Raw genomic sequence first — 55779 nt, forward strand, 5'->3', positions numbered from 1 at the left:
ATGGGGAAAGCAGAGCCCAGATAAGAGACTTAAGCCCTCTTAGCAGTCCTGTCCTGCCCAGACAAAGGCAGATGCCCGGTATCTCCTCTACTGCTCAGCTTGGGGACTGACAGAGTGCCTTCGGGATGTCTCTGGAACAGCAATTGAGCGAGGGAATGTCAGGGAGGGCTTTTTCCCCCGCACCCACTGAAGTCAAGCAATGTAAGATCTTGAAGTCATTTTCCATAAAATCTACCCCATTCCCCTCCTTTCACATACAAGGAAATTAAGGGCCAAAAAAATGGAGTGACTGGCAGCCAGGGCTTCTTCGCTGGGGTTAAACACGCAGCCCAGCACTCCTAAGGATGCTCAGACACCTCTGGCGACCTGTCAGTCCTCCCCTCACTGCCCACGCAGGCACTTATTGCCCCCTCGGTCTCCCAGATCAGGGCAACCGGGCAGGATCAGCGCTGCCATCCTCTGCTGAGTCCCTCCCTTTTGCAAAGCCAGCCGTCCGGACCAAGCTGGTACGCCCGTCCTTGTAGACGCTTGCTCGGGCAAAAGCAGTTTCCTGCCTCCCGCACTCTCCTAGCCTCCACAAATCGTTTTTTGAGCTACACACGCGCGGGCACGCATACAGGCATATGTGTAACAGATCACGGATTATAATCAGTACTGGAAGCTAATTATTGCGCTTTCTTTGCCAAGCACTGGGCGCGGATGGGGCGGGGGCGGGGCCGAGGCGGGGGCGGGGCGGGGGCGGGGCCGGGGCCGGGGCCGGGGCCGGGGCGGGCGTGGGCATGGCGAGATCGCTCCGCTGCGGCTGCTCCATTTCCTCACGCGCGCCGGAAGTGGAGGTTGGCGGCGAGGCGGCGCGCCCGGAGGGTGGGAGGTGAGGAGGTGGCGGCCTCTGAGAGCCGGGCGCCGCCCAGGAGTGCGTGCGGCTGGGGAGCTGGCGGGGGGGTAGCGGCCGCCGTGAGCAGATGGGTGAACGCGGTGAGTACCCAGGCCTCCTGGCTCACCCGCCTGCAGCTTCCAGAGCGCGGGTCCGGCCCTTTCGGGCTCTGGGGCGCGAGTCCCGGACTGTGGGTCTCCGTCCTGGTCGGGTCACCTCACGGACGAGCTTTCAAGGGCGGGGGGGATCCTGTCCGCGGGGGTCGCCGCACCGACAAACCCTCTGGAGTCGGCTCCCGTGTCAGGAAAAGCCGCGGTTTTTCGCAGTGGTTTGAGTTGTCTTTTTATGAACAGCGCTGCCAGAGACCGTTGGTTTGCGTGTTTTATTTTTATCAGTTTTTTTTTATAAACCAGTACACCACTGTCTCTGGTTCCCTCAGTGGATAAACTTTGTAGTCAGCTGTTACCTGTTTATTGCGTTAAATTAGTATTCTCTGGCGGCAGCCTCGCTTTCTGCCAAACCTAGGCACCTTTGAAAGACGCACATTTGTGGAGCAGTTAGTGGGGCCGAGGAGACCAAGGGACGGGAAACCTTGCATTTTCAGACTTCATCTTGAAAATTATACTATTCCAGAGCAACTTGCAGAGGAATAATTTGTAAACGCCATAGTGAGGCTTTTGTTGATGATGATGTTATTGGCAGAATGAAAATTTGATTGTAAATCTCAAGCTTATATCCTTCAGCGTGCTTTTCAGATTTATATGCGGTTTGGATGTTTAACTATCATTGATGGTTCTCAAGACCTGGGCCTTCATTTTTGCTGGAATTAATGTTGTATTAAAATAGTACTTCAAATGTGGAAGTAGGACTCCCAAGTATCTTATGACTGAGAATGTTAACGTTGGTTTCGTATTATTCTGATACCGTTTGTTTTAAATTGTCTTATGATTTAAAGAATGTAAAAAGGATTTTGGATATCCAGTATTTGTGGCTTAGAGAATTTTGACATAAACACAATTTTAGTCCATCAATTTGGAAATTACATTTTTTCTTAACTTTTTGATTGAAGTATAAAATTATATGAAGTCATAAAGTGCATGAATCTTAGTTGTACAGCTCAGTGAACTTTTATGTATTTATTAAGTTTTGCAACCACCAGCCACATCATATTTTATACCTATGGAACGTTTCCATCATTCCAGGAGTTTCCCCGTGCTATTTCTAAGTCAGTTATACCCCTGTACCCGCCCCACCCATCAGTATTCAGATTTCTGTCATCTATTAGTTTTGTTTAGTTGGGGATTTATATTAATGGAATCTTACAGTATACTCCGCATACTGCTTATAAGTTTCACCCATAATGTTTCATGTATCAGTAGTTTGTTCTTTTTTATTGTTGTGTAGAATCCATTGCATGATTATATGACTGCTCTGTTGGTTGATCTTTTTGTTTCCAGCTTTTCTATATTGTGTATTTTGAAGACTGCTATGAACATTCTTACAGATGTCTTGGTAAACATCTGTGTATTTCTGTCAGCTGTGGAATGGCTAAATCATAAAGTAGATGGAAAATTACTTTTTAACCGTCATGGAGTCTTCCTTTTTAAAAAATACAATTTGTTATCTTAACTTTTGTAACATTAAAGAATGTTACAAATATTAAATGTTAAAAATATTAATGGTTTCAAGACTTAAGTGATTTATTATCATATTATTTACGCTTTGGATTGCACATCTGTGACTGTCATTATTTAACTGTCCGTTAGGTAAGTCTGTTAGATAGAGCTGGTTCCGTTTTGTCCCTGAAACTTGTAAAACACTTAGGTAAGAACTGTTACTCAAGTTAGTGGTTGTTAGGGGAAATGAAACACAGAAAGAAGGTCACTAAAAATAGGATTGCAAGTCAAAACACTTAACATTGTTGTTGTCATACTGCACAAAGTTCTGGGTATAAATGTAAAATTGAATTATAAGGTTAGTTACAAATGTGAATTTACTACAGGAGTACAGTGATTTCTACCTGTACTGAGATAGTGATACATTTATAATGGAAACAGACCACAAAGATCACTAAACATTTGTGGGAAATGGGTAGCACATAAAAGATACCCCTGACTGAACAAAACACAAAGGACTAGACCTGAAGCAATGGAGTTCATGTAAGAAAAAGAAGAAAACTTTAATATAAATATTGATATGCCCAGATTTGGGAAGGTATGGCTTCCCCAGTGGTTCAGTGGTAAAGAATCTGCCTGCAGTGCAGGATACGTTGTAGATGTGGGTACGATCCCTGGGTGGGGAAATCCCCGGAGGAGGAAATGGCAACCCACTCCAGTAGTCTTGTTGGGACAATCCCATGGATAGAGGAACCTGGCGGGCTACAGCCCATGGAGTTGCAGAGTCGGACATGACTGAGCAGCTGAGCACAGTCAGCACAGTCACATACCTACTGAATATATACCAGCTGGCCTGAAAATACACAGTCAGTTCTTGAACATTAAAACATAGAGTGTTGGAAAAAGAACTTCCCTGGTGGTCCATTGGTTAAGAGTCCAGGCTTCCGCTACAGACGGCAAGGGTTCCATCCCTGGATGGGGAGCTAAGATTGCACATGCCATGCTTTGTGGCTCCCCCCGCCCCAGAAAAGCCCTCATTGAGCATTTTCCGCCCATTGGACATGTTTTGAATTCAGAATCTTATCTCTCACCAAACTCTCATTCAAAGTAGTGGCCAAATAAAATCATTTTTACCCAGACCCACTTGGAATGTCTCAGGATGTACTATATCAAATGAAAAATTAATCCAAGAAAAATACATGTGGAATTCAAGAAACAGTAATCAAAGAAAACAGTAAAATGTATTTCTTTACTCCAAGGCATTGCTAACTAGCTAAGAAGTTTAATGTAAAAGAAGAATTCTTAAACCAGAGTATATAGTTTTTAAGTCTGTAATCTGGAACAGATATTTGACATGATTTTAAAGTTAATTGGGAAGGTGGATAATAAATAAAGCATGTTGGAAGGTTTATCCTGAGTAAGGGAGAAGCTATAGATAACTGACCATTTACTGTTGAAATGAATGCTTTATGGAAATTTGTCCCAGCTGAAAAGTTCCATTTCCAGGGATTTATCCTGAAGATGAATTCACATGTGGAAAGTTACGTATACACATATAACTATTTCTGCTGAGATGTTAATAATGTCAGTGGATTTAGAAGAATACACAAAAACTAGAGAGGGGAACTCGGCCTCTGGGTTAGAAGGATAGGTGTCACTGTAAGCCTCTATATTGTGTTTACCCTTTTTATTACATGTATTTGTTTTGTAGAATTTCAAAAATATAAAACATTTTTAAGACTGTAAAAATCTGTAAGGGTTTAGAGCATAAGTTGCCAAGTCTGTTTGACCACCTACTTTAGTACGATCTGTGACCTAAGAGTGGCTTTTATATTTTTAAGTGCTTGGGGAAAAAAAGAATAGCTGTAACATGAAAATTATATGAAGTTAAAATTTTAGCATCCTTTAGAACACACCTCTACTATTCATTTACTCATTTTCTATGGCTGCCTTTGTGCTGCAAGGCAGAGTTGACTTGTGATATTTACTGCTTGACCCTTTACCTAAAATGTTTGCTAACTTCTAATTTAGAGGCCAGAAATAGACTTCCATATATGTAGGAATTTTGCTTTGATTAAAGGGGCATTTCAAATTAGTGTCAAGAGCATGGATTATTTAATAAATTGTAAGAATTGACTATTTGAGGAAATAAATTTTATACTAGAATTATTTCTGATAGGGACGCCAAAATTGAGACGTTGTGCAGGAAAAGATTGATAGGTTTAACCATTAACAGCAACAACAAAGCAAAACTTTGTGTAATGGGAAATAATACCTAACACTTATTGAACACCTAATGATTGGCACGTTTTGCTTAGTTAATTTGTGCAATAATACTCTAAGGTAGATTCTATAACTGTCTCCACCTAACAGATGAGAAAACTGAAGTTTATAGAGATTCAGGAATTTGTTTGTATTGATGAGTTAGAAAGTGATAGAGCAGATTTGTGAACTCACGCCATCTGGCTCCCAAGACTGTTATACAGACAAAACCTGAAAGAAGTATTTGTAGATTGTTAACACCATTGTATGGATATTATCTATGAGAGCCACATTTGGATCTACTTCATCCCTTTTATTTAATTTATTTTATTTCATCCCTTTTAGGTAGACATTCTGTTTTCTGGTAGACATTCTGCAGTTTACTAAACCTTTCCTCTATTGAACGATTTTAAATTGCTTTTAGTTAGCTGTTATATCCCTGGATTTCAGGTGGTGAAGAATCTGCCTGCGGTGCAGGAGACTTGGGTTTGATCCCTGAGTTGGAAAGATTCCCTGGAGAAGAGAATGACTACCCACTCCAGTATTCTTGCCTGAAGAATTCTATGGACAGAGAAGCCTGGTGGGCTACAGTCCGTCGGATCACAAAGAGTCAGACTGAGCGAATAACACTCACTCACACTCATAACACTAGCAAACATGTTATGCATTGACTTATATATATTAGTATAAATATTTCTATAGTTTAGAATCTTAAACACGGAATTGCAAATTGTTGGATTAAAGGCCATGTGCATTTAAATCAAGTTTGTCCTCCAAAAAATAAGAATGTGTGTGCATGTGTGTCTGTATAATGTGTGTGTTTTAAGTTTATCTTTGTCTGTATGTGTATATTTTTAGTTTATCTTTTGTCATCCAGACAAACCATTTCTTTTTACAGACCAAGCCCAGAAAGGTTAAGTGTTACGCTCAAGTTTACATAGCTATTAAGTAGCTATGATTTGACTCTTTTTTATTGTGCTACAGGCTGCCTTTGGCACAATTTTCTGCTTTATCTATAATGATAGTGATGTTACTGGCATTTATCTTGCTGAAATCCATGTACCATAAGTTTAGCTTTCCCCAGAAACATTTGTCAGAATTAATCCATCTGACCTTACTTACCCCCAGCACTATGCCTCTCTTAGTCAGTTTGGGCAATTATAATAAAGTACTTGTAGACTGAGGGCTTCCCTTGTGGCTCAGAGGCAGAGAATCTGCCTGCAACAGAAGAGATGCAGATTAGATCATCGTTGGGTCTGGATGATCCCCTGGAGGAGGAAATGGCAGCCCATTCCAGTATGCTTGCCGGGAAAATCCCATGGACAGAGGAGCCTGGTGGGCTACAGTTTGTGGGGTCACACAGAGTCAGATGCAACTGAGCAAGTGACCATAGACTGAGTGACTTATAACAAGTATGTTTCTCAAGTCTGAGATCAGGATGCTAGCCTGGTTGGGTTATGGTGAGGACCCTCTTCCAGGCTGTATCTTATTTTATCTTCACAAAGCAGAAAGAGGGCTACTTTGTTCTCTGATAGGGCTTCCCTGGCTGGCTCAGACGGTAAGGAGTCTGCTTGCAGTGCAGGAGACCTGGGTTCAATCCCTGGGTCAGGAAGATCCTCTGGAGAAGGAAATGGCAACCCACTCCAGTATTCTTGCTTGGAAAATCCCATGGACAGAGGAGGCTGGCAGGCTGCATTCCATGGTGTCACAAAGAGTCAGATATGACTGAATGACTTCACTTTTGTTTTCTCATTCAAGTCCCATTCAAGAGGGCTCCACCTTCATGAACTGATTAGCTGCCAAAGGCCCTGACTCCTAATACTGCCATATTGGGGTTTAGGATTTTAACATATGAATTTGCTGGGGGGTGGGGAGTGCGGCTTATTCATTGCAGTGCCTGAACACACAGTAGGTACTCAAAATATTTGTTGAATGCACACTGCCTTTTGGTAATCAGTGTTGCTAAATATCTACAAAACATTTATTCAGTAACATGTTAAAGAATCCATGTATCATTGGAATATTCATCAGTTGCTCAGGAAATAAAAAGTTGTAATTCCCTCCCTCACATATGTTTGTACTTCATGTTTGGTCTACTGACAGGCTTTGTTTTCCTAATAATTTTTGTGATTTTGTTTAAATGAACTCAAAATTATATATTAAGTTTTTGAAAACTTAATAAGAAATTATTCTGCACAGAAAATTTAGGAAGATTATACAGACTAGAACTTTGAAAATAAACAGATTAAATGAATTGCTTGTATTTTGCAGAAGACAGTAGGCTACTCTTATTGCAGAAGTTAGTTTGGCTTCCTGCAGTGTAAGCATTCTGGAAGTGATGTTTGAAAAGTTTATTAGTAGTTCCATAAAATTATAGAATCAAATGTTTGAGTAGGAACTGGAAAGGTCATATTATGTAGGGATCAGTACTGTAGAATGAACTATCTTTAATACTCTTCTTGTCTCAAAGTCACAAGGCAAATAGAAAAGATGAATGAGACTTTAAGAGTAATCCAAGTTCTACTTTAGTAGGGATGGAGCCTGGGGTATTCTTAATTTTGTTTTTTTTAAATACAGATTTGTTGTTAATAAATCTTTGTACTTGTCCGAATGACCAAAATGGAGTTTACTTGCAAATGCCTCTTTGGCACTACTACTCAAACTAAATCGGATTTGGGTTTATTTTTTAAGCAGCTTCATTGAGGTATAATTGACTTATAATACCCTACACATATTTAAAGTATAAAATTTGATAATTTGAACATGTCTACCTGAAATCATCACCACACTCAAAATGATAAGACATATCCATCACTACCAAAAGTTTCTTTGTGCCCTTTAATAATTTCTTCCTGGTATCACCTTCCCCTACTCTCACCCCATTCCAGGCAACCACTGACTTCTCTGCTTTTTGTCACTACAAATTACCTTACGTTGTCTTGAATTTATGTAAATGGAATCATAGTCTTTCATTGTACTCTTTTATTGTTGGACTAGTTCTGTTATTGAGATTCATCCCTATTGAAGCTCAGTCACTCCCATCTCTTTGTGACCCTTTGAACTGTAGCCTGTCAGGCTCCTCTGTCCATGAGATTTTTCAGGCAAGAATACTGGAGTGGGTTGCCACTTCCTCCTCCAGGGGACCTTCCTGAACCAGGGATTGAACTGTCTCTCCTGTTACAGGTGGATGCTTTACTCGCTGAGCCATTGGGGAAACCCACTGAAGTCTGTTATCAGTAGTTTATTCCTTTTTATTGCTAGCAGTGTTCCACTGTATGGATGTACTAGTTTGTTTATCCATTCACTTGTTAATGGACATTTGAGTTGTTTCTAGTTTTTGGCTGTTTCAAGTACAGCTGTTTTGAACATTTGTGTACAAGTCTTTGTATGGACATACTCTTTCATTTCTCTTGGTTAAATATGGAATGGAATGGCTCTATCAAATGATAGGCTTATGTTTAACTTGTTAAGAAACTGAAACCATCTTACATTTTCACCAGCAGCGTATGGAAGTGAAGTTCTAATTCCTCCACTTGTCACTAACATCAAGGCTTTTAACTTTTAGCGCATCTGAGATTAACCATTGTGGTGTCTCATTATGTTTTGAATTTGTATTTCCCTAATGGCTAACAGTGTTGAGTATTTTTTTCATGTTCTTATTTGAAGTGTTTCTTCACATCTGTTGCCAATTTTTTTATTGTTTGTTTTGTTATTATTGCATTTTGATACTTTTAAAAATATATTCTGAATATAAGTCTTTTATCATATATTTGCTTGACCCATATTTTTTCCTGGTCTGTGACTTGTTTCACCATTCCCTTAATAGTGTTCTTCAAAGAGCACAAATTTGGATAAAGTTCAATTTATTAATTATACTGTTAGTTGCATATCAAAGAAATCTTTGCCTAATTCAAGGGCACAAAGATTTTCCCCTATGCTTCTAGTTTTATAGTTTGCATATAGAACTATGATTCATTTTGTGATTTTTTTTAAGTTGAGGTGTAGTTAACTTGAAATATTTAAGTTTTTAGGTGTATGACATAGTGATTCACTATTTTTATAGGTTATTCTGCATTTAAAGTTATTACAAAATATCAGCTGTGTCCCCTGTGCTATACATACATCCTTGTATCTTATTTATACCTAGTAGTTCATATCTCTTAAACGCCTTCCCCTATCATGCCCCTTCCCCCTATGATTCAGTTTGAACTATACACTAGTGCGTATGAAGCAGTGTCTCATTGTGGTTTTCATTTTCCTATTGGATTATGATGTTGAGCATCTTTTTATATACTTGTAGACTTAATATTTAAAGAAATGTCTACTCATACCTTTTGGGTTATGTATCTTTGGGGGGGGGGGGGGAGCTGCATTAGGCAGCATGCAGGATCTTAATTAATTTCCTGACCAGAAATGGAGCCCATGCCCTCTGCATTAGAATGACAGAGTCTTAACCCCTGGACGGCCAGGGAATTCCCTGTTATTTGTCTTTTTAATATTGAGTAGTAAGAATTATTTATATATTCTAGCTGCAGACCTCTATTAGATATATGATTTACAAATATTTTCTTGATGATACCCTTTGCAGCACAAAGGCTTTTAATTTTAATGAAGTCTACTTTATTTGATCTTTGGTATTTTGATGTCATGTCTAAGAAACCATTGCCCAATCTAAGGTCCCAAAGATTTACACTTATGTTTGTAAACTTTTTTTGTTTGTTTGTGTTTTTTTTGTTTATAAAGTAAGCTTTATAGTTTTAACTCTAAAACACTTAGATCTTTGATCTATTTTGGGTTAACTTTTGACTACAGAGTGAGGTAGAGATTCAGTTTTGTTCTTTTGCTTGTGAGTAGGTATCCTAGCACCATTTATTAAAAAGACTGTTCTTTTTCCATTGAGTTACCTTGCCACCTTTGTTGAAAATCAGTTGACTTACTGTGAAGGTTTATTTCTGGACCCTCAGTTCTGCCCCACTGATCCATATGTCTAGTCTTATGCTAGTTCCATGCTCTCTTGATTACTATAGCTTTGAAGTAAGTTATGAAATGGAAAAGTTGAGTTCTGCAATTTTGTTCTTCTTTCTTAGTACTGTTTTGGCTATTCTGGGTTCTTTGAATGTCCATATGGGTTTTAGGATAAACTTGTCAATTTCTGTAAAGCTGGGAATCTGAAGGAGATTGTGTTGAATCTATAAATCAATTTGGAGAGAGTATTGCCATCTTAATAATATTAAGTCTTCCAGTCAGTAAGCATTGCTATCTTTCCATTTATTTAAATTTTTAGTTTCTTTTAACAGTCTTTTGTAGTTTTCAGAGTACAGGACTTATAACTTTTTTTAAAAATTAAGGTATAGTTGATGTACAGTGCTATGCTAATTTCTGTTGTATAGCAAAATGATTCAGTTATACATACGTAGACATTCTTTTAAAATATTCTTTCCATTATAGTTTATCCCAGGAGATTGGGTATAGTTTCTTTGCCATACAGTAAGACCTTGTTGTTTATCCATTCTAAATGTAATAGTTTGCATCTACTAACCCAAAACTCAGTCTTTCCCTTTCCCTCCTAACCCCATGGCAACCACAAATCTGTTTTCTATGTCTGTGAGTCTGTGTGTTTTTTGCTGATAGGTTCATTTGTGCCATGTTTTAGATTCCACATATAAGTGATAATGGTGTTTGTCTGTTTCTGACTTACTTCACTTAGCATGATAATCTTTAATTGCATCCATGTTGCTGCAGATGACTATTTCATTCTTTTTTATGGCTAAGTAGTATTCCACTGTATATATGTACCATATATTCTTTATACATTCATCTGTTGATGATTTAGGTTATTTCTATGTATTGACTATTGTGAACAGTGTTGCTATGAACATAGGGTGCCTGTATCTTTTGGTATTATAGTTTTATCAAGTATATGCTCAGGAGTGGGATTTCTGGATCATATGGTGATTCTGTTATTAGTTTTTTAAGAAACTTCACACTCTTTTCCATAGTGGCTGTGCCAACTTACATACCCATAAACAGTGTAGAAGGGTTCCCTTCTCTCCACGCCCTCTCCAGCATTTGCTATTTGTAGACTTCTTAATTTTGGTTATTCTGACTGGTGTGAGGCGGTACCTTGTAGTTTTGATTTGCATTTTTCTAATAATTAGTGATATTGAGCATATTTTCATGTGCCTGCTGGCCATCTGTATATTTTCTGTGGAGAAATGTCTATTAAGGTCTTCTGCCCTTTTTTTAATTGGCTTTTTTTGTTGTTGAATTGTTTGGCCTCTTTGTATATTTTGGAGGAGGTCAAGCCCTTGTCAGTAACATCATTTGCACATATTTTCTCTCACTCTGTAATTTGTCTTTTCATTTTTTTTTTTTTTAATGGTTTCCTTTACTGTGCAAAAGCTTGTAAGTTTAATTAGGTCCCATTTGTTTCTTTTTGTTTTTATTTCTGTTGCCTTGGGAAACTGACCTAAGAAAACATCGGTGTGGTTTATGTCAGAGAATGTTTTGCTCATGCTGTGTTCTAGGAGTTTTATGGTGTCATGTCTTATTTCTAACTCTTGGAGCCATTTTGAGCTTATTTTTGTGTATGGTGTGAGGGTGTGTTCTAACTTCTTTGATTTGCATGCAGCTGTCCAGCTTTCCCTGCATCACATGCTGAAGAGGTTATCCTTTTCCCATTTTATGTTTGTTGAAGGTTAATTGACTTTAGGCATGTGGGTTTATTTCTGGACTCTATTACTTTCCACTGATCCAAATGTTCTGTTTTTGTACCAATACCACACTCTTTTCTTTACTGTAGCTTTGATGGTGTCTGAAGTCTGAGAGAGAGAGAGTTATGCCTCTTGCTTTGTTTTTTCCCCCTCAGAATTGCTTTGTCAATTCTGTCTTTTATGATTCCATATAAATTTTTGGAGTGTGGGATTTCTTTCCATTTCTTTAAATCATCTTTCATTTTCCTTTATAAATGTTTTATAGTTCTCATCGTATAAGTCTTTCACTTCCCTGGTCAAGTTTATTCCTAGGTTTGGGGTTTTTTTGTTGTTGTTTTGGTGTGATTTTAAAAGATGTTACATTCTCTTTACATTCTCTTTCTGATGTTTTATTGTTAGTGTAAATAAATGCAACCAATTTTTGAATGTTAATCTTGTATCCTGCCAATGTGCTGAATTCATTTACTAGGTCTAATAGTTTTTGTGTAGAGTCATTAGGATTTTCTCTCTATATCATGTCATCTGCATATAGTGACAGTTTTACCTCTTCCCCTTCCAATTTGGATACCTTTTACTTCTTCTTCTTCTTCTTTTTTTTTTTTTCCTCTGATTGCTGTGGCTAGGACTTTTAACACTGTATTAAATAGAAGTGATTAGTATGGGCATCTTTGTCTTGTTCCAGATTTTAGCAGACAGGTTTTCAGCTTTTCACCATTGAGTATTATTTTGGCAGTGGATTTGTCATAAATGGCTTTTATTATTTAGAGATATGTTCCCTTCATACCCTCTGGTAAGAGTTTTTATCATGGATGAATGTTGAATTTAGTTAGATGCTTTTTCTGCATGTTCTGATCATGTGGTTTTTTTTTACTTTTCTCTTTTACTGTGGTATATTACATTGATTTACATATATTGAACCATCCTTGTGAACTTGGATTGAATCCCACGTGGTCATAGTGTATGATCTTTTTATATGTTGTTGCATTGGTTTGCTAATATTGTGTTGACAATTTTTGCATCTATAGTCATCAAAGATATTGACCTGTGATTTTCTTTTTTGGTGGTTATCTTTGGTTTGGTATCAAGATTGATGGTGGCTTCATAAAATGTCTTTGGGAGTATACCCTCCTCTTCAGTTTTTTGGAATTGTTTGAGCAGGATCAGTATAAATTCTTTGTATATTTGGTAGAATTTGCCTGTGATGCCATCTGGTCCTGGACTTTTGTTTGTAGGGAGTTTATTGTTTGTTTTGATTTTTTATTTTTAAAGATTATATTTCACTTTTAGTGATTGGTCTGTTCAAATTAGCTCTTCTTGCCTGTGATGCCATCTGGCCCTGGACTTTTGTTTGTAGGCGTTTTTTTGTTTGTTTTGATTTTTAAAGATTGTATTTCACTTTTAGTAATGGGTCTGTTCAAATTAGCTCTTCTGTTTCACTTTTGATGGGCTGCTTCTAGAAAGTTGTCCATTTCTTGTAGGCTATCATTGTTGACTTATAATTGTTTATTGTATTCTCTTAAATATTTTTTTCATGTATTTCTGTGGTATAGGTTGAGGTTTCTCCTTTTTCGTTTTTTATTTTATTTGGATTCTCTCTCTTCTTCTTGGTAAGCCTGGCCAGAGGTTTATCAGTTTTGTTTCAAACCAACTCTTAGTTTTAGTGATTTTTTTCTATTGTTTTTTAATCTCTATTTTGGTTCCTGCCTGATTGTTATTTCCTTCCTTCTGCTGACTTTAGTTTTTGTTTGTCCTTCTTTTTCTAAATCATTTCAGTCAGTTCAGTTCAGTCACTCAGTCATGTACAACTGTTTGTGACCCCATGGACTGCAGCATGCCAGGCCTCCTTGTCCATTGCCAACTCCCAGAGTTTACGCAAACTCATGTCCATTGAGTCGGTGATGCCATCCAACCATCTCATCCTCTCTTGTCCCCTTCTCCTATCACCTTCAATCTTTCCCAGCATCAGGGTCTTTTCCAATGAGTAAGTTCTTTGCACTGGGTGGCCAAAGTATTGGAGTTTCAGCTTCAGTCCTTCCAATGAATATTCATTCAGGATTCATGTGGTAAGTAAGGTTGTTTAATTTTACTTGAGATTTTTCTTGCTTTTTTTGTGTGTGTGTGAGGAAGACCTATATCACTATGAACTTCCCTCTGAAAACTGCTTTTCCTGCACCCCATGCTTTATACTATTCCATGAAAGTGAAAGTTGCTCAGTCATATCCAATTCTTTGCGACCCCATGGACTATATCAGTTCAGTTCAGTTGCTCAATCGTGTCCGACACTTTGTGACCCCATGAACCGCAGCATGCCAGGCCTCCCTGTCCATTACCAACTCCTGGAGTCCACCCAAACCCATGTCCATCGAGTGATGATGCCATCCAACCATCTCATCCTCTGTCATCCCCTTCTCCTCTTGCCCTCAATCTTTCCCAGCATCAGGGTCTTTTCAAATGAGTCAGTTCTTCGCATCAGGTGGCCAGAGTACTGGAGTTTCATCTTCAACATCAGTCCTTCCAATGAACACCCAGGAGTGATCTCCTTTAGGATGGACTGGTTGGATCTCCTTGCAGTCCAAGGGACTCTCAAGAGTCTTCTCCAACACCACAGTTCAAAACCATCAATTCTTCGGTGCTTTACTTTCTTTATAGTCCAACTCTCACATCCATACATGACCACTGGAAAAACCATAGCCTTGACTAGACAGACCTTTGTTGGCAAAGTAATGTCTCTGCTTTTTAATATGCTATCTAGGTTGGTCATAAATTCCTTCCAAGGAGTAAGCATCTTTTAATTTCATGGCTGCAGTCACCATCTGCAGCGATTTTGGAGCCCAAAAAAATAAAGTCAGCCCTGTTTCCATTGTTTCCCCATCTATCTCCCATGAAGTGATGGGACCAGATGCCATGATCTTTTTTTCTGAATGTTGAGCTTTAAGCCAACTTTTTCACTCTCCTCTTCCACTTTCATCAAGAAGCTTTTTAGTTCCTGTTCACTTTCTGCCATAAGGGTGGTGTCATCTGCATATCTGAGGTTACTATTATTTCTCCCAGCAGTATTGATTCCAGCTTGTGTTTCTTCCAGTCCAGCGTTTCTCATGAGGTTTCTTCTGCATAGAAGTTAAATAAGCAGGGTGACAAGATACAGCCTTGACATACTCCTTTTCCTATTTGGAACCAGTCTGTTGTTCCATGTCCAGTTCTAACTGTTGCTTCCTGACCTGCATACAGGTTTCTCAAGAGGCAGGTCAGGTGGTCTGGTATGCCCATCTCTTTCAGAATTTTCCACAGTTTATTGTGATCCACACAGTCAAAGACTTTGGTGTAGTCAATAAAGCAGAAATAGATGTTTTTCTGGAACTCTCTTGCTTTTTCGATGATCCAGCGGATATTGGCAATTTGATCTCTGGTTCCTCTGCCTTTTCTAAAAGCAGCTTGAATATCTGGAAATTCACAGTTCACGTATTGCTGAAGCCTAGCTTGGAGAATTTTGAGCATTACCTTACTAGCGTGTGAGATGAGTGCAATTGTGCAGTAGTTTGAGCATTCTTTGGGATTGCCTTTCTTAGGGATTGGAATGAAAACTGACCTTTTCCAGTCCTGTGGCCACTGCTGAGTTTTCCCAATTTCCTGGCATATTGAGTGCACCACTTTCACAGCATCATCTTTCAGGATTTGAAATAGCTCATCTGGAATTCCATCACCTCCACTAGCTTTGTTCATAGTGATGCTTTCTAAGGCCCACTTGACTTAACATTCCAGAATGTCTGGGTGAATGATCACACCATCGTGATTATCTGGGTCATGAAGTTCTTTTTTGTACAGTTCTTCTGTGTATTCTTGCCACCCCTTCTTAATATCTCCTGCTTCTGTTAGGTCCGTAGCATTTCTGTCCTTTATTGAGCCCATCTTTGCATGAAATGTTCCTTTTGTATCTCTGATTTTCTTGAAGAGATCTCTAGTCTTTCCCATTCTGTTGTTTTCCTCTATTTCTTTGCATTGATCGCTGAGGAAGGCTTTCTTATCTCTCCTTGCTATTGTTTGGAACTCTCCATTCAAATGGGAATATCTTTCCTTTTCTCCTTTGCTTTTTGCTTCTCTTCTTTTCACAGCTATTTGTAAGGCCTCCTCAGACAGCCATTTTGATTATTTGCATTTCTTTTTCTTGGGAATGGTCTTGATCCCTGTCTCCTGTACAATGTCACAAACCTCCATCCATAGTTCATCAGGCACTCTATCAGATCTAGTCCCTTAAATCTATTTCTCACTTCCACTGTATAGTCATAAGGGATTTGATTTAGGTCATACCTGAATAGTCTAGTGGTTTTCTTCACTTTCTTCAGTTTAAGTCTGAATTTGGCAATAAGGAGTTCATGATCTGAACCACAGTCAGCTCCAGGTCTTGTTTTTACTGACTGTATAGGACTTCGCCATCTTTGGCTGCGAAGAATTTGATCAATCTGATTTCGTTGTCAACCATCTGGTGATGTCCATGTGTAGAGTCTTCTCTTGTGTTGTTGGAAGAGGGTGTTTGCTATGACCAGTGCATTCTCTTGGCAGAACTCTATTAGCGTTCGTCCTGCTTCATTCCGTACTCCACGGCCAAATTTGCCTGTTACTCCAGGTGTTTCTTGACTTCCTACTTTTGCATTCCAGTCCCCTATAATGAAAAGGACATCTTTTTGGGTGTTAGTTCTAAAAAGTCTTGTAGGTCTTCATAGAACCGTTCAACTTCAGCTTCTTCATCGTTACTTGCTGGGGCACAGGCTTGGATTACCATGATATTGAATTGTTTGCCTTGGAAATGAACAGAGATCATTCTGTCGTTTTTGAGATTGTATCCAAGTACTGCATTTCTGACTCTTTCGTTGCCTGATGACTACTCCATTTCTTCTAAGGGATTCCTGCCCACAGTAGTAAGTATAATGGTCATCTGAGTTAAATTTACCCATTCCAGTCCATATTAGTTCGCTGATTCCTAGAATGTCGCTGTTCACCCTTGTCATCTCCTGTTTGATCACTTCCAATTTGCCTTGACTCATGGACCTAACATTCCAGGTTCCTATGCAGTATTGCTCTTGACAGCATTGGACCTTGCTCTTATCACCAGTCCCATTCACAACTGTGTGTTGTTTTTGCTTTGGCTCCATCCCTTCATTCTTTTCGGAGTTATTTCTCCACTGATCTCCAGTAGCATATTGGGCACATACTGACCTGGGGAGTTCATCTTTCAGTGTCCTATCTTTTTGCCTTTTCATACTTTTCATAGTCCGTGGAATTTTCCAGGCCAGCATACTGGAATGGGTAGTCTCTCCCTTCTCCAGGGGATCTTCCCCACCCAGGGATCAAACCCAGGTGTCCCACATTGCAGGCAGATTCTTTACCAACTGAGCCACAAGGGAAGCCCAAGATTACTGCAGTGGGTATCCTGTCCCTTCTTCAGTGGATCTTCACGACCCAGGAATTGAACCAGGTTCTCCTTCATTGCATGTGGATTCTTTACCAACTGAGCTATCAGGGAAGCCTATATTATCCCATAGATCTCTTATATTACTTTCATTTCTTTTTACTTTCTGCCTTTTGTTTTGATTGAGTAATTTCCATTATTCTATCTTCCAAATCACTTATTCTTTCTTCTGCATTATTCATTCTGCTATTCACTGCCTTTAGCTCAGGTTTCATCTTGGCAAATCAATTTTCTAATTTTTCTTGACTCCTCCATACAGTTTCTAGTTCATTTTTACAGTAATCTGCACTTCTGTTGCTACCCTTTCTTAATTCTTCAGTATCTTCATTTCCTTTTGAATTTGGTGTCAGACCAAAGAGATGTGTTTCATTGGTTGTTCCATTAGGGAAATTCTCTTGGACTATTGGTTTCTCTGCTTCTTCATTTTGATTATATTTCTGTTACTCTGTGAGTTTAGGAGAAGCATTTATCTACTATAATCTTGGAGAGCTATTTATAGTCAGGAGCATCTCAGTGTAGCCTGTGCGGGTTTAATATATGTTTGCTGTGAGGGCTTTTTTTTTTTGGTCATGTTAATAGGAAAACATTTTATAGCCTACATGTTTTATCACCAGATTGTGACACAAATATTGTATGTGTGCTTTTAGCAGTAGACTTAAAAGTAAGCAGTGATACATGTTATGAGTAATTATACTCTGTAAAAACTTCACTAGATAATTTTCTTTACGTCCTGAACAATGGGGTAAAAAATATGTTTAGAAGAAATACAAAAACTTTCCTTGTTTGTTGAGTGATTTTATCAGGAAATGGTGCTGGATTTTGTGAAATGTTTTCAATCTATTGATACAATCTTACGGGGTTTGTCCTTTATTCTGTTGATGTGGTGTATTGCATTAATTGAGTTTCAGATGGTAAATCCACTTTGCATTTTTGGGATAAATTTCAGTTGGTCATGGTGTTGTTTGTTGATAGATTTAGTGTGCTTATATTTTGTTGACTATTTTTGTGTCTGTATTCGTAAGGAATGTTATTTTCCATTGATATCTTTGTCTGGTCTTGTATCAAGAGTAATACTGGCCTTATAGAGTAAGTTAAGAAGTATTCTGTTTTTTGAAGGATTTTGTGAAGAATTGATATTAAGTCTTATTAATGCTTGAATTCACTGGTAAAATTATCTGGTTCTGAATTTTTCTTGGTGGGTAGTTTTTTTCATGGCTAATTCAGTCTCATTATAGATCTATTCATATTTGCTGTTTCTCCTGAGTCAGTTACAGTAGTTTGTCTAGGAATTTACCCTTTTCATTCAGTTATATCTTAAAGCAATTTAAATAATAAAAGAAATCTTGAGGAGTTCCCTGGCAGTTCAGTGTTAGGATGCTATGCTTTCACTTCTGTGGCCCAGGTTCAGTCCTGGTCAGGGAACTAACAATCCCACAAGGTGTGTGATGCAACCAAAAGAAGGGGAAAAAAAAAAGGAAGGAAAGATGAAATCTTGTAATTATCCATGAAGTTAACACTTCTTGTTTCTTCATTGTTTTGTGTTGATCCATGTTTTCAACTGCTAACATTTTCTTTCTGCTTAAAGGACTTTAGTGCAGATCTGATGATGGTGAATTATTTTTAACTTTCTAATATTTAAAAAAAAAAAAGTTTTTTGCCTTTATTCTTGAAAGAGACTTTTTTATTTTTCCTTTCAATTTTGTAAAGACATTGCTCCATTGTCTTTGTTTCTTGTATGTGTATGATGTGTCTTTCTCCTAGGGTTCACTTTAGGGTTTTCTGTTTATCAGTAGGATTTGAGCAGTTCAGTTATCATGAGCCTTACTTTAGTTTTCTTTGTGGCTTTTGTATATGGTATTCATTGAGCTTCTTGCATCTATATGTTGATAGTTTCCATCAAATTTGGAAATTTTCAGCGTTATTGCTTTAAATATTTCCCCTAGCCCCCTCCCCCTTCTTTGGAGACTCTGTGTTCAGTCACTAAGTCTGACTGTTTGTGACCCCATGAACTGCAGCACCACACTAGGCTTCTCTCTCCTTCACTATCCCCCGGAGTTTTCTCAAACTCATGTCCATTGAGTCAGTGATGCCGTCCAACCATCTCATTCTCTGTTGCCTCCTTCTCCTCTTGCCCTCAGTCTTTCCCAGCACCAGGGTCTTTTGCTCTTCACATCAGGTGGCCAGTTGTTGGAGTTTCAGCCTTAGCATCAGTCCTTCCAGTGAATAGTCAAGGTTGATTTCCTTTAGGATTGACTGATTTGATCTTCTTGCCATCCAAGGGACTCTAAAGAGTCTTCTCCAGCACCATAGTTAAAAACATCAATTCTTCAACACTCAGCCGCCTTTACAATTCAGCTCTCTATTTTATATATATATATATAAGGCTGCTTGAAGTGGTCATACTGGCTCCTTGACGCTTACCAGGTGCTTTATTCATGCTTTTCATTCTTTTTTCCATCTACATTTTGAACAATTTATTATGTCTTCAATTCATTAATAGTCTGTTGTGAAATATTTAGCCTGCTGTTAATCCTGTTCAGTGTGTTTTTCTTCTCATACATTGATGTTTTCATCTCCTTAGTTTAATTTGGGTCTTCTTTTTTTTAATGGCATTTCTCTCTCCCTATGTTTTTTGAACATGAATGTCTTTTAAAATACAGTTGTAATCGCTTTTTTAATGTCTTTCTGTGAATTCCAGCCTCTGTGTCTTTCTAGGTCAATTTCAATCATTAATTTTTAAAATTTTGGATTGCATTTTTCTTTGTATGTCTGATCATTTTTGTTTGGATGTCAAAAATTTGAATTTTATTTTACTGAATGCTAGATATTTTTATATTTCTATAAATATTTGTGTGGCTTGTGTAATTACGTGGAAACAATTTGATCCTTTCAGGTCTTGCTTTTAAGATTTGTTGGCAGAATCGGGTCCGTGTTTAGTCTGGAGCTAATTATTTCCCACTACTGAGACAAGACCTTTTTGAGTCCTGTACGCAGTCAGTGCCCCATGAATTTGAAGTTTTCCAGTCTGTCTGGTGGGAACGTTCACTATTCCTGGTCCTGTTTGCGTGCTGAGTTCTGTATCTCATTTTTATGTGCTGCTTTCCTTAGCCTCAGTTTCTTTGTGTGCCTGCCCTCATCAGTGCTCTGCTGCACACCCAAAGGGTGTCCTCTTAAGATCTCTGGCCTTCTCTCCCTGTGCAGCTCTCTCCTCTGGTACTGTGTCCTTTGAACCTAGTTGCCTTGGTCTCCTCAGACTTGTCAGCTTCCCCTCATCAACTCAGGGAGTTAGCTGGACTCTGCTTAGGAGAGGACCGCCTGTGCTATGGCGTGGAAACTAAGGCAGTTAGCTGTGCAGGCACTTGTTTCTTGTTCTTCCAGAGATCAGTGTACTTTATTACCTAATATTCAGTATTTTGAAAATCATTGTTTCCTATATTGGGTTTATTTTTTAATTGGTTTTGTTTGTGTTTAGTTGTTTCAAGTGTGAGAGTAAATCTGGTCCATATTACTTCATCTTAGCTATAAGAGGGAATCTCTTTAGTCTGTTTTAAAGAATAAGAATTGATGGCTCCTAAACTTTCTTTCTGGGGCTTTCCTGGTGGCTCAGTGGTAAAGAATGTGCCTGCCAGCACAGAAGACTCGGGAGATGTGGGTTCGATTCCTAGGTGGGGAAGATCCCTGGAGTAGGAATGGCAACCCAGTTCAGTATTCTGCCTGGAAAACCCCATGAATACCGGAGCCTGGCAGGCTTAGTGACTGAACAACAACAAGGATTTCTTTCTACTCTGAGCTCGTTGATTTTGTTTTACATCTGTGACAGTTCCATTTCCCATTTCCACAATATCACACCCTCAGAATACTTAACTGTCTGCTGTTGGTGCTTGGAAGGTTGCTTGGGATTACCTTTGGGTTATGAGTGAATCTTGTTTATCATACAAACACACTACTACAGTGATGGCAGTCAGGGTGTAACAGCATGAAAATGGGTGTGTTCTCTAATACTATTCTTAACATATTTAGAGCTGTTATAATCCAGTTTTTTAGGAATTTCTTTTAGGAACTAGGTAAAGGAGACTTTAACTGGAATGCTTAAAGTAGAATGCTTCTTTTATGGTTAACAACTACAGAGCTCTGCAACTAACATATTCTAAAGTAATTACAACAACTTCTCTTTCATTTCAGTGGGTAATATTCAGCGTAAGATATTTAACTGTAAGATAGGCATGTAAGATCTCTCAGACCTGTATTTTGCTTAAAGGAAGGAGAAAGATGACCTTGGCTTTAATACAATCACTTAATAGTTATATTACCATATTTAAATTAAATCTTTTCATTTCTGGACCTGTTTTTCCTAGACAAAATGGAGATAAAAACAGCACTGTTCTGAAAGGATAGCATGAGAAATGTATAAAAATACTTTATAAATCAGTATTTTTTTCAAGATTTTTGGATCACAACTCACTTATAAACATTTTGTGTGGCTAGCTCATGCATATGTGTATATGTGTATGGATTTACAATACAAAATTTGCTACTGTACATAATGTATGCCAATATTTCCTGTTCTGTTTCATTGAAAAGTAAACCTTAGGTGTGTGTCGGTGCATTCACTTGGATTCAATTCTTTGTAACCCCATGGATTGTAGTTCCCCCCAGGCTCCTCTGTCCATGGAATTTTCCAGACAAGAATATTGGAGTGGGTTGCCATTTCCTACTCCCGGGGATCTTCCCAGCCTACAGATCAAACCTGTGTCTCTTGGCGTCTCCTGCATTGGCATGCCACTGTGCCACCTAGGAAGCCATTAATGGATGATATCAGTTTCAAATACTCTGTCTGTATAAAGAAAGAAATTATGAAGTATCATATTAATGAAAGGTTGAAGTATTTAGATTATTTCATTCAAAATATTACCAGGTTTGAATGTAGTATAGTTAGATATGTGTAACTTTATTAATAATTTATTCAAGATAATATCTCCACATTTTTAGTTTTAGTCTTTCTTTCCCCTGATAAACAAGCTGGTAATAACTCATAAATAATTTAGAACAATGTCTGTAAGTTTTAAACAGTGAAATTTAAGTGGCTTCTTATGTAGAGAATTAGTTTTGAGACATGTTAAAAGTCCTGGAACTATTATTAGCTTTGCATCCTTATTTTTTACTAAGTTTTCTTAATACTTATTTTTTTTCCTTATTTTTTCTGTATCACTTAAAAGGAGATTTAAAATCAGTAAAACAGATGCCATCATAGTAAAATTTATTTGTGAATTAAATTTTTAAGCATACATGGTTATCTTTTGGTTAACTAAAGTAATAGATGGCTAAGGATAGTGAAGTCCATTGTTTGTGATCCACTAGCCCAAAGAAGTTTGAATCTATCCTACATTTTGTACAGATATATGCCAGTTGGGGGAGGGGGAAATCACAGCATTTTACACAGAAGGCATCCAGACTTTCCAGATCAGTAAGAAACTGATGAGGATCGTTGTTCCCCAGTGACTTTGTTCCATAGTCTGCTGCAGTGGTAGAAACCAGTTCTATTACAAGCTAGCTGTAGTATCACATATTCTTCTTGACAGACACTTCTTTAGTAGAGTAGTTCTGTCTGCAGTAGAGGCCTTCCCTGCTTCCTGTCTCCTAGGTTTAATCTTCTCTATTTCTAGAATTAAGTATCCTTAAAGTTTAGAAATAAACATGGAAGAGCTCACATAACTGGTTGTGGTATGAACGATAGCATGTAATTTTGTAAATTTATAATGGATTCTTTGGAGAAGGGAATGGCAACTCCAGTATTCTTGCCTGGAGAATTCCATGGACAGAAGAACCTGGTGGGCTACAGTCCATGGGATCGCAGAGTCAGACACGACTGAGTGACTAACCCACCCACCCACATAATGGATTCTTTAATTTTTTTCCTGCAGATAAACATGTTCATGTTTTTCTTTATATAGACTCCAAACCTTTCCAAACTTGTAGGAGATCTGTTGTTGTGTAATACAGTGGAAATAATTATGTGATCTAATGCTCAAATAATCTACTGGAAGAAAGACTTTGGATATAAAAATGTTTCTTAATGTGTTTTCCAGATGTCTGTGGCCTTCTGAAATTGCTTCCCCCGCTACTTAATTTTAAGTCTCTTAGATTCACTAAGTTGAGCTATAGAAATTAATAAAGTAGAATGCTTGAATTGAATAAACAGTAAGAAAATCTCTCTCTCTAGAAAGCCATTACCAATATAACAGAAACAGTTTATAGAAGCTCAGCTCCCAAATGGTGATATGTTATAGTTGGGAAATAGTGAGTTAATTGAAATACTATGTTAGTACAGAGTTACACGTGATGTAATTTGCAAATAGTTAGGGACCGATATGGGCTTCCCTGGTGGCTAAGAGGTTAAAGCGTCTGCCTGCAATGCAGGAGACCTGGGTTTGATCCCTGAGTTGGGAAGATCCCCTGGAGAAGGAAATAGCAACCGACTCCAGTATTCTTGCCTGGAGAATCCCATGGAGGGAGGAGCCTGGTAGGCTACAGTCCATGGGATCGCAAAAAGTCGGACACAACTGAGCGACTTCACTCACTCACTCACTCACTGAGGGACTGATATAATCTATGTAACACAAACTATGCTAAACGTAATTTTAATGTTTCCGTGATTCATTCAACTTATGGACATGTAGATATTCTAGTTGAAAGTATTACATGTATTTTAGTGTTTCAGAAGGTATTTTTCTTAATACTTTTCCCCAGCATTAACTGAGTATTATATTTTAGTGACTCTCATGGTGCTCTGCCTATATCACATAGCTAAGTTTACAAAAGCTGTCAACAGTTTGATATGCTTAAGGAAACAAAATTCTGATTGATTCTGATGTGTTTCTTTCAGAAAAATCAACACCCATGGATTTTATCTGACTGTGCAGATCAGGTTTTTTTATTCTGGATATCATGGTAACAGTACAGGAAATATGCATTATTTCTCATGTCTGCAAGTAGTCTTCACTGCTGAAGGAAGCAATTTTTTAAGCTACAGCCAAATTCATTTTGGTACCTTTTATGGAAATCTTGATTTTGTTTTTACTTTTTTATAACCCTTTGCAAAGGGTATGAACAAGCAAAGAGCTCATCTCATTAGGCAAGTCCACATTAATAAGAATGCCTAGAAGAGGGTTGATTCTTCAGACCCGGACCCACTGGCTACTGTTGGGTCTTGCTTTACTCTGCAGTTTGATATTATTTTTATACCTTCTGGAATGTGCCCCCCAGACCGATGGAAATGCATCTCTTCCTGGTATCATTGGGGAAAATTATGGTAAAGAGTATTATCAAGCCCTCCTACAGGAGCAAGAAGAACATTATCAAACCAGAGCAACCAGTCTGAAACGCCAGATTGCCCAACTGAAACAAGAACTACAAGAAATGAGTGAGAAGATGAGATTTTTGCAGGAGAAAAAGAATGTAGGGGCTAATGGCATAGGCTATCAAGGCAACAAAGAACAAGCACCTAGTGATCTTTTAGAGTTTCTTCATTCACAAATTGACAAAGCTGAAGTTAGCATAGGAGCCAAACTTCCTAGTGAGTATGGAGTCATTCCCTTTGAAAGTTTTACCTTAATGAAAGTATTCCAGTTGGAAATGGGTCTCACTCGCCATCCTGAGGAAAAGCCAGTTAGAAAAGATAAGCGAGATGAATTGGTTGAAGTTATTGAAGCTGGCTTGGAGGTCATTAATAATCCTGATGAAGATGATGAACAGGAAGATGAGGATGGTCCCCTTGGAGAGAAACTGATATTTAATGAAAATGACTTCATAGAAGGTAATGTGAAAAATGTGTTGGTCCATTAACGTTAGTATGACAAAATTCTGTTATTCTATGCTGATAATTTTCCCTGGGAAATAGAAGAAATCTAAGCTTATATAGCAGAATACTTCCCAAATTGAAGGGCTCTTAGGGTTGTGTATGTATTTGCATGTATATGTATTTGAATTCATCTTTGAACTGGTTTTGATGTTCCTTTTTTATATTTTTTTAAATGTATGAACTAAGGCTCAAGATTTGCAAACCATTTGCTAAAGGAAAGAAGAACCTAATTAAGATTAGTGGTTATTCTGTATTTTGAGTGGAGGAGAAACACATGTCCGAACATCAAGGAGGCGTACGTAATTTTGAAAAGCATATTTGGCGTTTGGAAAAGTAAAGAAATTAAACCCATTTTCTTAATACAGACTACAGAAAGGGCATAGCATTTTTATATGTCAAGATGGGACATGGCTCAAAAGTTGAGGCGTACTTATATACACTTAAATTTGTGGATTGATGTTATTATAGACTATATCAGGAATAATTTTAGACCCCAACCCATCTCCATCTTATACCCCATGCTAGATATTTAATTGTAGGCTTAAAGCCGCTTTGAATACAAATATTTCTTAAAAATTCTCTTTGCTTGATTCTGTATGCCACATGTAGTTTTTGTTTTTTTGACCCCAATCTTCATGGGTGTCACTTGCTGTAATATAATACCTTCAGCCTTTGGAGGCCGTCAGCAAGGGCCTTGTGCTTTTCTGTGACATTTTAGCTATCTTCTCCTTATAGCCATCTCTTTTTACCCCCTGTTACTTCCTGCAGTTTTTGATGGGTTGTTTCTGTCAAAACTCCTGTAGTTTTTCTGCAGGCTCAGCTTTTTATCTTTTCACTCTATGTTTGTAGCGTATGGCAGAATTGAAAGCTGCAAAGGAAGTAACTAAGATATGTAAAATGTCTTCATGTCTTCTTAAAGAGAAAGGAACCTATGCCAGTTTTATGTTCTGTAGCTTCTGCTTTTTTTTTTTTTTCTTTAATGTAATTCTCCTGGGATTCTGTCATTTACAGGATTTTTCTCTGTTATGGAACATATTTTGTCCCTTGCTTCTCCTCCATTGCGCCACTTCAGAAAAATAATTGACAATGATTTAGTAGCTCTTGTTCCTCTTCCAAACTTCAGCTTAGATGTCCCTTCTTCTGGGGAGGTCATCACCAACCTACAAGTTTAAGATAGCAGTGTTCCTGTATGTTCTTGTAATCTCTACCCTGGGCCCCCTCTCACAGCACTGTCTTAATATACCGCATTGCCCATTTCCTGATTTGTAGTTCCTCTTACACTATAAGCCTCAGGAGGAGTGGGACCAATCTCTTGTTCACTGTTTTATTTCCAGATATTGGCTGACTGACACATCTGTAGGTCTGATCTCTCTCTTGAGTGTCACACTTAAAAATCAAATTGCCTAATAGACTTCCAGGCTTTTCTCCCAAAGGCATCTCAAATCACCGTGTTTAAATTTATATTAATTTTTCTTTGTCTGACTTCATTCTGTCTAGAGTCTGTGTGTTTGCATGTGTATATCACTATATTATTATTTCCTTTTTCTGTCTCCATTGCTAGACAGAACTGGGACCATGTAGCCCTCTTTATACCATTAGTACCTGACACAGATACACTCAATTCATTTTTTGTTACGCTGAACCAAGCAACAGAAGTTTTGACTTTCAGTCTAGAATTTACTATTGCTAGAAGTAATTTCTTTATTTTCATCATTTGGTTTCTGTGTTGATAGATTCTGCTATTAAAAAAAGTCATATGTAAAAAGGAATCATCATCATTTGGAGTAAATTTTATGGATTGAATAATAGAGCAGAATATTTTTTTAACCTTCTTTTAAAGTAGTTTTTACTGGTTGTATCATGGGGATAAAATTTTCACAAATGTATAAAAGCTCTACAAGTCTGATTTCACACTTTTGATCATTGAGTACAGTCATTAGTTGTACTGAATTTGTGAACTTTGATATGCATCTTTGTTCCTAATTCTTTCCTTTAGGTTATTATCGCACTGAGAAAGATAAGGGCACACAGTATGAACTATTTTTTAAGAAAGCAGACCTTATGGAATATAGACACGTGACTCTTTTTCGCCCTTTTGGACCTCTCATGAAAGTGAAGAGTGAGATGATTGACATTACTAGATCAATTATTAATATCATCGTGCCACTTGCTGAAAGAACTGAAGCATTTGCACAGTTTATGCAGAACTTCAGGTAATTCCCGGAGCTTAGTGATTTGGCTAAGTGCTCCTAAAAAAAGAAAAACACATTCCATGCCATTTTATTTAGTTTACCTTCACTGAGTAGGGTTACTTAGAATTGCAGAATAATTTTATAGGCTTTGGGGAACTTTATGTTTTTAATATTCCCTTTATTCTTAAGGCATGTATAGTATATTGTGTTATTGACAGTTTGAACTGTGGAGTAAATCGAGGGTGACAACTATTAGGAACTAAATTTGATTACCTTCATAATTGTGTTTTAATTCATTTTAGGACAAGTTGAATTTTTAAAAATAACTTTATTGAGGCGTAACTTATATACAATAAAATTGACCTGTTCCAAGCATACAGGTTTCATGACTTCTGACAAATTTATACGTTCTTGTAACTGCCTTTCCAATGAAGATATGGAATATTACTGTCTCCCCAGAAAACTCCACTGAGAACAATTTGAATTTCAAAATTGGAAGAAAAGACAAATATTCAAGTAAAAATGGGAGAATGTTATTCCATCTTGGGAATCAGAGATTGTAACGGTTTTAAAAGCATTTTTAAAAATTATTAAATTTGGATATTTTTATATGCTGAAGTGTTAAAAATTAACAACTACATATTAGAGTTTGTATTTGAGAAAAATTTTGTTTTTTTCATTTAATAATTGTCATGTTTTTAATACTTTAATATGATAGTCTTAATTCTCTGTAATCCCAATTTTTGTTCTCATTGGAGTTGTTGGATATGAAAACTAGTTAACACAATTCTGTTGTAGAACATCTGGAAATCATGCTTCCAAATGAGTTTTGCCTTTTTGAAATTTCTTGCTTGACATCTGATTTCCTAAAGCATTTTTAATTGCCTTTTTGGAATTACCTTCAGATGCTACATTTTTCTTTACAGTTAATAATCTCAATCATGACAAATATTTATTCCTTGATGATAGGTATAATTTCTCTAATTAGGTAGTCTGAGGACAAAATAAGTTTTGAACTAAAACTTGAGTTATTTATTTGATTTTGAACTGATTGAACTTACTTCTTTGAGTAACTTATAGTTTGCGTCTGAAGGCGATACCAAAGCAAAAGTTTCAAAAATATTTCAAAATATGGCAGCTTCTTGGGCTGCTTACATTGGCTCTCCAAGTGTTGCATTCGTTTAGACATATATGCTGTTACACGTTTGCTGTGATTCCTTTAATAATTCAGCAATATTGCCAGTTTTATATTTCCTTAGCTTCGTGTTATTTCGTTCTAAATGAGTAATGCTTTATTGTTTTCTTGTAAAGCTTCATATGATTGCCTTCTGAATGAGTAGTGCCTTCTATATTTCCCTGAATGAACTTTATTTTTCAACCTTGTCAGGGATGTATGTATTCATCAGGACAAGAGAATTCATCTCACAGTGGTGTATTTTGGTAAAGAAGGACTTTCTAAAGTCAAGTCTATCCTAGAATCTGTCGCAAGGTTGGTGAGCCATGTCCACAATTGAAGTCTTGTATGTATAATAGCAGAAGAATGAGAATTTCAGATACTGAGTGAATTAATAATTTTGAATAGTTGTTGTTGAAAGTTGGCTGAGATGTGAGTGGTGGTGGTAGTTCCTCATTTCACCCCTGAGTTTATTCATGCATCTCTAATGACTCGTCTTCCTTTAACCTCGGCGTGGCATGATTAGGGTGCTGTTACTCTGTGGCCCACTCACCTTCTCTGTATTTGCCTCCATTCACTCTTCATTTCCTTCTTTTGAACTCTTTACTTTTTTCTAAATCTAATCCTTTCACTTTGATATCATCTCCTAAGCTTGTCTCTTACTTGCCACCTTTCTTTCCTTCCATTTTCCTAAGTTCGTTCTCTCCCTGCAAATGATGCTTAGGTCTCCCCTATCCTTCAGAGACCCCTACCTGACTGTGCAGTACCCAGTAACTACCATTAGGTTTCTGTCCTTTCACAACTAAACCTCACAGAACAGTAGTTCTCTAACCAAGCAACTCATGTAGTACCTGGCACATAGTAGGTGCTCAGAGGTTTGAATGAATGAATTAGTCATTCCTTAATACTCCTTTATTAATTCTGTAGCTTCTCTTCCTTTTCATCTCTAAGTTATGGGCCCAGAGTTATGACCTAACTGCCAATTTCAGCCTTTTCTCTGACATCCTCTTTGACTGCTTTCTTACACTTGATTCCTAACCAGTATTTCCTTCTTGAAACTCTCCTCTGATGTTTGTAAAATGTATATATTTTGTAAATGCAGGTATGTTATAATGTAAGATACTAGGTTGATTGTCTTTTCTGACCACATCAACTCTGTATCCTTTACTTGCTTCTTTACCTTTCTGCTAGTTGTGGCCACTCCCTAAGAGTCCAGCTTTGTCCGGCCTTTCTTCTCGAGTCGTTCAACTAACATTCATTGAGTCCCACCGACTATGTTTCAGGTACACTGCTTGGGAGTCTGACTGGGGTGGTTGGGATAGGACTGGGCACCGAGGAGGGAGTGCGCTCCCTGTCCCAAAGGACTCACAGCACTGGGGTATGAAAAACACTGTCTTCTCCGTCCCCTTCGCTAGCTGCTGCTCCTGATGGCCCTCTTTCAGTTCACACTAAGCTCATTCTCATAGTGCCTGGGCTTGATGTCTGAGAGCAGCATCTTTCACTCATTCTTTCCCTCTAGTCAGTCAGTTTCTGCGCATTGCCCAGGACCTCTGCTCTGTCCTTTCCTCGCTGCTGCCACCACCTTAACCCAGGTTCCTTTCCCTCCTTACCATTTTCAGATCACCTACTAAGTGCCAGTGACTGATGTTAGTATCACGGAAGTTGCGTTAATCAATACTCCTCTGTGGCAAATGATGGAAACTTATTAACTTATTTTTAATTTAGTTGAGGCAAATGGGAGCATTATTGAAGAATCTTGGATAACTCCCCAGATTAAAGGGATGATTAAAACCAAATTTAATGAAGAACAAAACAGCTTTGGTGTCTCAGTGACTGGGGTCAGAGACTTGAATACCATCATAATTCTCTTATCTTCTTATCTGTTTTTCTCTGCATGTTGACTTCATTCTCCTGTTGCAGATTGGCTCCTTCCACATATGAGGTATATGGCTGTTGGCGGCTCTGGGCTCACATCTTCTAGCTTTGCTGTCAGAGAGGAAAGAGCTTTCTCCCAGGTCCAGTTGAGAAAATCCCAGAGAAGGACTTTTGCCCAGTCTTGAGCCAGATACTATAGCCAGGTGGTGTGGGGATATTTTGATTAGCCCAACTTGAGTCTGGCTCCCTGCCCCTAGGAAGTCACTGTGGTTGGTATATTCTATGATTAGTTCCTCCACTTGATCCTGGAGTGAGAGGTGGTGATTGATAGTTTCCTCAAGAGAGGAGAGAGATCTGCAACATGTGGGGTGGAGGGGGATGGGCACTCAGAATCCACTCCATGCCTTGTTTGAGCCTTGGCATCCATCTCTCCAGTCCCCATTCTATCCTGTTGTAAGAGTAATCTTTTAAAAATGTTCCTTTTTTGATCCAGCTATCCCCTAGTGCAGCAGTTCTCCAACATCAGTCACCTGGGAGTGACTTGTCGCGAGAGAGTTGTAGATGCTTGGCTCCTTCCCTGATATCTGATTCAGTGGTCTGGGGTGGGGCCTGAGAATTTGTGTTTCTAACATGTTCCCAGGCAGATCTGATGCGATGGGTGCAGTCCCTTGGCTGTGGAAACCACTGCCCTTGTGGAAAAATTCTGACTCCTCCTTGACTTCAGAACACTAACCAAGTTCTTTAACCTCTCCTCAGTCTGACCCTATTCTGGTCTTCTCTCATTGTTGCCATTTTTATCCCTGTGTTCCAGTCTGATTTGTCAGATTACTGTTCTTTAAAAGGCTTTCTACTTTCTTACCTCCTTGCCTTTGAGAATAATTAATTGAAATGACCTTTACATTCCCCACTGAATTCAGTATTTTAATCAAGGCATAACTTAAATTCTGCTTCTAACATCTTTTCTAACTACTACAGACACAAGCAGTTTTTTTGAATGAATGAATGATTCATTCAATCAGAAAATACTTATTGAACTCATACCCTATGAGGAGCACTGTGTCCATAGTAATGAACAAAACAAAATCCCTGCTCTCATGGAGCTTACATTCTAGTGGGAGACACTCGAACAGATATGTCTGGTGATACTGAGGGAAACAACGCTGGGCAGAGGAATGAAGATTGAAGCAAAGGGAGGTCAGGGCTACTTCACGTATGGTGTGAAGGGGATCCCTCTGATGAGCGCTCATTTGAGCAAAGGTCTAACAAATTCGAGAAAAGAATATTCTTTGTATGTATCATTCATGTGGATTGCATTATTTATTACCAGACATTATTGTTTTCCCATGTGTATATTTCTTAACCTCCCCAATAGGTTTTTAAGATCCTGAAAGGTAGTGGCCTCTCAACACTTACTAACTTCACATCACTAGCATGTTGCCTCAGATGTGGGCATTTAGTTGAATATCTGTCCCTGATGATACAGACATTCAAAGCTGATGATTTCCCTATATGAATATAGACCCAACATAATAAATACCTGAAGTGTAAAGTATTTTTTGTAACTTGTGTTATAGAGTCAACTTCAAGTGGGACTTACCATTTGTTGTATGTGTTTTCCTCATAGTGAGTCTAATTTTCACAATTATACCTTGGTCTCATTGAATGAAGAATTTAATCGTGGACGAGGACTAAACGTGGGTGCCCGAGCCTGGGACAAGGGAGAAGTCTTGATGTTTTTCTGTGATGTCGACATATATTTCTCAGCAGAATTCCTTAACAGCTGCCGATTAAATGCTGAGCCAGGTGTGTAAAATGTTGGTAGGTGAATTGAGTGTAAACTTTTAGAACAGTGTCAGCACATTCCATATTTTGAGTCAAGTTTTTTAAAGTTATATTTAGCATAATTTAATTGGAATATTAAGTAGGAAATTAAAATTTGCCCCTCTGAAGTTCATACCCCTTATTATTTTGTGACCAGATTCCAGTGTATACATTAGAATCCAAATAAACAAATGCAAAGAAATGAAAAGTCTTGAAATTGATTAAGGAAGAAGTAGAACGCATCAGAAAAAGCCAAGCAGTGTGATATGTGTGAGTCAGAAGCACTCTTCCTCAGGCAGGTGCTGCCAACACTCATGTAGGCATGAACTCACGAAGAAGTCTAGGTACAGATGGTGCTTGGGCTCCCGACTGTGCATTTTGGGATGACTACTGACTGTACTTTATTTTATTTGTACATATTTCAAAAATGTTAAGAGCAAATGACTTTTATATATCAGATATTATCCTAATGTGATAAGGAGGTTTTTCTATATTAAAAATTCTCAGAGTGTGTGTTTTTTATATAGAACTACTCAGATCATGCAGGTTATCTTCTCAGATCATGCAGGTTATCTTCTTGCAAATCATTTTGGTTAGGGATGGTTGTGAGGAATTCTGAGACTCGGGGGGATAAATGAGAGTTAGATTTACTGTTTTTGCAGCAGATAGCATGAAGGCCAGAATGTGGTAGTTGAAGGAGATGTATTTGCTTAATGTAAAAGAAATATTTTATCTGAAGTATTTTATATACATTTTTAAATTATTTCTTTAATGTAAAAAGAACAATTTGCCTTGGGGAAATTGAGCTCCCCTTCCCTACATGGGTTTTAATGAAGATGAATGAAGTCTGCTGGGGATCTTGTATTAAGAAGACTGCCACATTATTTACAGGGTCCTTTGCAGTTTTTGAGCACTTTTTATTACCATATCTGATTGAAGCCAATTTCAGCAAGGTGTTCTCTGTTGAGGGGAGATGGGCTAGCTAGTTAGCCTTAATGGTCTCTTCGGTGCTATTTGAAAACTAGTAACAAGACCTTTTGAGGGGTCATCGGGTACTTAAAACTCAGTCTTCCCAAGTTTTCCAAATCTTGTTCAGATCTATCTGCAGTTCTATATTTTACTGATTCTCTGTACATCCATTGTACAATATCCTCTGGATTCACTGTTTCACAATTCATTTTGAAGGATGGATTTAATAGATGTTTTGGAGTTTCTTGGTGATTGGTTAACCTACATCTGTTACTGTTAATTCAATGAAATAATGATTAATAAATGGCTCACCTCATGAACAGCTAAGAAAATACTTTTGAGCATCTCCTCAGAGTCAAGGGAATAAACATGTCAAAAGGGAATAAAACATCTTTTAGTCTTTTTTCTCTGTTCTTTTGCAGATTATAGTTTCATAGCCTGAATTACTGCTACATTGTAAAATCATTATCATGATCATCAACATGAGGTTTTTAGTAACCTGAACGTTGATAGAATGCAATATTAATAAAATAAAATCATCCTATGTAATAAAAACTTTAACAAAAGTGTAGTAGATATTGCAATAAATATCAGTGCTTTATTTTATTCTTTTTGTGATGTAAATGTATATTTTCATTTATAGGTAAGAAGGTGTTTTACCCTGTGGTGTTCAGTCTTTACAACCCTGCCATCGTTTATGCCAACCTGGATGTGCCCCCACCTGTGGAACAGCAGCTGGTAAGACTCTTATTGTCAGTTATGAAAAGCCTCAAAGATCCTTGCTAGGTTCCTTAATGTTTGTTTCACTAGTTGAAAAAGTTTCAGTTAAAAACTATAGTTACTACAAACACATTTTCATAGTGTACCCTCTTCCATAACATGCTTTCATATTTATTATTTCAGAGTTGTGGCATTCTGGCAGGGATGTTGGGGATGGGAGAGAAAAGTTTAGGCTATAGAGAAAAATTCATGTTCTAGATTGTGAAAATTTTCTGGTCATTTCTATCAAATTACTTTTAGTGATACTAAAAATAAAATTTAATTTTAAAACCTTATTGGAAATTAAAACTACTAAATAAGAAGGAATAGTATACTATGGGAAATTACTTAGAAAATCTTAGAATGGGAATGCCATATATCAGAACTTAACAGTTATTGACAGTTACACAAGTTTTGGAAAAAAAAAAGTTAAACTTCTATGGAATAATTCAGATTTACAGAAAAGTTGGAAGAATAGTATAGAGCGTTCCTTTACTTCACCCAGTTTCCCCTAATGTTAGCATCTTACATAATCATGGTTCATTTGTCAAAATTAAGAAATTAACATTGGTAAGTTACTTCTAACTCCACTGTAGATTTTATTAGGATTTCACCAGTTTTTCTACTACAGTCCTCTTTCTGTTCCAGGATCCGGTCCATGGTACATTGCATTTAGCCTAATCTTTTATTGTTATTAATAACATTAAGAACAAAAAGGAAACGTATAAACTAAGAAGATAATTTAACACATTTAAAAAATGAAAAATAACTTCAGGAAAGAAGTAAAGATAAAAACAGAAATTAATGAACCAAAAATAATAGGTTACCACACATAGGAGCTTATTCTTTATGTGCAGGAAAAAATTAGTCATAAAGTTAGGTGAATTCAAGGTATAAAAGAAAACACAATATAGGAAATTAGAATAAGAAAACATTACAAGAAATCAACCTCATATAGTAAGTTTTTAAAAATTCTAAATAGGAAAAAAAAAATTCTAAATAGGAATTGCCTGGTGGTACAGTCGATAAGAACCTGCCTGCAGATTCAGAGAACATGGTTCCATCCCTGCCCTGGATTATTCCTGCCTCAGAGCAGCTAAAGCACGTGCTGCAGCTCCTGAGCCTGTGTACTGCGGCTGCTAGAATCTGTGCTCTGCAACAAGAGAAGCCAGTGCACTGCAACGACCAGTAACCCTCACTGACTGCAATAAAGAAAGGCCACACGCAGCAGTGGAGATGCAGCACAGCCAAAAAATCTAACAGGAAAAATTTGAAACTTTATAAAATATTAACATGAACTAAATTCGTTTTAGTATTTTATAAAAGCTCTTCTTAGTAGTCTATAAATAAAAGAGGTAGAAGCTCTTAAGAGATTAAGAGCAACTAAAAAATATAAGAACAGTTATCAAATAGTTAACCTCCAGATATATATATATATACAAACATATATATATTTCACTGTTGAGTTTTTCCAAACTTTCAAAGAACAGATAATATTAGTACCATGTCATCTGCCTGCCAGACTCCTCTGTCCATAGGGATTCTCCAGGCAAAATTACTCGAGCACTGTTGCCATTTCCTCCTCCAGGGGTTCTTCCCGACCCGGGGATCAAACCCAGGTCTCCCACACTGCAGGCAGATTCTTTACTGTCTGAGCCACCAGGGAAGCCCATCTTCATACCAACCCCTGGTAAAACATGTATACATAGCATACACATACACAGATGTCTACTTTACCTGTAGGACAGTATTAGGAATATAGATAGAGTTAGTCAGTCAGTTCAATCGCTCAGTCGTGTCCGACTCTTTGCAACCCCATGAATCGCAACATGCCAGGCCTCCCTGTCCATCACCAACTCCCGGAGTTTACTCAAACTCATGTCCATCGAGTCAGTGATGCCACCCAGCCATCTCATCTTCTGTCGTCCCCTTCTCCTCCTGCCCCCAATCCCTCCCAGTGTCAGGGTCTTTTCCAGTGAGTCAACTCTTCGCATGAGGTGGCCAAAGTATTGGAGTTTCAGCTTCAGCATCAGTCCTTCCAATGGACACCCAGGACTGATCTCCTTTAGGATGGACTGATTGGAGCTCCTTGCAGTCCAACGGACTCTCAAGAGTCTTCTCCAACACCACAGTTCAAAAGCATCAATTCAAAAAGCACTCAGCTTTCTTCACAGTCCAACTCTCATATTCATACATGACCACTGGAAAAACCATAGCCTTGACCGAACCTTTGTTGGCAGAGTAATGTCTCTGCTTTTTAATATGCTGTCTAGGTTGGTCATAACTTTTCTTCCAAGGAATAAGCGTCTTTTAATTTCATGGCTAGAATCACCATCTGCAGTGATCTTGGAGCCCCAAAAAATAAAGTCAGCTACTGTTTCCACTGTTTCCCCATCTATTTCCCGTGAGGTGATAGGACCAGATGCCATGATCTTAGTCTTCTGAATGTTGAGCTTTAAGCCAACTTTTTCGCTCTCCTCTTCCACTTTCATCAAGAGGCTTTTTAGTTCCTCTTCACTTTCTGCCATAAGGGTGGTGTCATCTGCATATCTGAGGTTATTGATATTTCTCCTGGCAATGTTGGTTCCAGCTTGTGTTTCTTCCAGCCCAGCGTTTCTCATGATGTACTCTGCATATAAGGCAATTAAGGAGGGTAACAATATACAGCCTTGACGTACTCCTTTTCCTATTTGGAACTAGTCTGTTGTTCCATGTCCAGTTCTATCTGTTGCTTCCTGACACGGGGTCTGAGCATCCACATCTGCCTTATCTGACACTCTAAATCCTTTGTAGAAATAAATTATTAAAAATGAAAAGCCATATTAGTATTGGAGAATGAGAGAAGTGCCATTGGGAGATCTAAATTTTGAGAACTTTCTATAAGATGACAATAGTTGTCATAGGATTAGTTACTGGAGGAGAGAGCAGTCTGGAACATATTTAGGAGAACAGTGACAATGAGGTTGCCTTGCATCCTCTGAGCTCATGGGAGACAGGAGTGGTGGAGTCTGTGTGTTTCTCTGGTAGGTGTGCTGAGCAGCAGGCATCACAGGCATTGACCCACAGACTGAGGAAATATGTTTGGTCCCTGGAGCTAGAGTCAGGGTAGAGTCCTAAGATTACCAATTGTAGGGTGGATGGGAGACCCAGACTCCAAAGGTGAACTGCTGTTGGCACATTCTGTCCAAGACCATGTTTAGCCCCTTCTTCACTGTTACTGGAGATAGACCTTTGTAATCATAGCTAACAACCATGGTTTTTGAACAGTGATTTTTGAAACAAAAATGAGAAGCAACTAACCACAACCAGCCAAACAGTTGAGGAAAACTAACACCATGAAAGAAGACCAAATTTTAATAAATAGAAAAATTGGCACATGAGTATATGAATAGAAATAGAAAACAACTTTAACTTAAATATATCTTTAAGGAAATTAAAGAAAATGTTAATTTCATAAAATTATTAACATTTGTTACTAAAAATAGAACTTGGAAATTGCAAAAATATTGAACTCAATAAATGGGCTGACTAGCAGAATGATCATAGTTGAAATAGATTTGTAAACTAGCAGACAGGCCAACTGGACATATAAAGACCAAGAGGCAGTGTGAGAGAAAAATCAAGATATGGGAAATCATTTCAGAAGCTCTAAGACTGTTAAATAATTGGAGTTCCGAAAGGGAGAGAAAAGAGAGAACAGAGCGAGAAGGAAATAGAAGAAAACATCAAAGAACTAGGGAAAGAGAAGTTTTCTGGCATTTGAGAACAGAAAGGACAATCCTAATAGTTTCCAGAGATGCTCAAAGTAGTAGAATCTAGCTTATCTACAAAGGAATAATGATCAGGTTGGCACTTGCAGTCTTTGTGATAATATTGATACTAGAAAATACTAAAACAGTCCCTTGAACATTCTAAAGAAAAATAGCTTCAATTATAGAATCCATATTTGACCTATTTGAAAGCAAAGCAGATATTTTTGAACACTGAAGAACTCAGTTTAACTATTTTTCAGAGGCCTTTTCTAATTCAGCAGAATGAAAAATGAACATATTGAAAGAGGAAGACCTAAGAATAAGAGTGGTCAACAACAATAAGAACCCAGTAAAACTTCTTTAATTAATTTCTTTAAATAGTTGATGAAACACATAATAAAAAAAGTTAAAAAGCAATTTAGGATTAAAAAGTCAAAAGGTATATACATGGTATACATATGTGTATTGACCTAACTCTGTCCCAAGATACCTAGAAGCAGTGATATCCTTAGAGTAATAACCATACCTGACTCCCAGATCTTAGTGCTGAGATGGGTAATAGAGGAGCCCAGAACATCTTGTAGCTCTAGAAAAAAAGATGATGGTATATGTCAGAGGGATGTAAGACCCTGAAAGAGCTCCCAGTGGCAAAGCTGGAACAATTTGAGCAACAAACTAGTACTGGCTTATAACACCAGCATAAAATAAATATCATGAGTCCATTACTTATATGAATAACTTTGTGAGTGAATAAGGAGATAAATAATAATAAATGACAGAATGATGGGTTGATTAGATTAGATAGGGGGAAAAGGAACAGATCTTCCCACAGAATTTTAAAGAACTCTTGTAGGTACTTCCTTTTCCACAAGGTGGAGCTAGGTGACTCACTTCCAAAGGAACAAGTAAGAAAAAAAGAAAACTTTTTTTTCTTAACTTCTGAACAGAGAAACCTGGCAGGCACCACCTTAAACTAAATAATGAAGGTTAACATCACTAGTGTTGTACCCCCCCCACATGTGATGTAACAAGAAGGGCTTGTCACCCCTGTGGTCTTTGTTCCAAAAACCTATTCAGTTCAGTTCAGTTCAGTTGCTCAGTCGTGTCTGACTCTCTGCGACCCCATGAATCAGTCGCAGCACACCAGGCCTCCCTGTCCATCACCAACTCCCAGAGTCTACTCAAACTCATGTACATCAAAAACCTATAACCCCAGCCTAAATCATGAGAAAAACTTCAGACAAACCCAAATTGAGGGACATCCTATTAAATACCTGACCATTACTCCACCGAACTGTCAAGATCATCAAAAAGAAGACAGAGGCACTCACAGTTTCTCAGGAGACTAAGGAGACAACATCAAATGTACTGTGCCCTGGACAGATCCTAGAACAGAAAAAAGAACATTAAAGGAAAAACTGGTAGAATTCAAATAAATAAAAAAACTGATGGAATCCAAATAAAGTCTGGAGTGAGTTAGTAGTAATGTATCAATATTGGTTTCTTAGTTTTGATAAATGTACCACAACAGTGTAAGATCGTAACTTTTAAAGGAAGCTGAAACTACATGAGAAATATATGGGAGCCCCTTATTATGTTGTAACTTTTCTGTAAACCTGAAATTGTTTCAAAATTTAAAAATCTAAAAATTTTACTTGAAAAACAAGCCAAAAGAAATGTAAAATGGACTCAACCTATAAGAATGAAGAGCTAATATTCTTGTCTGGTTTGAGAGAATGTGGACAAAGAATGTTTTGAAGTAGATACATTCTAGATGTTGTATAGAGAAATAAGTTTAAGTGCTTCCACTTCAAATTCTAGTTTCACCACTTTGTAACCATTGGACGTTATTTAACCTATTTAAGCTTCATTCTCCTTAAAAAGCATAAGACAGAAGTTTGCTCTCTATAATATTTAAAGATACATTAGAAAGTAAATAGGAAATACATCAAACAGAAAAAAATAGGTAAAAGACATCTGACAATAATTCATAATAAACAGTTTGATATAGTCATTCTTCACAAGAATGAGTTAAAACAACAGGTGATGATTTTTTCTGCTGTTAAATCACTATTTTAAAAAAACAGTCACATGAGTGAGGCTGGCAGGATAGGGTCTCTTCCATCCCTGCAGTGGTGTGGGAATATGCAGGTGTACTTTCTGGTTTGAGAGTTGTCAGGTAAGCTCATCCCTCTGATCCAGTCATTTCCATGGCAGGAGTCTCTCCTGAGGAAGTAGTCAGAGGTGTGGAGTAGCAATATGCAGAACTTTGACAACATTCGAGTCAAGTAGAACTCTAGTAATAAAATGAAAGGTTGAATTATAGAATATACTGTGGTGAATGTTATGTGTCAAGAGGAGATTGTTCATGAAATGGAAATAAATACAACTGCATAAATGTACAAGTAAATGTAAGGTTAAAAAATGGAAGATGGTGTATATATATTTTAGATATTTTAGCACTATAATATCTAGTATTTTTATGTACATTTTTCTTCGTGCAAGGTACTATTCTGTTTTTTATACATGTTAATTCATTTAATCCTGTAACAGTCTCTCAGGTAGGCACTATTATTACCCGTATTTTTTAAATGAAGAGAGAGCTAGGCATGAATGGGTGCCCCTCCCCCAGTGCGCAGCTCGCCACGGTGTCGCCAGGAGCCCGGGCAGTGTTGGCTTCATAGTCTCCACTCTGTTATATTAATTCATTAAATAGTGAGTGTCCATTATTCACCCCTGGAACCCCAAGATCCATACAAATGTGGTTATTATTCATAAGAATCTTTAGTCTTGCAGGAAGAGACAGAAAACAAAATCAGTTAGCAAATAACCAGCCGATAATTAAAAGAGGCTGAGTTGTGAAGAATGATGAGATCATTTCTGTGCTGTTTGGTCAGAAAGGCCTCTCTGAGATGAGGCTTTTGGAGGGCCATCTGAATGACAGGAAGGAACCTGCTGCACAGTGACTGGGGAAGGCGGTTCCAGACAGAAAGATAGGTGGTGGATTTCCTAAGGTGACTGGAGAACAGTGGGTGAGGGAGCACAAAGGCCAGGTCATGGAGAGCCTGTTTATACCCCTGTGAGAGGTTTGAATTTATGCTAAGGGTGATAGACAGCCTTGGGAGCTTTGATTCTGTGGAGAATGAATTAATTGTGTGTGACTCCAGCTACAAGTAGCCAGTTAGGCTTTTGCAATAGATCGAGGAGGTGCTGTGGCTTGGGCAAGGGTGGTAACTGTGGAGACAGGTTTAGGTATAACTTAGAAATAGCACTTGCTAAAAAAAAAAAAAAAGAAAGAAAGAAAGAAATAGCACTTGCTGTTGGATTAGAATGTGGGGAGTGAGGGAGAGATAGGAGTTGCAAGAGGAGAGAACAGAACTTCGGTTTGAGCATGGTAGGTGCATCTTGCTTATTAGTGGCCTGAAGGGGACGTGTCAGGGTTGCCAGGGGATTCATGAACCTGTTGTTCGTGAGGGGCCGAGAGCTGGAGGTGTAGCTTATGTGTGGATAGCTGCATCCCCCACTTGCTTAGGAGAAAAATAAGAGTAAAAACAAAATGCAGTAAAATATTAACAATCAGGGATTATGGATAATGTGAGTTTCCTTCTACTTTCCTCCATGAAAATGTGCCAATTTAAAAATCAAAGCCAATGACTCTTTCCCCCAAGTCTGATAATATTTGAAGAATTTTCATAATATTTATTAAATCAGAATTGGCATAGGGTAGAAATGTCAGAGTAGATGTTTTAATACTTTGCACCAGGATTATATGTATTATATATTTTTTGACTGAAGAGATAAGAATATTAGAGCCTAATCTTGGTTTTGCCACAGAAGTCATACCTCTATAAGTTTGTTTATTCGTTTAAATATTTATTGAAAGCCTATCCTGTGCCTTGCATTGTTCCAGGTGCTAGAGATATAGAATTGATTAAAATTAGCAAAAGGTCCTGCCCTCAGGAAGTTTTACATTCTACTAGAAGCAGCAGAGAAGCTGCCTTCTCCCCCGCAACCTCCCAAATGGAATAGGAAAGTTTGTGTTTCATTTATTAGCTCCTACTTGAGCCAGATCCTCAGTACTGCCTGGGTCATTCTATTTTCCAGTTTGTTCTCTCATTCTGCACAGCAGCTTTTTCAGACTGTCCCCTGAAACTCTCAACTCCCCTAACTCTTCTCTGCCTCTACAGACCTGTATATTCTTGTATTCCTGCTATCCGTAAGAATTTCCACATGGTTGCCCTATAGATCACTCAAATTCATCATGTCCAGAACGTTGCTCCACATCATTCCTCCTGGGCTGACCCTTTCCTGGTGCTCCCACTCTTGGGGGAGATAACTGCCACGTACCCTTTGTCAGGACAGCAGCCTGCGGTCCAACCTCCTGCCTAATTTTGTAGGGCCCAGGAGTTAAGAATGGTTGAAAAATATTTTCAAAAGGATAATATTTCATGACATGAAAATTTCATGAAATTCAAATTTCAGTGGCCTTAAAGTGTTTTGGAACACAACATGTTTCTTTAACTGTTGTTGATGACTGCTTTCACTCTACACTGGCAAAGTTGAGACAGATTCTGTGTTCTTCAGAGCCTAAAATATTTACTATCTAGTTTTTATCAAAGTTTCCTGAGACCTGCTCTACATTCGTGGGCACCGATACATCTGACTGAAGTGTTTAGACGCATCATTTTTCACCCATAGTGCTCTCTCCCACCTCAGGCCTTTGCACAAACTGTTGTCTTGCCTGAAACTCTGTCCCAGCATATCTTCTTTTACTTGATTAACTCTTGCTTCTCTCTCAGATCCCAGCTCTCATTTCATTTCTTGAGAAAGCCATCTCAGAATGCTGCACTTTGGGTGAGGAATCAGTCTCTCTCCTTTCTGTCACCCTCCTCACAGCCATATCCTCACTTCCCTCCATAGCTGACTAGACTGTGGTCAGTCATGAGCCACAGCCTCTTCTCTGCTATACACTCACCTCCTTCATCCCTCACTCATTCCAGTGTTTTCTCTTATAACCCCAGCCTAGTTAAGGACACCTCTGTCAACCAGGCTGCAGAGCAGCAGAAGGTAGAGAGTGAGAAACACACTCCCACTGCACAGAACAACTTTAAATACTTGAGCACAGGCCTCTGGGTCTCAGGCTGCCTCTAGTCCCCTTACTCTTTGTCCTCCAGTCCAGCCGCACTGTCCTACGCCTCCCAGCAACCCTCACCACTTCTCACTCCATGTATCCTGCTTCCTGTTTCACTTAGGAAGGAGAAGCAGTCAGGCGTTCACTTCCTTTTTCTCCTGTCATGAGACCATGGGCCTCACTGGCCCTGTCACATCCTCAGCCTCTCTCTCTCCAGTCCCAGTGGAGGACCTTCCCACATCCCTTCGTAAGGCCAGCTCGTCCTTCTGTAGTGAACTAGATGTCTCATTCCTGATGTCTAAACAAGGACATCCCTCCAGCTTTCTTCACTCTCTCGTGTCCTGACATTTTGCCTCTTCTGGATCATCGCCATTAGCCTACAAAAATACTGTTATACCACTTAGGTCTGAAAAATGTAATAGCTCTTTCTTGACCTGGAGCCACATTCTTCTTGCCCTTGTTTTCTGAGCTCTTGCCACAGTTGTTTCTTTACTGTCGAACACTCCAAATGTGCTCCTACCTCAGAGCCATGGTACAAGCTCCTGGAATGATCTCCAGATATTTGCATAGTTCACTCCCTGATTTCACTAGGGTCCCTGCCCAAACTTTACCTCCTCGGGCCTTTTGTGGCTGTTATATCTAAAATAGGCTTTCTGTTTTGCTCTCTCTTTGGCCTACGGCATCTTTCTTCCTAACATGTGTCACCACCTGAGACCTATATTTATTTATTTGCTATTTTCCCATCAAAACGGAGGCTCTGTGGTAGCAGGGACTCTGTCACCTCTGTTCATGGCTGGGTCCCCACTGAATTGTGAATTTTAAAAGGCGGTCTGTCAAGCTTCAACTTTTACTTGATTCTACATGCCCAATATTATCAAAGCCCTGATTTTTTTCTTTCTCTGCTTGGACTTCAATGGTGACTATTCCATTTTAAAGGTGGTTTCCCTCGTGGTGGGAAAAAACTGCAGCAGTTCCAGACTTAAAATTTATACCCTATGCTAGAGGCTGATAAACTTATTCTGTAAAGAGCCACATAGGAAATATTTTAGGTTTTGCGGGCCATAAATCCCTGTTGCAACTATTCAGCTCTGTCATTGTACCATGAAAACACCTAAAGACAATTCATAAACAAATGAGTGTGCCTGTGTTACAGTAAAATGATGTTCAAAGCCAGTAGCCAGCCAGATGTAGCCCGGAGGCTATAGTTTGCTTACTCCTGTCCTGTACCATCCAAAGGGAGTAAGTGTCTTTTCTGGTATCTCTCTCAGAAGAATGAGGGGGCTCTCTGTTTTCCAAAGTTCCCAACAAGCGTCTTATTTTAGCATGTTGGCCTGAACATTATCTAATGCCTGTTAGTGAAGTAGTTCGTGAATGAGTGGGATGAAACTGTCTCACTGGTGGAGAGTGCTCACAGTCCTGTCTGATGCTGCTAGTGGAAGGAGCATCCCTGAAGCTCATGGGCTGCATGGGGCCAGGTAATTACTGAGCAAAACTGTACACAGTTAGGAATGGGGGTAGGGGAATGGATGCTGGCCATGCATCAAATGAGGTCTGCTGTGGAGAAGTGATTGGTGTATTACAGTATGTGCTTACGCCACTGGTGTCCTCCTCTAATGTAAGCCCCCTGAGGTCAAGCATCACACTCTTTGATTATTAGTAACCTCAGCTCGAACCTTGTACAAGACTTGAATCAGATTGAGTTGGAGGTGGTTAAGAATCCTATGCTCATGGGGATTACTATACTTTTGTTGGTTTTTATAAGGATTTAATAATATAAAGCCATGTGATCCCATTATCAGTCACATAAATGATTCCTTTTTTACAGAAAAAATTATTTGGAAAATATTTTAATTTGTTTCATCGTTGATTGAAACTACTTCTGGTTTTTGAGGGATTAAATTGAGTTTTGTTTTTTAAACTTAAGGTTCACAAAAAGGATTCTGGCTTTTGGCGAGATTTTGGATTTGGAATGACTTGTCAGTACCAATCAGATTTCCTGACCATTGGTAAGTATACCTTACGTTTAAGAATAGGACTTTAGGTGTTTACTATAATATCTTAAGATGTTTTTCTAAAGGTCTCAGATTTAAATATTTTCCTAATAAATTTTGAATATCTGAGATTGGCTGAAGAGTCTAGAAATAGGAAAGACAAAATAAGTTTATTTTATTAGAGTCTTTGACTAGAAAAATGAGGTCATAAAGATAAAATAGCCATGTTTGCAATTGTTTCTAGTACTGTAACAAAAGATCTGTACGTAACTTTGGTGTTGTAATCACAGATGGCTAGAAGTAATGTTCAATTGTCTAGCTCAAGGGCTTTCATATTTTTTTATTTAGAGAGGAAACCACCTTTATTTATCTTTTGAACATAATGCAGAATTTCAGTATTTAAAACAAATGGGGGGAAAAAAATCTCCTCTCTCTAACTCTGGTTGTAGTTGGAGTAAGGGACTTGGAATCACTGGCTTAGTCATCCACTCCCCTAAAGCAAGTTGACCATGAAGAATCTGATCTAAGCTACCTGCCCCACCCCACCATCAGTCTTACCTAGCAAAAATAAAGCATCAGAGCATAGTTTAAGGAAGCAAGCTGAAACCTGATTTATTCATTCCATGTTTCCTGATTCACTCAGAAGAAACTCCCTTTCCACTGCATATTGTTGTTGTTCAGTAGCTAAGTCATCTCCGACTCTGCATCCCGGTGGACTATAGCATGCCAGGCTTCCCTCTCCCTCACCATCTCCCGGAGTTTGCCCAAGTTCATGTCCATTGACTTGGTGATGCCATCCAGCCATCTCATCCTCTGGCACCCTCTTCTCCTTCTGTCTTCAATCTTTCCCAGCATCAGGGTCTTTTCCAGTGAGTTGGCTGCTCACATCAGGTGGCCAAAATATTGGAGCTTCAGCTTCAGCATCAGTCCTTCCAGTGAGTGAGTATTCAGGGTTGATTTCCTTTAAGATTAACTAGTTTGATCTCCTTGCTGTCCAAGGGACTCTCAAGAGTCTTTTCCAAAAAAAAAGAGTCTTTTCCAGCACCACAGTTCAAAAGCATCAATTCTTTGGCACTCTGCGTTCTTTATGGTTCAGCTCTCACAGCCATACATGACCACTGGGAAGACTATATGGACCTTTGTCAGCAAAGTGATGTCTTTACTTTTCAACATACTGTCTAGGTTTGTCATAGCCTTCCTGCCAAGAAGCAGTTGTCTTCTAATTTCATGGCTGCAGTAATCATCCACATTGATTTTAGAGCCCAATAAGAAATCTGTCACTGCTTCCACGTTTTCCCCTTCTATTTGCCATGCAGTGATGGGGCCGGATGCTATGATCTTAGTTTTTTTAATATTTAGTTTTAAACTGACTTTTTCACTGTCCTCCTTAACCCTCATCAAGAGGTACTTTAGTTCTGCTTCAGTTTCTGCCATTAGAGTGGCATCATCTGCATATCTGAGTTTGTTGATACTTCTTCCGGCAATCTTGATTCCAGCTTGTAACTCATCCAGCCCAGCATTTCTCATGATGTGCTCTGTGTATAAGTTAAGTAAGCAGGGTGACAATAAACAGCCTTGTCATACTCCTTTTGCAGTCCTGCACCAATCAGTTGTTCCATACAGAATTCTAACTGTTGCTTCTTGACTGGCGTACAGGTTTCTCAGGAGACAGGTAAGATGATCTGGTATTCCCATCTCTTTAAAAAGTTTTCCACAGTTCGTTAATGATCCACACAGTCAAAGGCTTTAGCATAGTCAATGAAACAGAGATATATGTTTTTCTGGAATTCCCTTGCTTTCTCTATGTTGCAGCAAATGTGGGCAATTTGATCTCTGGTTCCTCTGCCTTTTCTAAACCCAGTTTGGATGTCTGAGATTTCTCATTCACATAATGCTAAAGCCTAGCTTGAAGGATTTTGAGCATGACCTTACTAGCGTAGGAGATGAGTGCAGTTGTCCAGTGGTCTGAACAGTCTTTAGTACTGCCCTTCTTGGGAACTGGGATGAGAATTGACCTTTTCCAATCCTGTGGCCACTGCTGGGTTTTCCAAATTTGCTGACATATTGAGTGCAGCACTTTGATAGCATCATTTGGGATTTTAAGTAGCTCTGCTGAAATTCCATCACGTGCACTAGCTTTATTGACAGCAGTTCTTCCTAAGGCCTACTTGACTTCACACTCCAGAATGTCTGGCTCTGGGTGTGTGGCCACACCATCATGGTTATTGATGTCATTAAGATCTTTTTTATACAATGATTCTATGTATTCTTTCTATCTCTTTTTGGTCTCTTCTACTTCTGTTAGGTTTTTACTGTTTCTGTCCTTTATTGTTCCCATCTTTGGATGAAATGTTCCTTTGGTATTTCCAGTTTTCTTGACACGATCTCTGGTCTTTTCCCTTCTGTTGTTTTCCTCTATTTCTTTGCATTGTTCATTGAAGAAGGCCTTCTTGTCTCTCCTTGCTTTTCTCTGGAACTCTACGTTTAGCTGGGTGTACCTTTCCCTTTCTTCCTTGCTTTTCACTTCTCTTCTCTTCTTCAGCTATTTGTAAAGCCTCCTCAGACAACCACTTTGCCTTCTTGCTTTTCTTTTTCTTTGGGATGGTTTTGTTCACTGCCTCCTGTGCAATATTACAGCGGCAGTGTGCAATATCCATAGTTCTTCAGGCACTCTGTTTATTAGATCTAATCCCTTGAATCTATCCGTGACTTCCACTATATATGCATAGGGGATTTGATTTAAGTTGTATCTGGTTGGCCTGGTGGTTTTCCCTGCTTTCTTAAGTTTAAGCCTGAATTTTGCTCTGAGAAGCTGATGTATTTTTAGTAGAATACATATATGTCCATTTTACCTTCATTTTTATAGTCAACCATTTGCTTTGGAAATTCCTCCACCTTTTCATCTCTGTAACAAATGATGGAAAATCAGCAAATAGTAATAAAAAGACTATTAAGTAAAACTAATACATTTTCCCCCTGATTTCTTGCTTAATAAAATAGTAAGGATCCATCATTGCTTTCTGACCTCTGTTATTTCTCACTGCTCTTTTCTCTTTTCCCCCCTCATATTCCTATCAGATGTATATTGGAGCAGTTAATGGTGTTCCACATTTCTCTGAGACATGTTCATTTCTCTTCATCCATTTCCTCTTGTCTTTCGTGTAACATAATCTCAATTGATCTGTCTTCAGGATCTCTGATTCTTTTGTTAGTTCATGTCTACTTGTTGAGCTGCGCTAGTGAATTTTTCATTTGAGTTATGGTGCTTTTTAACTCCAGAATTTCTCTTATTAAAAATATATGATTTCCATCTCTCTATAATGTTCTTTACTTGATGAGACATTGTCATTTTTCTGTTACTTCTTTAAGCATGATTTCTCTTAATTCTTTGAACATATTTATAATGGTTGTTTTGAAATCTTTGCTAAAACTGACATCTGGTCCCTCTCATAGGCAGTTTCTGTTGTCTGCTTCTCTGGTAGGCTACAATCCATGGGATCCCAAAGAATAGGACACGACTGAGCAACTCCAATTCCACTTTACTTGTTTATTGATTGACTCTGTTTTACTATTTCAGTGAATTATGGCTCCCCATCCTCCACCTCATGTCACTTCTCACTTCACTCATCAGGGCATGTGTACAGTCATCTTGGGATGACATTGGATTGAGTGGATATCTTTTTCACTGTCTCCTCCCATGCCTCTGCTGGTGTCACGCCCAGCTATTAGGCTGCATTAATTTGCTCACAGGACAGTGCTCTGGGACATAGATTGCTCCACAGTCAGAATGGATTAAACTAAACCCTTTTGAAAGTGTTAGTCCCTCAGCTAAGTGTCTGACTCTCTGCAACTCCATGGACTGTATGTAGCTCACCAGTCTCCTCTGTCCATGGAATTCTTCAGGCAAGAATACTGGAGTGGGTTGCCATTCTGTCCTCTAGGGTATCTTCCTGACCCAGGGATCGAACCCAGGTCTTCTTCATTGCAGGCAGATTCTTCACCATCTGAGCCACCAGAGAAGCCCTTAAACCCTTTTGTAGGGTAGTTTTGGAGGCAAGTTTTTGAGATTTGTTTGGACCCCAGGATGGCTCTTAGCTGTTTCTCTTCCTTCCTCTCTGGTAAACTGGGTGGCCTACATTTTAGCTTGCTCTAATGGCTACCAACGCCTCTTAAAATTGTTCATCACCAAATATCCAATATTTACAGGAGCCCCTTTAGGCCTTAATTTCTGTACACTTTCTTTCAGGTAAAGTCAGTTCCTTTGGGAAGAGCTCTGGAGTGTTTGTTCTTATGGACTGCCTCTTCCCCTAAAAAGCTCTGAGTCTCTGCTCGAGACCTGGGGGTGGAGATGGTGACATAGTTCTCTCAGAGGGACACCCCTGCCTTATGATCAGAACATTAGGTGGGAGCCGAAGGGCCCCTCTCCCTCTTCAGTTCAGTTCAGTCGCTCTGTCATGTCCAACTCTTTGCAACACCATGGACTACAGCATGCCAGGCCTCCCTGTCCATCACCAACTCCCTCTCCCTCCTGAAGAGCCTCTATCCTGTGAATGTGGGCTGGGGAAGACAGGGAACCCCTGCCCCTCAGCAGCACTTGTTTGCAATTTCGCCTCTTTCATTTGGAGCTTGTATTCCTTTCCCTCTTTCCTTCTGGCTGTCCCATTATACAAACGAAATACCTTTGGTAGTTGTCCCATAGTTCTTGGATGTTCTGTTCTGTTTTTTCCTTTTTCCCCCCACCTCCAATCTTCTTTCTCTTTGCATTTCAGTCTTGGAAGTTTCTATTCATGTGTCCTCAAGTTTAGATATCTTTCCTCAGCCAAGTCCAGTCTACTAGTGAGCCCTGCAAAGGCGTTCTTCATTTCGTTACTGCTTTTTATCTTTAACATTTCTTTTGATTCATTCTTAGAATCTATCTCATTGCCCATGGGCTTCATTGCCCATCAGTTCTTGCATATTGTCTTTTGCCATTACAGCCTTTAGTGTATTAATCATGGTTGTTTTAAATCCACAGTCCTATAGTTCCAACATCCCTGCCATATCTGAGTCTGGTTCTGATGTTCTTCTTTCTCTTCAATCTTTTTTGACCTTCAGTTTGCATAATTTTTTTTTCATAGCTGAACATGATGTACTGGGTAAAGAAGACTGAAGTAAATAAGCCTTCAGTGATGTGATGATAAGGCGTGGGAGTTGAGAAAGTGTTCTATAGTCCTATGATAAGGTCTCAGTCCTTTCTTTAGCGATCCTGTGAATCTGGACCATGAATTTTGCAGTCATTTTTCAGACACTGCCCCCAATCTTAGGTAGGACAGGATGGCTAGAGTGGACTAGTTGGCTATATCCTTTCCCCCAGATAGGTTAGGCTCTGGTAGGATAGTTTTTCCTGAGGGTAGACCTTGTTAGGAACAAAAAACACCCTGGCATATTTCAGTATGGTTACTTTCCCACTCCTGAAAGCACTGCAGGATTTTTCTGGAATCTTCACTGTGAGAACCTGGTAAACCTAGAGGTAAAACTCACAAAAGTGTATGGGCCTCTCTGGAGTTTTCAATTCTCAGATTTTTCCACTGAGCCTCTAGCAGTTCATCAACTCTGACTTTCCTATCCCTGTACTGGTTCCCCTGGAGATTTGTTCTAGTCTGTTTCTTCTCTAACATTAATAGTTGTGATTCTGTTTTACACACCTAGTCTATCTCTTCAGTTTAGGGAAGAGCAGTTTGCCCTGTGACTTTATTTCTCTGAGGGATCTGAGAAGAGTTGAGTTTTCAGTTTGTTCAACTTTTTATTTGTTGGAAGGATGGAATGAAGGTCTGTCTGTACATGTTGGACAGAAATGGGAAGTCCTCTATTTATTTTCACTGTCTACGCCATCTGTAATATTTGAGGAACTTATTCATATCTACAAGTAAGAAAAGCCAAGATATACCAAACATAGCTTTTAGTAAAGCTGATTATTTAAAATAATACTTTTCAGAGATCTCAGGATTCTTGTCATCCTGTAAGTATGAAATTAAGTGACATGGAATTATTTGATAAAAGACATCATTTGGAAACCTAGTTTTTAATAACAATTAATTTTTTCTCCATCTTTCAGAATCTTTTCTAGCTCTTCAAAAAACCCAAAATAGTTTGTATTCTCCATGCTTCTTTACAGTTAGTTCAGCCTAAATCAACTTAAAAATAGTATGAACTTGATCTCCTATGCTCTAAGTAAGGCTGTAAGTGACATTTAACGTTGCCAAATCTACTTAATTCTCTTTAATTGAGCAGCACATGACCATTTCTTCCTTAGGATGCTTTCCTCACTTGACTGCTGTGATGACGCATTCTCCAGAATTCTCTCTTTCCTCTGGGGCTGCCTCAGTCTCTTTTGCTAACTTTCTCTGCCTGTTTGCCCTCTAGATACTTGGCATTTCTCAGCAGTTAGACCTGGACCCTGTTTTCCTTGTAAACTTTATTAGTAATTTCATCTACTAATGTGGCTTTAAATCATCTGTGTGTCCATTCTCAATTTTATGTGTCCCACTTGGCCCATTTCTTCTGTTTTCTCCTCTGGAAAATTTTCTGTGACCCAGAAAAACTTGGATCTCAAAGGATAGAAGAAAAACACCATAAAACATTAATGGTGGTGATATTGTGAGTGATTTAGGTTTCCTTCTCCTTTATTTGACTTTCTAGAAATTTTCTATAAAACTGAAGTTGGCAAAGTATTCTCTCAAATATTTAATCTTATTTTGATACTCAACAACAGACCCTTGACCTTCCAGCTATCAGCTGGTAACTGTATTTCTAAGCCAAGATGTCAGTCCTCTACTTCAGGTGTCTTTAGATTGTACATGTCATCTTATTTGAGGCAGAATGTTTAAATCTTTATCAGGTTTGACTGTGCTCTGCCAGGCAGCTATTTAATAGTATGAGTTTTGATCCTGCAGGTGGATTTGATATGGAAGTAAAAGGTTGGGGTGGAGAAGATGTTCATCTGTATCGAAAATACTTACACAGTGACCTGATTGTGATTCGAACTCCGGTTCCTGGTCTTTTCCACCTCTGGCATGAGAAGCGCTGTGCTGACGAGCTGACCCCTGAGCAGTACCGCATGTGCATCCAGTCCAAAGCCATGAACGAGGCCTCTCACTCGCACCTGGGAATGCTGGTCTTCAGGGAGGAGATAGAGACGCATCTTCACAAACAGGCATACAGGACAAATAGCGAAGCTGTTGGTTAATGTAATCATTGACACACTATCTGAACCACAAACCAGGACTATTTGTTTAGCCTTAATTCCAATTCCAGATGCAGTGCCTCTTTCAGGAAGACATGCTTTTGTGTTCTTGCTGATGTTACTTCAGCAGTTTAACCTGGTGTGAGAAGAAAACGCAGCGTTGCAATGCAGAGTCTCTTTTTCTGAGCATACCTCACTATGGATCATTGACAAATCAAAATCTGGTATTTGTTCTGAGAGTAGTCTTGAGTTAGTTTCTACCTGGCTTCATGTTCTGATGTGTATCCTGGTTGCATGTGGGCTGAGGGGTGAAATGTGTTGTGCTCAAGGTAGGTTGGAGCATCCTGTTCCTTTAGAGAGGATGGAGTGTTATGGATGGAGTGTGTCAGCAAGGGTTCTTCACCTACTGACCACTGAGTCAACCTACTTGGTTTTAAATGAAGATCTTTGGTCATTTGCTTAAAGAATCCTTTTTCAGAGGGTAACTAAATGACATATCTAAAATTCCCAACTAATGAAGAGCAGGCAGAGCTAAAAATTCCTCAGCTTTGTGTTGCCTAGCCCCCTGAATGTCTATTTTTAAACAGATGGGTAGTAGTAGAAAATACTAAGGATAGAATCTATCACTTGATTAAAAATACAATGTGTTACTAATTTATCACCATGTTCAGGATTAGGAGTCAGAGTTGCTATAGGCTATTCTGAACAAATAAATATGGAAGCACCTTAAACATAACAGTTAGTTATGCTGGAGTACCGGACACCAGGGGTGTCTGGGAGCATCAGTTTACGTGAGCCAAGGCTCTGGCAGGGCCTTCTTGTGGCTCAGAGCAGATGAACGTAGCATAGTGTTGTGTGTTTCTTGCTCTGTGTTCTCATTTAGCAAGGATCCATATGTTTGTTTTATCCTTTTTGTCTTCTATGTTAATTATGCTACATCTGTATTTAGATGTAGCATATTATTATATGCTACATTATTATAATACTTTGAGTGGAGGGGAGAAAAACCAAGCAATTTAATGAGGTATGCCATAAGATCATACTGATTCAAGGAAAGGGGCAGAGCAGAACATTGTCTAAATGGAAATCTGAATTATAGAGTATTTTAGGGAATATATAACTTGCAGATAGAATGATGTTTTAATTGAGGTATAAATTATATTAATGAGACAAGATGGGGAAGCAGTTACATTCAGATAGGACTGTACTGTGCTGTTTATCACACGTGGATCTTTTGCCATAGGGTCAAGCGCTATATCCACAAATTGGAGATGTGGTGAAAGGCATGCATAGATTTTTGAACCTTTGGCTTTTCAAAGGGACCTATACAGAATTCTTTCTATTGTATATAAACCCCTGAAAATTCATGGAAGACAAATCATTATTCTTTTTGCTCCGTATATCATATCATCTGAAATATTATAAGTCCCAAATTTCTTGGTGCTACATGAATTCAGTTTTACAGTAACTCTTACTGTTCTTTTAAGTATTAAATTGGAATAGCATTTAGACTTGGTTTTTTAAGATGTGTAAAATGTTCTCTGCAAAATTGTTCAGGTCATTGTCTCCTTTTATATACAGTTATTTATTGTAAAGACCAGTGAATTAAGATATTTAAAGTGAGAGAACCTAATTATTTACAGAAGTGAGTTGTAGTTTGTTTTTTGACAGAACCAAATGAATTTTTTCTTCTTTTTTAAAAAACAGGCTTTTAATTTAAATATGGAAGCTAAGCAATGGAAACTTTACTATGTTTTTGATAGTAAAAGGTACCAATAAAGTATTTTATTACCAAAAGTTAAATCAAAATGTGATAAGCTAATTTCTTTCTGTTGAAAAGTATCAAATACAGAAAATTGCATGACATATAACTGTGTACTTTAAAGAATAGTGACGCCAACACCAATGTAGCAGCTATTCAGATTTGAATCTCAAACTTTGTCGATGAAAGGCCTCTGTGTGCACTTTCTTAATCACATACCCTCACTGTGTCCATATTAGTCACTATCCTGATGATTTTTGTGATAATTTTTCACTTATTTTTCTTCACTGTTTTCCCAACTATGTATGTATATCTACACAATAGACTATTTTGCCTGTTTTGAATTAATATGTGTATTATTTCATCATATATTCTCTTTAACAGTCAGTGGGGTTTTTTTTGTTCATTCATGTTAATCTCAAAGTTAATTCATTTTAATTACTGATTAGGATTCCACTAAATGAATATACTGCAGTATTCTTTCTACTCTTGATAGATATTTGGATCACTCATTTTTTTTTTGTTGTTTATTTCTTTATTTGCTTTGGCTGTCACGAGCAATGTTGCCATGAATACTGCTGTGTGTGTCTCTTACGAGCATTTGAGAACTTCTCTAGAAGTAATGATGCTAAGTCACCAGTTGTATGTATATTCAACTTACTTCTCAAAGTGGACCACTTCCAGCACTGTAAGAGATTCACTTTGCATCCCTGGCAATACTTAATTATGTCAGACTTTTTAATTCTTGCTAATCTAGTGGGCTTTAGGCATGAATTTTAGTTATAATTTTCATTTTCGGTCTTTTTGCCCATTATTATAAATTCATAGGAATTCTTCACATATTCTGAGTACTAATTCTTACTGGTTAAATATTTGCAAATATCTTCTCTGGGATGTAACTGTCCTTTCCCATTCTTCATGGTACTTTTTGATGAATAAAAATTAACTTTAATGTGTTTAGTTAATCTTTTTTCCTTTATGTATTCTTTTTATTGTTAATTTTTGACATCATAATGGAGAAAAGTATTTTAAAGCTGTTGTTCTGTATTATCTTCTGCGTACCTCATACATAGCTTTATTCTGAAGGATTGTTATGGTTATTTGTAACCTTTGTACTTTCATAAAACTTTTAGAATAAGCTTGTTAAGTTTCATGAAAACTTTTGTGAATTTTTGTTAGAATCTCATTGAATCTATAAGATCACTTTGGGGAAAAAGTACATTTTATCATACAGAGCCCCCCAGTCCTTGAACATGATACTATCTATTTTGACCTTTATTATCTTCAGTTAAGTTGTACTTTTTCACACAGTGGATTTACATGTATCTTTTAAAGCTTTTTTTCCTAGATAGTTTGCATTTTTTATGCCACTGTAAATCTCTTGTTTTTATTTTTTTGCTGGTATTTAGAAATCAAACTGATTTTTGTTAATTTTTGTGTTCAGTAACCTTGCCAAACACAATTTTTTTTTCCCACACCATCATGTGGGATCTTAGTTTCCTGACCAGGGATCAAACCTATGCCTCCTGCAATGAAAAGGTGCAGTCGTAAAAAAACAGAGTGCAGTCGTAACCACTAGACTACCAGTGAAGTCCCAAGCAATTCTAATATTGTATTTCTAGTTGGCATTTTTTCTGTTACACAGTTATATTCTGTTGCGATTCTTTAATAGACTGGAACCTGGTGATCTGGAGTCGATGATAAGAAAGTAAAAGAGAGAGAGAAAGAGGCTGATATTCCTTGGATTACACAGAAAACCAATAAAGCTTTTGACACAGAGCTTGCACTGCTTCATGTAGGCACCAGGTGCCCTCTCCAGGGGTGAAGGCACAGTGCGCCTTCTCGAGAGGGTCTTAGAAGCCTGGGCAAGAAAGTGAGCTCAGCGGGCTTCTGTGCTCCAAAGAATTAGCCTGAGAGAGAGAGAGAAGGAAAGAAAGCTCTGATGGAGCAAAGGTGTTTTATTCAACATAGTGTGGGTATATATACTGTCTTACAAGGTAGCTATTTTCAGCAAAGATAAAAATCAAAAGTCCAGACTTACAAATTATCAAGGAAACATAAGGCGACCCATATCAAAGAGAGACGGTTGTAAATAATCACTTTTACCTTCTTGTCTAACTCAGTGACACTAAGCCATGTCGTGTGGGGCCACCCAAGACGGTCGGGTCGTGGTGGAGAGGTTTGACAGAATGTGGTCCACTGGAGAAGGGAATGGTAAACCACTTCAGTATTCTTGCCTTGAGAACCCCATGAACAGTATGAGAAGGCAAAAATGATAGGATACTGAAAGAGGGACTCCCCAGGTTGGTAGGTGCCCAGTATGCTGCTGCAGATCAGTGGAGAA

At 38.4% G+C, this 55779-nt stretch overlaps 1 protein-coding gene across 4 annotated transcripts; it reads left to right on the forward strand.

Annotated features, from left to right (window-relative positions):
• Positions 1-851: 851 nt before the first annotated feature.
• CSGALNACT2 (chondroitin sulfate N-acetylgalactosaminyltransferase 2) lies at positions 852-54573 on the forward strand. Of its 4 annotated transcripts, XM_065922350.1 has the most exons (9): positions 948-975; positions 5203-5332; positions 23813-24742; positions 26784-27000; positions 28367-28468; positions 31653-31831; positions 33462-33556; positions 44385-44466; positions 51384-54573. In XM_065922350.1, exons 3-9 carry the CDS (start codon positions 24082-24084, stop codon positions 51674-51676), a joined length of 1629 nt encoding a protein of 542 aa, XP_065778422.1. In that variant the 5' UTR covers positions 948-975; positions 5203-5332; positions 23813-24081; the 3' UTR covers positions 51677-54573. The 4 variants fall into 4 exon arrangements, with proteins under 4 accessions (XP_065778421.1, XP_065778423.1, XP_065778424.1 ...); XM_065922349.1 differs by lacking the exon at positions 5203-5332 and having other exon boundaries at positions 852-975; XM_065922351.1 differs by lacking the exons at positions 948-975; positions 5203-5332 and adding an exon at positions 852-871.
• The last annotated feature ends 1206 nt before the right edge of the window (positions 54574-55779 follow it).

The sequence above is a fragment of the Muntiacus reevesi genome, chromosome 2 (assembly GCF_963930625.1).
Source record: "Muntiacus reevesi chromosome 2, mMunRee1.1, whole genome shotgun sequence".
NCBI lineage: Eukaryota > Metazoa > Chordata > Mammalia > Artiodactyla > Cervidae > Muntiacus > Muntiacus reevesi.

Coding starts and splice junctions, on each gene's coding strand:
- CSGALNACT2 (XM_065922349.1), top strand. CDS start 24,082: ATGCCTAGAAGAGGGTTGATTCTTCAGACCCGGACCCACTGGCTACTG. Junction 28,469..31,652: donor ATCCTAGAATCTGTCGCAAG/GTTGGTGAGCCA, acceptor TTTTCCTCATAG/TGAGTCTAATTTTCACAATT. Junction 31,832..33,461: donor CCGATTAAATGCTGAGCCAG/GTGTGTAAAATG, acceptor TTTCATTTATAG/GTAAGAAGGTGTTTTACCCT.